The 72089-nt window shown below is 37.7% G+C and overlaps 1 protein-coding gene and 1 pseudogene across 2 annotated transcripts; one reads left to right on the top strand and one right to left on the bottom strand.

The window, feature by feature from the left end:
* The first annotated feature begins 27110 nt into the window (after window positions 1-27110).
* On the top strand, window positions 27111-67014 carry Aadacl2l (arylacetamide deacetylase-like 2 like). Of its 2 annotated transcripts, none has more exons than XM_063282898.1 (5): window positions 27111-27272; window positions 56472-56612; window positions 59760-59829; window positions 61502-61673; window positions 65251-67008. In XM_063282898.1, exons 1-5 carry the CDS (start codon window positions 27266-27268, stop codon window positions 65851-65853), a joined length of 993 nt encoding a protein of 330 aa, XP_063138968.1. In that variant the 5' UTR covers window positions 27111-27265; the 3' UTR covers window positions 65854-67008. The 2 variants fall into 2 exon arrangements, with proteins under 2 accessions (XP_063138968.1, XP_017446755.1); XM_017591266.3 differs by having other exon boundaries at window positions 27117-27272; window positions 56390-56612; window positions 65251-67014.
* On the bottom strand, window positions 40233-40879 carry LOC103691561 (activated RNA polymerase II transcriptional coactivator p15 pseudogene; annotated as a pseudogene).
* Window positions 67015-72089: the final 5075 nt, after the last annotated feature.

Below are 72089 nucleotides of genomic sequence, written 5' to 3'. Positions count from 1 at the left end.
ATGGCAAGAGGCAAGCGCAGATACCAACAGAAACCAAGATTACATGGCATCATCGGAGTCCAATTCTCCCACCAAAGCAAACACGGAATATCCAAACATGCCAGAAAAGCAAGATCTAGTTTCAAAATCATATTTGATCATGATGCTGGAGGACTTCAAGAAAGATGTGAAGAACTCCCTTAGAGAACAAGTAGAAGCCTACAGAGAGGAATCACAAAAATCCCTAAAAGAATTCCAGGAAAACATAAATAAACAAGTAGAAGCCCATAGAGAGGAGTCACAAAAATCCCTGAAAGAATTCCAGTAAAACACAATCAAACAGTTGAAGGAATAAAAATGGAAATAGAAGCAATCAAGAAAGAACACATGGAAACAAACCTGGATATAGAAAACCAAAAGAAGAGACAAGGAGCTGTAGATACAAGCTTCACCAACAGAATACAAGAAATGGAAGAGAGAATCTCAGGAGCAGAAGATTCCATAGAAATCATCGACTCAACTGTCAAAGATAACGTAAAGCGGAAAAAGCTACTGATCCAAAACATACAGGAAATCCAGGACTCAATGAGAAGATCAAACCTAAGGATAATAGGCATAGAAGAGAGTGAAGACTCCTAGCTCAAAGGACCAGTAAATATCTTCAACAAAATCATAGAAGAAAACTTCCCTAACCTAAAGAAAGAGATACCCATAAGCATACAAGAAGCCTACAGAACTCCAAATAGATTGGACCAGAAAAGAAACTCCTCCCGACATATAATAGTCCAAACACCAAATGCACAAAATAAAGAAAGAATATTAAAAGCAGTAAGGGAAAAAGGTCAAGTAACATATAAAGGCAGACCTATCAGAATCACACGAAAATTTTCGCCAGAAACTATGAAAGCCAGAAGATCCTGGACAGATGTCATACAGACCCTAAGAGAACACAAATGCCAGCCCACGTTACTGTATCCTGCAAAACTCTCAATTAACATAGATGGAGAAACCAAGATATTCCATGACAAAACCAAATTTACACAATATCTTTCTACAAATCCAGCACTACAAAGGATAGAAATAATCCCATGCATGCTATCAGACCACAACGGCCTAAAGCTGGTCTTCAATAACAAGAAGGGAAGAAGGACCTCCACATCAAACCACATACACTCAAACTAACAGAAGAAAAACTAGGGAAGCATCTGGAACACATGGGCACTGGAAAAAAAATCCTGAAAAAAACACCAATGGCTTATGCTCTAAGATCAAGAATCCACAAATGGGATCTCATAAAACTGCAAAGCTTCTGTAAGGCAAAGAGGACACTGTGGTTAGGACATAACGGCAACCATGAGATTGGGAAAAGATCTTTACCGATCCTACAACAGATAGAGGCCTTATATCCAATATATACAAAGAACTCAAGAAGTTAGACCGCAGGGAAACAAATAACCCTATTAAAAAATGGGGTTCAGAGCTAAACAAAGAATTCACAGCTGAGGAATGCCGAATGGCTGAGAAACACCTAAAGAAATGTTCAACATCTTTAGTCATAAGGGAAATGCAAATCAAAACAACCCTGAGATTTCACCTCACACCAGTGAGAATGGCTAAGATCAAAAACTCAGATGACAGCAGATGCTGGCGAGGATGCGGAGAAAGAGGAACACTCCCCCATTGTTGGTGGGATTGCAGACTGGTACAACCATTCTGGAAATCAGTCTGGAGGTTCCTCAGAAAATTGGACATTGAACTGCCTGAGGATCCAGCTATACCTCTCTTGGGCATATATCCAAAAGATGCCTCAACATATAAAAAAGACACGTGCTCCACTATGTTCATCGCAGCCTTATTTATAATAGCCAGAAGCTGGAAAGAACCCAGATGCCTTTCAACAGAGGAATGGATACAGAAAATGTGGTACATTCAATGGAATATTACTCAGCTATCAAAAACAATGACTTTATGAAATTCGTAGGCATATGTTTGGAACTGGAAAATATCATCCTGAGTGAGGTAACCCAATCACAGAAAAACACACATGGTATGCACTCATTGATAAGTGGCTATTAGCCCAAATGCTTGAATTACCCTAGATGCCTAGAAGAAATGAAACTAAGACAGATGATCAAAATGTGAATGCTTCACTCCTTCTTTAAAAGGGGAACAAGAATACCCTTGGCAGGGATTAAAGAGGCAAAGATTAAAACAGACACAGAAGGAACACCCATTCAGAGCCTGCCCCACATGTGGCCCATACATATACAGCCATCCAATTAGACAAGATGGATGAAGCAAAGAAGTGCAGGCTGACAGGAGCCGGATGTAGATCGCTCCTGAGAGACACAGCCAGAATACAGCAAATACAGAGGCGAATGCCAGCAGCAAACCACTGAACTGAGAACAGGACCCCCGTTGAAGGAATCAGAGAAAGAACTCGAAGAGCTTGAAGGGGCTCGTGACCCCTTATGAAAAACAGTGCCAAGCAACTAGAGTTTCTAGGGACTAAGCCACTACCTAAAGACTATACATGGACTGTCCCTGGACTCTGACATCATAGGTAGAAATGAATATCCTAGTAAGATCACCAGTGGAAGGGGAAGCCCTTGGTCCTGCTAAGACTGAACCCCCAGTGAATGTGATTGTTGGGGGTAGAGCGGCAATGGGGGGAGGGTGGGGAGGGGAACAGCCATAAAGAAAGGGAGGGGGGATTAGGGGGATGTTTGCCCGGAAACAGGGAAAGGGAATAACACTCGAAATGTAAATAAATACTCAAGTTAATTAAAAAAGAAAAAGAAAGAAAGACAAACATGGTATGTACTCACTTATGAATGGATATTAGTCATAAAATAAAGGGCAGCCATGCTACAACCCACAAACCAAAAACGCTAAGTAGCAAGGAGGGCTCAAGAGGGAACACTTTAATCTCATAGAGAAGGGGAACCAGAATAGATATTGAGGGTGAATAGAGACTGCGGAGTGAATGGGAATGGGGGTTGGAACAGGAGGGATCAGGTGTAGGGAGGTTTGAACCAGGCAAGATATCCAATGGATAGACTGTGACACCAACCCAGCCACAACTGTTTCAACCTAAAATTTGTCCCGTTAACAAGATATGTGATGGGATAAAGTTGACTTAGAAATCGTGGGTATGATCATCCAATGATTTGTCCATTTTGAGACCCATGCTATGTGAGGGAGCTCACCACTGACACTGCACAGGGGGTGAATAATCCAGTGACACACTGTATAATCAAACAGAAGTAGCAAATAAAAAAGTCAGTGAGGTGAGTTGTTCCTAGAAAATATTCTGCTATACTCATAGACTGGTATTTAGCTCAATGTTATCAGAGAGGATCACTCTGTCTTTATGGAAAGACAGAGGTTGGGGAATCTTAAGAAAAAGGAATGATTATAGAAGCCAAAAGACTTAAGAACAGACATGAAAACCCCAGAATCAACTAACTCAGACCCATAGATGTTTAGAGCAGTTGAACTGCCAATCAGGGAGTCTACATAGGCCTGATCTAGCTCCTGTGCATATATGTTCTTGTTGCATAGCTTGGTCTCTATGAGGGACTCCTAACAGTGAAAGGAGGAGCTGTCTCTAACTCTGTTGCCTTTTCTAACCTTAATAGAAGAGGAGATGCCTACACTTACTGCAACTTGATATGCCATGGCTGGTTGATATCCATTAAAGCCATTAATTTTCTTAAAAGAAAGGGAGGAGGAGTTGATTGGAATGGAGGTTGGGGAGAGGTGGAGAGGGACAACTGGGAAGAGAGGAGAGAGTGGGAGGAAGGGAACATTGCTCAGGATATAAAATAAAATTAAAATTAAAAAAGAATTTAAAGGCACTGTAATTAATCATTTATTAATTTAGTTATCTATGTTCATAGGGTGTTCATTATGGTAGCATATGGGTTGTTCAAATAATTTGTATCAGAAAAAGGATTTTTGTCCATTATTTTAAATTTTATTAATTTATCAAATAAAAATGATTTCATCAATTAAAAGAAGAGCAAGGAATTTCAGCACTTGGAAGCAGAAGCAGGCAGATCTTTGTTTTCCAGGTCAGCCTAGTATACAAAGTTCCAGGGCAGACATGACTACACAGAGAACCCTGTCTTAAAAAAACAAAACTAAAACCAAATAATAATAATAACAACAAAAATAATAATAATAACAATAATAATAAAACAACAATAATAATAATAATGAAGCAAGTCAAACATCAAACTCCAATCAGTAGATAGAAAGAAGGAAAAATCCCTAGACACAAAGAAAACAAACAACCCACTTAAAACTTGGACTGGTACCTAAACAGAATTCTCAAGAGAAAAAAATACTAATGGACAAATGACACAGAATTTTTCTCCAACATCTTTGTTCATGAGGAATATTCAAGGTAAAAATACTTTGAGATTTCACATTACCCCTGTAAGAATGGCTATTATCAGAGAAGCAAACTAACTGTACCATGGAAATGGAGAAAGGAGATCACTTATTCACTTTTGGAGCAAGTGCCAATTGTATAACCACCATGAAAATCAGTGAGTTTTCTCAGAAATATAGAAATATATTTACACCACTCCTAGACATGTTCCCAAATGCCTCTATATACTACCCAGAAAATTCTCTCATGCATTTTCACTACTCTGTTCACAATACCCAAGAAACAGAAACTACCGAGATGTATATTAAATGATGGATGAATAGTGTAATCTGATACATATATACACAAAGAATATTGTTCCATTTAAAGAAAACTGAGATTATGAAATACAATGCCAACCAATCAGAGCTTCCAGGGACTACACCACTACCCAAAGACTATAACTGGACTGACCCTGGGCTCCAACTGCATATATAGCAGAGAATAACCTCGTTGGGGCACTAGTGGAAGGGAAAGCCCTTGGTCCTGCCAAGGTTGGACCCCCAGTACAGGAGAATATGGGGGAGGCAGTAAGGGGAATGTATGGGGAAAATACCCGTATGGGGAGGAGGAGGGGATTGGGCGGGATTATAGACAGGAAACAGGGAAAGGGAATAACATTTGAAATGTAAGTAAAGAAATAAATCTAATAAAAAAAATTTAAAAATCCAAGATCCAAAAAAAAAAAAAAGAAAGAAATTCATAAGTAAATGGACTGGTCCAGAAATGATAGTTCTGAGTGAGGTAACTTGTCCAGAAACACAACTGCTGTATGTTCTCACTTATGTGTGCTTGTTATCTTTGAATGTTTAGATAAATGCATTTAAATTGGTGTGCACATAGAAATCACAAACCTTGTGAGGTCATGGGTGGATTTCAAGAAAACAGAGGATATGAAGGGCATCTGGGTTCTTTCCAGCTTCTGGCTATTAAAAATAAGGCTGCTATGAATATAGTGGAGCATGTGTCTTTGTTATATGTTGTAATATCTTTTGGGTATATGTCCAAGAGAGGTATAGCTGGGTCCTCAGGTAGTGCAATGTCCAATTTTCTGAGGAAACTCCAGACTGATTTCTAGAATGATTGTACCAGTCTGCAATCTCACCAACAATGGAGGAGTGTTCCTCTTTCTCCTCATCCTCGCCAGCATCTGCTGTCACTGGAGTTTTTGATCTTAGCCATTCTGATTGGTGTGAGGTGGAATCTCAAAGTTGTTTTGATTTGCATTTCCCTTATGACTAAAGATGTTAAACAGTTCTTTAGGTGCTTCTCAGCCTTTCAGCATTCCTCAGCTGTGTATTCTTTGTTTAGCTCTGAACCCCATTTAAACCTTTAAGACTATTTTAATTGCTCTGGGATACATCCAGAACTTCATGGTAGGGTGCTATTGCTGAAGACACTTCAGACACTGTACATGGAGAAATAAATGTAATTCTGATCTACAAACTTGCTAGCTAGATTTCAAGGTACTTTATAGTTCCATATATACTACTGAAAAGAAATTTATCAGTTATAATGATCATTGGTCTGACAAGAAACTCCTATTGATGTATTTGTGAAATGATAGTTATGGGGATAATCTACCACTTTTTGACCTGGCATTTACAGTATCTTGTGGTCTACACTATAACTTGAGGGTTCATCTTCACCTTTGCCCTGGCCTGGCCTGCAGGAAGGCTCTGAACCTGCCACACAGTATTGAGCCTCAACAGCTTTCCATGATATCTTCAAAAGCAGTACCAAGTGAGAGATTTCCATGCTCTACATTATTTGTCGAGTACTGCTGACAGCCTGAAGTATACTATTTGTTCCTCAATGAACCATAGCTTCTGTGTGCTAACTGAGGAAGAACTCCCCGTAGATTTCACGAAGACAATGCTGATTGTTTTTTACCCGAGATATCCAGTACCAATTATCCAAATACAATAAAGCTTTGATAGTTTATTTCCACAGATTCTAATGAAAATATCAAATAAATGACTTTATATAGTATTTGTTTCACTCTGTAACTTCATCTGGACCTCACTCAACACTCAAACCTCCCAAGCCAACATACCAAGTGATTAATCCCTGAGTGATCAATAGTATTTCTTAGCCCAGAACTTCAAAATTTTTCATAACCCTCCCCCACAACAAAAGGACTATAGCAATATCTCACTCACAGGTAGCAATTTCTGCCCTACTTTGTTTCTTATTGCTATGAAAAAATACTTGCTCAAAAGCAACCTACCTGTGTGTTTGTGAAGTGTGTGTGTGTGTGTGTGTGTGTGTGTGTGTGTGTTCATTTTTGTGCCCACAAACCAGTGTGCACTGCTAGATATAAACCTAGATGCTGGAACTGAATAGACCATGGAATGCTGCTTACTAGCCTACTACACATGATTTGCTCATTTTGCCTTCTTATATAACTGAAATCTACCTGCCCATGGATAGCATAGCCCACAGGAGTCCTCCCCACTACTACCACCACTCACTACTGAAGTTAAAGTCCTACTAACAAGGCCACAGGCTAATGTGATCTAAGCAATTTAGGTATCATCTTCCAAGATGATACTAGTTTCTGTCAAGTTGACAAAAACTAAGAATCTTGCTGGTATTTTCCTGACACTGAAACCAGCTAAGAACTCCATGAGAAAAGAAAATAACAAACAGATATATGGGATTAAATATTTACAAAATACATGTGAGCCATAGTCACAAATACACGAAAAAGTTCACTCACCATGAGTAGGTTCAATTGCAGATGTGCAGGGATGATTCAATGTACATAAGTCAATACATGTTGCAAATAATATAAATGAATTCAGGAAAGGAATTAGATGACATTTTAATAGGTGTCAAAATATATTTTGACAAAACACAACACTTTCATAATAAAATTCTTCGAATGGGAAGTAACATTTCTCAATGTAATAAAGGATATATAAAGAAACATTCAGGCAAAAATGAACAATTTCCCTATTTTTATTTAACTTAATGCCAAACTATTCACTAGGGCAATAAAACAAGATAAATAATAGATGTGAAGAGTAACGAGAAGTCTACGCACACACATTCGCAAACACAAACTCACAAACACACAGGTAGGTTACTTTTGACCAATTTTTTATAGCAATAAGCACACGACATATTTTGATATATCAGTGAGCCTAATACTCTACCAAAACCACTGAGACCTGAAAAGTATACACAATAAAATGGAAGGGAGAAAATTAAAATATAATAATCTATAGCAATCCTCTATACAACAGGCAATCACTTTGAGAAATAAATCAGTGAAATAATCACATCACCATAATTTGAGAACATAGTACCTTGTCATTCATTTAACAGTAGGAATGAGAGACTTACAATGAAAAGGTTAAAACCTTAAAGAAACTGAGTAAGACATAGAAAATGAAAAAAACAAACATAAATATCAATAATTAGTATTAAGAAAATATCCCTTATTAAAAAAGCCTATCGTGGACTGGAGCAGCAGGTCCCTGAGGTCCAGACACCGCCCGGACCTGAAGGAACCAGATCAACAGTTCTCTGCACTGAAATACAGTGGGAGGGAGAGCTAAACCTTCAGAGGGGAAGACACACCTGGGAGGCCAGAAGAGACTACACTCTGTCCACATTTCTGACTCCAGAGGAAAACACCAAACGCCATCTGGGACCCCTGTGGACAGGGACTCTGGGGAAAGGCAGCACAGGACCTCCTGGTTGCAACCCTCACAGAGCGCTCAAAAGCAGCCGCCCACTAGCAACTTGAGACGAGGAATCACAGGTAAGACCAACTTTTCTGCTCCAAGCGACCTGCCTGGTGGACTCAGGAAACTGTCCCACAGGAACAGCTGAAGACCAGTACACAGGAAAGACTACATGCCAGAAAGCAGAACACTCTCTGCCCACGACTGGCTGAAAGAAAACAGGAAAACAGGTCTACAGCACTCCTGACAAACAGGCCTATAGGAAGATCTAGCCACTGTCAGGAATAGCAGAACAAGGTAACACTAGAGATAATCTGATGGCGAGAGGCAAGCGTAGGAACCCAAGCAACAGAAACCAAGACTATATGGCATCATCAGAGCCCAATTCTCCCACCAAAGCAAACACTGAATATCCAAACACACCAGAAAAGCAAGATCTAGATTTAAAAATCACATTTGACCATGATGCTGGAGGACTTCAAGAAAGACATGAAGAACTCCCTTAGAGAAATGCAGGAAAACATAAATAAACAAGTAGAAGCCTATAAAGATGAATCACAAAAATCCTGAAAGAATTCCAGGAAAACACAATCAAACAGGTGAAGGAATTAAAAATGGAAATATAAGCAAAAAAGAAAGCACAAGGGAAACAAGCCTGGATATACAAAACCAAAGGAAGAGACAAGGAGCAGCAGATACAAGCATTACCAACAGAATACAAGAGATAGAAGAGAGAATCTCAGAAGCAGAAGATTCCATAGAAATCAGCAACACAATGGTCAAAGATAATGTAAAACGGAAAAGGCTACTGGTCGAAAACATACAGGAAATCCAGGACTCAATGAGAAGATCAAACCTAAGGATAATAGGTATAGAAGAGAGTGAAGACTCCCCGGTCAAAGGACCAGTAAATATCTTCAAAAATATCATAGAAGAAAATGTCCCTAACCTAAAGAAAGAGATGCACATAAACATACAAGAAACCTGCAAAACAACAGGTAGATTGGACCAGAAAAGAAAATCCTCCCATCACATAATACTCAAAACACCAAATACACAAAATAAAGAAAGAATATTAGAAGCAGTAAGGGGAAAAGGTCAAGTAACATATAAAGGCAAACCTATCTGAATCACACCAGACTTCTCACCAGAGATTAAGAAAGCCAGAAGATCCTGGACAGATGTCATTACAGACCCTAAGAGAACACAAATGCCAGCCCACGTTACTGTTTCCTACAAAACTCTCAATTAAAAAAGATGGAGAAACCAAGATATTCCATGACAAAACCAAATTTACACAATATCTTTCTACAAATCCAGCCCTACAAAGGATAGTAAATGGTAAAGCCCAGCATAAGGAGGCAAGCTACACCTTAGAAAAAGCAAGAAACAAATCGTCTTGGAAACAAAACTAAGAGAAAAAAAGCACACAAACATAATCTCACATCCAAATATGAATATAACAGGAAGCAATAATCACTATTCCTTAATATCTCTCGATATCAGTGGTCTCAACTCCCCAATAAAAAGACATAGATTAACAAACTGGATACGCAATGAGGACCCTGCATTCTGCTGCCTACAGGAAAAACACCTCAGAGACAAAGACAGACACTACCTCAGAGGGAAAGGCTGGAAAACAACTTTCCAAGCAAATGGTCTGAAGAAGCAAGTTGGAGTAGCCATTCTAATATCGAATAAAAAAAATTTCACCTAAAGGTCATCAAAAAAGATAATGAAGGACACTTCATATTCATCAAAGGAAAAATCCACCAAGATGAACTCTCAATCCTAAATATCTATGCCCCAAAATACAAGGGCACCTACATACATAAAAGAAATCTTACTACAGCTGACAGCACACATTGCACCTCACACAATAATAGTAGGAGATTTCAACACCCCACTCTCATCAATGGACAGATCATGGAAACGGAAATTAAAAAGAGACATAGACAGACTAAGAGAAGTCATGAACTAAATGGACTTTACAGATATTTATAGAACATTCTATCCTAAAACAAAAGGATATACCTTCTTCTCACCACCTCATGGTACTTTCTCCAAAATTGACCATGTAATAGGTCATAAAACAGGCCTCAACAGATACAGAAGGAAAGAAATAATCCCATGTGTCCTATCAGACCACCACAGGCTAAGGCTGGTCTTCAATAACAATAAAGGAAGAAAACCCACATGTACATGGAAGTTGAACAATGTTCTATTCAATGATAACCTGGTCAAGGAAGAAATAAAGAAAGAAATTAAAGACTTCTTAGAATTTAATGAAAATGAAGGTACAACATACCCAAACTTATGGGACACAATGAAAGATGTGCTAAGAGAAAAACCCATACTCTGAGTGCCTGCAGAAAGAAACAGGAGAAAGCATACATCAGCAGGTTGACAAGACACCTAAAAGCTCTAGAACAAAAAGGAGCAAATACACCCAGGAGGAGTAGAAGGCAGGAAATAATCAAACTCAGAGCTGACATCAACCAAGTAGAAACGAAAAGGACCATACAAAGAATGAACAGAACCAAAAGCTGGTTCTTTGAGAATATCAACAAGATAGATGAACCCTTAGGCAGACTGAGGAGAAGACACAGAGAGTGTGTCAAAATTAACAAAATCAGAAATGAAAAGGGAGACATGACTACAGAATCAGAGGAAATTCAAAAAATCATCAGATCCTACTACAAAAGCCTATATTCAACAAAACTTGAAAATCTGCAGGAAATGGACAATTTCCTAGACAGATACCAGGCACCAAAGTTAAATCAGGAATAGATAAACCATTTACACAACACCATAACTCCTAACACCTTCATAGAAGACCTCATACCAATACTATCCAAACTATTCCGCAAAATTCAAACAGACAGAGTGCTATCGAATTCCTTCTATGAAGCCACAATTACTCTTGTACCTAAACCACACAAAGACCCAACAAAGAATGAGACTTTCAGATAAATTTCCCTTATGAATATCAACGCAAAAATACTCAATAAAATTCTGGCAAACCGAATCCAAGAGCACATCAAAACTATCATCCACTATGATCAAGTAGGATTCATATCAGTCATGCGGGGATGGTTTAATATACAGAAAACCATCAACATAATCCATTATATAAACAAACTGAAAGAACAACACCACACGATCATTTCATTAGATGCTGAGAAAGCATTTGACAAAATTCAACACCACTTCATGAAAAAAGTCCTGGAACGAATAAGAATTTAAGGCCTATAACATAACATAGTAAAAGCCATATACAGCAAACCAGTTGCTAACATTAAACTAAATGGAGAGAAACTTGAAGCAATCCCACTAAAATCAGGGACTAGACAAGGCTGCCCACTCTCTCCCTACTTATTCAATATAGTTCTTGAAGTTCTAGCCAGAGCAATCAGACAACAAAAGGAGATCAAGGGGATACAGACTGGAAAAAAAGAAGTCAAAATATCACTATTTGCAGACGACATGATAGTATATTTAAGTGATCCCAAAAGTCCCACCAGAGAACTACTAAATCTGATAAACAACTTCAGCTAAGTGGCTGGGTATAAAATTAACTCAAATAAATCAATAGCCTTCCTCTACACAAAAGAGAAACAAGCCGAGAAAGAAATTAGGGAAACGACACCCTTCATAATAGTCCCAAATAATATGAAGTACCTCGGTGTGACTTTACCCAAGCAAGTAAAAGATCTATACAGTAAGAACTTCAAGAAAGAAATTGAAGAAGACCTCAGAAGATGGAAAGATCTCCCACACTCACGGATTGGCAGGATTATTATAGTAAAAATGGCCATTTTACCAAAAGTGATCTACAGATTCAATGCAATCCCCATCAAAATACCAATCCATTTCTTCAAAGAGTTAGACAGAACAATTTGCAAATTCATCTGGAATAACAATAAACCCAGGATAGCTAAAGCTATCCTCAACAATAAAAGGACTTCAGGGGGAATCACTATCCCTGAACTCAAGCAGTATTACAGAGCAATAGTGATAAAAAACTGTATGGTATTGGTACAGAGACAGACAGATAGACCAATGGAACAGAATTGAAGATGCAGAAATGAATCCACACAACTATGGGCAATTGATTTTTGACAAAGGATCCAAAACCATCAAATGGAAAAAAGATAGCATTTTCAGCAAATGGTGCTGGTTCAACTGGAGGTCAACATGTAGAAGAATGAAGATCGATCCATGCTTATCACCCTGTACAAAGCTTGAGTCCAAGTGGATCAAGGACCTCCACATCAAACCACATACACTCAAACTAATAAAAGAAAAACTAGGGAAGCATCTGGAACACATGGGCACTGGAAAAAATTTCCTGAACAAAACACCAATGGTTTATGCTCTAAGATCAAGAATCGACAAATGGGATCTCATAAAAATGCAAAGCTTCTGTAAGGCAAAGGACACTGTGGTTAGGACAAAACGGCAACCAACAGATTGGGAAAAGATCTTTACCAATCCTACAACAGATAGAGGCCTTATATCCAAAATATACAAAGAACTCAAGAAGTTAGACCGCAGGGAGACAAATAACCCTATTAAAACATGGGGTTCAGAGCTAAACAAAGAATTCACAACTGAGGAATGCCGAATGACTGAGAAACACCTAAAGAAATGTTCAACATCTTTAGTCACAAGGGAAATGCAAATGAAAACAACCCTGAGATTTCACCTCACACCAGTGAGAATGGCTAAGATTAAAAACTCAGTAGACAGGAAATGCTGGTTAGGATGTGGAGAAAGAGGAAAACTCCTCCATTGTTGGTGGGATTGCAGACTGGTACAACTATTCAGGAAATCAGTGTGGAGGTTCCTCAGAAATTTGGACATTGACCTACATGAGGATCCAGCTATACCTCTCTTGGGCATATACCCAAAAGATGCCCAAACACATAACAAAGACACATGCTCCACTATGTTCATAGTCGCCTTATTTATAATAGCCAGAAGCTGGAAAGAACCCAGATGCCCTTCAACAGAGGAATGGATACAGAGAATGTAGTATATTGACACAATGGAATACTACTAAGCTATCTAAAACAATTACATTATGAAGATCATAGGCAAATGGATGGAATTAGGAAATATCATCCTGAGTGAGGTAACCCAATGACACAAAAACACATATGGTATGCACTCACTGATAAGTGGTTTTTAGCCCAAATGCTTGAATTGCCTTAGATGCACAGAACACATGAAACTCAAGAAGGATGACCAAAATGCAAATGCTTCACTCTTCTTTAAAAGAGGAACTAGAATACCCTTGGCAGGGAATAGGGAGGCAAAGTTTAGAACAGAGGCAGAAGGGACACCCATTCAGAGCCTGCCCCACATGTGGCCCATACATATACAGCCACCATATACAAACTAGATAAGATGGATGAAGCAAAGAAGTGCAGGCCAACAGGAACCGGATGTAGATCTCTCCTGAGAGACATACCCAGAATACAGGAAATACATAGGCGAATGCCAGCAGCAAACCACTGAACTGAGAATGGGACCCCCGTTGAAGGAATCAGAGAAAGGACTGGAAGAGCTTGAAGGGGCTCGAGACCCCATATGTACAACAATGCCAACCAACCAGAGCTTCCAGGGACTAAGCCACTACCCAAAGGCTATATATGGACTGACCCTGGGCTCCAACCTCATAGGTAGCAGTGAATATCCTAGTAAGAGCACCAGTAGAGGGGAAGCCCTTGGTCTTGCCAAGACTGAACACCTAGTGAATGTGATTGTTAGGGGGAGGGTGGTAATGTGGGGAGGATGGGGAGGGGAAGCCCTTATAGAAGGGGAAGGGGAAGGGTTAGGGGGATGTTGGCCTGGAAAACGGGAAGGGGAATAACAATTGATATGTAAATAAGAAAGACTCAAGTTAATAAAAATAAAAAAATTTAATTAAAAAACCAAAAGGCTATAGTGGTTTCAATGCCTTCATTTAAAAGTGCAGTGTCATTCCAAAAAAACAAAAAAAAACAACAAAAAAAAAAAACAAAAAAAAACTTAATCTTATTAAGAATCATAAAATATCCTGAGCAGCAAAAGAGTTCTAGGAAAAGAATGCAGTTTGACAAATACTCACAAATCCTCATAATAAATTTCTTACAGTGCCTGGCCTTAGGAATGAAATACGGGTGACACAGACTTAAAAATAGATGCATAAATGCTCCCAAGAGGAAAAGGCAGAAGGAAATAATCAAATTAAGGGCTGAAATCAACCAAATAGAAACACAAAGAACCATCCAAAAGATCAATAAAACCAGGAGCTTGTTCTTTGAAAAAGTCAACAAGATAAATAAACACTTCACCAGACTAACCAGAGGGCACGAGAGAGTGTACAAATTAACAAAATCAGAAAAGAAAAGGAAGACATATTAATAAAATCTGAGGAAATTAAAAAAAAATCACCAAATCCTACTACAGATGCCTATATTCCACAAAAGTGGAAAATCTGGTTGAAATGGACAATTTTCTAGACAGATATCAAGCACCAAAGTTAAATCAGGCACCATCTAAACAGTCCCATAACCCCTAAAGAAATGGAAGCAGTTATTAAAAGTCTCCCGGTCTTCCTGGTTGCTGCCGCTGCAGAGAGCCCGTGGGCAGCACCCCACGAGCGAACCTGAGCCTCGGGACCACAGGTAAGACCAAATTTTCTGCTGCAAGAAAACTGCCTGGTGAGCTTGGGACACACGGAAGCAGAATTTCTCTAGGACCAGGAACGTTCTGTGTTTACCGGACATCCCACACCCGCGGATCCCGGCCCGCAGCAGCTCTCTGCTCCCAGACCCGGTGAGAGAGAGACCCAACCGCCTGGTCAGGTGGGCACTCCTGAGGCTGCAGAGCGGAAGAGACCACCAACACTGCTCACCCCTGCCCACATCCCTGGCCCAAGAGGAAACTGTATAAGGCCTCTGGGCTCCCGTGGGGGAGGGCCCAGGAGCGGCAGGACACCTGCCTGAGACACGGCTGGAACCTGAAAGAAACAGAAAGGATAAACAGTTCTCTGCAACCAAATCCCGTGGGAGGGAGAGCTAAACCTTCAGAGAGGCAGACAAGCCTGGGAAACCAGAAGAGACTGCTCCCTGCACACACATCTCGGACGCCAGAGGAAAAAGCCAAAGACCATCTGGAACCCTGGTGCACTGAAGCTCCCGGAAGGGGCAGCACAGATCTTCCTGGTTGCTGCCGCTGCAGAGAGCCCTTGGGCAGCACCCCACGAGCGAACTTGAGCCTCAGGACCACAGGTAAGACCAAATTTTCTGCTGCAAGAAAGCTGCCTGGTGAACTCAAGACACAGGCCCACAGGAACAGCTGAAGACCTGTAGAGAGGAAAAACTACACGCCCGAAAGCAGAACACTCTGTCCCCATAACTGACTGAAAGAGAGGAAAACAGGTCTACAGCACTCCAGACACACAGGCTTATAGGACAGTCTAGCCACTGTCAGAAATAGCAGAACAAAGTAACACTAGAGATAATCTGATGGCGAGAGGCAAGCGCAGGAAGCCAAGCAACAGAAACCAAGACTACATGGCACCATCGGAGCCCAATTCTCCCATCAAAACAAACATGGAATATCCAAACACACCAGAAAAGCAAGATCTAGTTTAAAAATCATATTTGATCATGATGCTGGAGGACTTCAAGAAAGACATGAAGAACTCCCTTAGAGAACAAGTAGAAGCCTACAGAGAGGAATCGCAAAAATGCCTGAAAGAATCGCAAAAACCCCTGAAAGAATTCCAGGAAAACATAAATAAACAAGTAGAAGCCCATAGAGAGGAGACACAAAAATCCCTGAAAGAATTCCAGGAAAACATAAATAAACAAGTAGAAGCCCATAGAGAGGAGACACAAAAATCCCTGAAAGAATTCCAGGAAAACACAATCAAACAGTTGAAGGAATTAAAAATGGAAATAGAAGCAATCAAGAAAGAACACATGGAAACAACCCTGGATATAGAAAACCAAAAGAAGAGACAAGGAGCTGTAGATACAAGCTTCACCAACAGAATACAAGAGATGGAAGAGAGAATCTCAGGAGCAGAAGATTCCATAGAAATCATTGACTCAACTGTCAAAGATAATGTAAAGCGGAAAAAGCTACTGGTCCAAAACATACAGGAAATCCAGGACTCAATGAGAAGATCAAACCTAAGGATAATAGGTATAGAAGAGAGTGAAGACTCCCAGCTCAAAGGACCAGTAAATATCTTCAACAAAATCATAGAAGAAAACTTCCCTAACCTAAAAAAAGAGACACCCATAGACATACAAGAAGCCTACAGAACTCCAAATAGATTGGACCAGAAAAGAAACACCTCCCGTCACATAATTGTCAAAACACCAAACGCACAAAATAAAGAAAGAATATTAAAAGCAGTAAGGGAAAAAGGTCAAGTAACATATAAAGGGAGACCTATCAGAATCACAACAGACTTCTCACCAGAAACTATGAAGGCCAGAAGATCTTGGACTGATGTCATACAGACCCTAAGAGAACACAAATGCCAGCCCAGGTTACTGTATCCAGCAAAACTCTCAATTAACATTGATGGAGAAACCAAGATATTCCATGACAAAACCAAATTTACACAATATCTTTCTACAAATCCAGCACTACAAAGGATAATAAATGGTAAAGCCCAACATAAGGAGGCAAGCTATACCCTAGAAGAAGCAAGAAACTAATCGTCTTGGCAACAAAACAAAGAGAATGAAAGCACACAAACATAACCTCACATCCAAATATGAATATAAAGGGAAGCAATAATCACTATTCCTTAATATCACTCAATATCAATGGCATCAACTCCCCAATAAAAAGACATAGATTAACAAACTGGATACGCAACGAGGACCCTGCATTCTGCTGCCTACAGGAAACACACCTCAGAGACAAAGACAGACACTACCTCAGAGTGAAAGGCTGGAAAGCAACTTTCCAAGCAAATGGTCAGAAGAAGCAAGCTGGAGTAGCCATTCTAATATCAAATAAAATCAATTTCCAACTAAAAGTCATCAAAAAAGATAAGGAAGGACACTTCATATTCATCAAAGGAAAAATCCACCAAGATGAACTCTCAATCCTAAATATCTATGCCCCAAATACAAGGGCACCTACATACGTAAAAGAAACCTTACTAAAGCTCAAAACACACATTGCACCTCACACAATAATAGTGGGAGATTTCAACACCCCACTCTCATCAATGGACAGATCATGGAAACAGAAATTAAACAGTGATGTCGACAGACTAAGAGAAGTCATGAGCCAAATGGACTTAACAGATATTTATAGAACATTCTATCCTAAAGCAAAAGGATATATCTTCTTCTCAGCTCCTCATGGCACTTTCTCCAAAATTGACCATATAATTGGTCAAAAAACGGGCCTCAACAGGTACAGAAAGATAGAAATAATCCCATGCGTGCTATCGGACCACCACGGCCTAAAACTGGTCTTCAATAACAATAAGGGAAGAATGCCCACATATACGTGGAAATTGAACAATGCTCTACTCAATGATAACCTGGTCAAGGAAGAAATAAAGAAAGAAATTAAAAACTTTTTAGAATTTAATGAAAATGAAGATACAACATACCCAAACTTATGGGACACAATGAAAGCTGTGCTAAGAGGAAAACTCATAGCGCTGAGTGCCTGCAGAAAGAAACAGGAAAGAGCATATGTCAGCAGCTTGACAGCACACCTAAAAGCTCTAGAACAAAAAGAAGCAAATACACCCAGGAGGAGTAGAAGGCAGGAAATAATCAAACTCAGAGCTGAAATCAACCAAGTAGGAACAAAAAGGACCATAGAAAGAATCAACAGAACCAAAAGTTGGTTCTTTGAGAAAATCAACAAGATAGATAAACCCTTAGCCAGACTAACGAGAGGACACAGAGAGTGCGTCCAAATTAACAAAATCAGAAATGAAAAGGGAGACATAACTACAGATTCAGAGGAAATTCAAAAAATCATCAGATCTTACTATAAAAACCTATATTCAACAAAATTTGAAAATCTTCAGGAAATGGACAATTTCCTAGACAGATACCAGGTATCGAAGTTAAATCAGGAACAGATAAACCAGTTAAACAACCCCATAACTCCTAAAGAAATAGAAGCAGTCATTAAAGGTCTCCCAACCAAAAAGAGCCCAGGTCCAGACGGGTTTAGTGCAGAATTCTATCAAACCTTCATAGAAGACCTCATACCAATATTATCCAAACTATTCCACAAAATTGAAACAGATGGAGCACTACCGAATTCCTTCTACGAAGCCACAATTACTCTTATACCTAAACCACACAAAGACACAACAAAGAATGAGACTTTCAGATAAATTTCCCTTATGAATATCGACGCAAAAATACTCAATAAAATTCTGGCAAACCGAATTCAAGAGCACATCAAAACAATCATCCACCATGATCAAGTAGGCTTCATCCCAGGCATGCAGGGATGGTTTAATATACGGAAAACCATCAACGTGATCCATTATATAAACGAACTGAAAGAACAGAACCACATGATCATTTCATTAGATGCTGAGAAAGCATTTGACAAAATTCAACACCCCTTCATGATAAGAGTCCTGGAAAGAATAGGAATTCAAGGCCCATACCTAAATATAGTAAAAGCCATATACAGCAAACCAGTTGCTAACATTAAACTAAATGGAGAGAAACTTGAAGCAATCCCACTAAAATCAGGGACTAGACAAGGCTGCCCACTCTCTCCCTACTTATTCAATATAGTTCTTGAAGTTCTAGCCAGAGCAATCAGACAACAAAAGGAGATCAAGGGGATACAGATCGGAAAAGAAGAGGTCAAAATATCACTATTTGCAGATGACATGATAGTATATTTAAGTGATCCCAAAAGTTCCACCAGAGAACTACTAAATCTGATAAACAACTTCAGCTAAGTGGCTGGGTATAAAATTAACTCAAATAAATCAGTTGCCTTCCTCTACACAAAAGAGAAACAAGCCGAGAAAGAAATTAGGGAAACGACACCCTTCATAATAGACCAAAATAATATAAAGTACCTCGGTGTGACTTTAACCAAGCAAGTAAAAGATCTGTACAATAAGAACTTCAAGACACTGAGGGAAGAAATTGAAGAAGACCTCAGAAGATGGAAAGATCTCCCATGCTCATGGATTGGCAGGATTAATATAGTAAAAATGGCCATTTTACCAAAAGCAATCTACAGATTCAATGCAATCCCCATCAAAATACCAATCCAATTCTTCAAAGAGTTAGACAGAACAATTTGCAAATTCATCTGGAATAACAAAAAACCCAGGATAGCTAAAGCTATCCTCAACAATAAAAGTACTTCAGGGGGAATCACTATCCCTGAACTCAAGCAGTATTACATAGCAATAGTGATAAAAACTGCATGGTATTGGTACAGAGACAGACAGATAGACCAATGGAATAGAATTGAAGACCCAGAAATGAACCCACACACCTATGGTCACTTGATTTTTGACAAAGGAGCCAAAACCATCCAATGGAAAAAAGATAGCATTTTCAGCAAATGGTGCTGGTTCAACTGGAGGGCAACATGTAGAAGAATGCAGATCGATCCATGCTTATCACCCTGTACAAAGCTTGAGTCCAAGTGGATCAAGGACCTCCACATCAAACCATATACACTCAAACTAATAGAAGAAAAACTAGGGAAGCATCTGGAACACATAGGCACTGGAAAAAATTTCCTGAACAAAACACCAATGGCTTATGCTCTAAGATCAAGAATCGACAAATGGGATTTCATAAAACTGCAAAGCTTCTGTAAGGCAAAGGACACTGTGGTTAGGACAAAACGGCAACCAACAGATTGGGAAAAGATCTTTACCAATCCTACAACAGATAGAGGCCTTATATTCAAAATATACAAAGAACTCAAGAAGTTAGACCGCAGGGAAACAAATAACCCTATTAAAAAATGGGGTTCAGAGCTAAACAAAGAATTCACAGCTGAGGAATGCCGAATGGCTGAGAAACACCTAAAGAAATGTTCAACATCTTTAGTCATAAGGGAAATGCAAATCAAAACAACCCTGAGATTTCACCTCACACCAGTGAGAATGGCTAAGATCAAAAACTCAGGTGACAGCAGATGCTGGCGAGGATGTGCAGAAAGAGGAACACTCCTCCATTGTTGGTGGGATTGCAGACTGGTAAAACCATTCTGGAAATCAGTCTGGAGGTTCCTCAGAAAATTGGACATTGAACTGCCTGAGGATCCAGCTATACCTCTCTTGGGCATATACCCAAAAGATGCCTCAACATATAAAAGAGACACGTGCTCCACTATTCATCGCAGCCTTATTTATAATAGCCAGAAAATGGAAAGAACCCAGATGCCCTTCAACAGAGGAATGGATACAGAAAATGTGGTACATCTCCACAATGGAATATTACTCAGCTATCAAAAACAACGAGTTCATGAAATTCGTAGGCAAATGGTTGGAACTGGAAAATATCATCCTGAGTGAGCTAACCCAATCACAGAAAGACATACATGGTATGTACTCATTGATAAGTGGCTATTAGCCCAAATGCTTGAATTACCCTAGATGCCTAGAACAAACGAAACTCAAGACGGATGATCAAAATGTGAATGCTTCACTCCTTCTTTATATGAGGAAAAAGAATACCCTTGGCAGGGAAGGGAGAGCAAAGATTAAAACAGAGACTGAAGGAACACCCATTCAGAGCCTGCCCCACATGTGGCCCATACATATACAGCCACCCAATTAGACAAGATGGATGAAGCAAAGAAGTGCAGACCGACAGGAGCCGGATGTAGATCGCTCCTGAGAGACACAGCCAGAATACAGCAAATACAGAGGCGAATGCCAGCAGCAAACCACTGAACTGAGAATAGGTCCCCTGTTGAAGGAATCAGAGAAAGAACTGGAAGAGCTTGATGGGGCTCGAGACCCCAAAAGTACAACAATACCAAGCAACCAGAGCTTCCAGGGACTAAGCCACTACTTAAAGACTATACATGGACTGACCCTGGACTCTGACCCCATAGGTAGCAATGAATATCCTAGTAAGAGCACCAGTGGAAGGGGAAGCCCTGGGTCCTGCTAAGACTGAACCCCCAGTGAACTAGTCTATGGGGGGAGGGCGGCAATGGGGGGAGGGTTGGGAGGGGAACACCCATAAGGAAGGGGAGGGGGGAGGGGGATGTTTGCCCGGAAACCGGGAAAGGGAATAACACTCGAAATGTATATAAGAAATACTCAAGTTAATAAAAAAAAGAAAAGAAAAGAAATTCTCCCAAATAAAACAAACAAACAAACAAAAAAGGCTAGGACCAGATAGGTTGAGTGCAGAATTCTGTAAGACCTTCACAGAAGACCTCATACTAATACTGTCCAAACTATTCCACAAAATAGAAACAGAAGGAACACTGCCCAAGTTCTTCTATGAAGCCACAATTACTCTTATAACTAAACAATACACAGACCTAACAAAGAAAGAGAACTTCAGATGAATTTCCCTTGTGAAATCAATGCAAAAATACTCATTAAAATTGTCTCAAACTGAATCGGGGAACACATTAAAACGATCATCATCAAGTATGCTTCATCCTATGGGTGCAGGAATGGTTTAATACATCTAAATCCATCAAAATAATCAAATATACACAATACCCAAAGAAAAAAACTGCATTATGATCTCATTAGATGCTGAGAAAGACTTTGACAAAATTCAACAGGCCTTCAAGTTAAAAGTCCTGGAAAGATCAGAAATTCAAGGCCTATACCTAAACATAATAAAAGCGATATACAGCAAACCATTAGAAAACATCAAACTAAATAGAGAGAAACTTGAAGCAATCCCACTAAAATCATGGACTAGACAAGGCTGCCTACTCTCTCCCTACTTATTCAATATAGTACTCCAAGTCCTAGTCAGAGAAATTGTACAATAAAAGGTGGTCAGAGGGATACAAATTGAAAAGGAAGAAGTCAAAATATCAGTATTTGCAGATGATATGATAGTATATGTAAGTGACACCAAAAGTACCACCAGAGAACAATTAAGCCTGATAAACAACTTCAGCAAAGTGACTGGATATAAAATTAACTCAAACAACTCAGTAGTCTTCCTCTACTCAAAGGATAAACGGGCTGAGAAAGAAATGAGGGAAATGACACCCTTCACAATAGTCACAAATATCATAAAATACCTTGGGGTTATTCTAACCAAACAAGCGAAAGATCTGTAGGACAAAAACTTCAAGTATCTGAAGAAAGAAACTGAAGATCTCAGAAGATGAAAAGACCTCCCATGCTTATGGATTAGCAGGATTACTATAATAAAAATGGCCATCTTGCCCAAAATAATCTACAGATTCAATGCAATCACCATCAAATTCCAACTAAATTCTTTACAGAGTTATAAAGAGCAATTTGCAAATTCATTTGGAATAACAAAAACCCAGGATAGCAAAAACTATACTCAAAAATAAAAGAACGTCTGTGGGAATCACCATCCTTGACTCAAGCAGTATTACAGAGCAACAGTGATACAAACTATATGGTTTTGGAACAGAAACAGGCAGATAGCTTAATGGAGTAGAATTGAAGACCCAGAAATGAACCCACACACCTATGGTCACTTGATCTTTGACAAAAGAGCTAAAAATCGTCCAGAGGAAAAAAAGATAGCATTTTCAACAAATGGTGCTGGCTCAACTGACGGTCAGCATGTAGAAGAATGCAAATTGATCCATTCTTAACACCCTGTACAAAGACTACAAATGGATCAAGGATCTCCACATAAAACCACATACACTCACACTAATAGAAGAAAAGGTGGGGAAGAGCCTGGAACATATGGGCACTGCGGAAAATCTCCTGAACAGAACACAAATGGCTTATGCTCTAAGATCAAGACTCAACAAATGGGATCTCATAAAACTGCAAAGCTTCTGTAAGGCAAAGGACACTGTCATTAGGACAAAACGGCAACCAACAGATTGGGAAAAGATCTTTACCGTCCTACATCCAATAGAGGACTAATATCCAATATATACAAAGAACTCAAAAAGTTATACTCCAGATAATCAAATAATCCTATTAAAAATGAGATAGAGCATTAAGCAATGAATTCTCAGCTGAGGAATATTGAATGGCTAAGAAGTACCTAAAGCAATGTTCAACATCCTTGGTCATCAGGGAAATGCAAATCAAAACAACCTTGAGATTACACCTCATACTATTCAGAATGGCTAGGTTCAAAATCTCAGGTGACAACAGATGCTGGCAAGGATGTGGAGAAAGAGGAACACTCCTCCACTGTTGGTGGGATTTCAAGCCATTACAACCAGTCTGGAAATCAGTCTGGAGGTTCCTCAGAAAATTGGACATATTACTACCTGAGGAACCATCTATACCACTCTTGGGCATATACCCAAAAGATGCTCCAACATATAACAAGGACACATGCTCCACTATGTTCATAGCAGCCTTATTTATAAAAACCAGGAGATGGAAAGAACCCAGATGTCCCTCAACAGAGGAATGGATACTGAAAATGTGGTACATTTACACAATGGAGTACTACTCAGCTATTAAAAAACAATGACTTCATAAAATTCATAGGCCAATGGATGGAACTAGAAAATATCCTGGGTGAGGTAACCCAATTACCAAAAAACAAACAAACAAACAAACAAAAAACACCACACATGTTATGCACTCACTGATAAGTGGTTATTAGCCCAAAAGCTAAGATTATCCAAGAAACAATCCACAGACCAAATGAAGCTCAAGAAGAAGGACAACCAGAATGGGGACACTTCAGACCTTCTTAAAAGGGGGAACAAAAAATATTCAAAGGACGAGATATGGAGACAAAGTTTGGAGCAGAGACTGAAGGAATGGCCATTCACTGCCTGCTCCACATGGGGATCCAGCGCATATACATGCAGCCACCAAACCCAGACAATATTGCTGATGCCCAGAAGTACGTGCTGACAGGAGCCTGATATAGCTGTGTCCTGAGAGACTCTGCCAGAGTCTGACAAATACAGAGGTGGATGCTCACAGCCAACCATTCAACTGATTACGGGGTCCCCATTGGAGGAGTTAGAGAAAGGATTGAAGGAGCTGAAGGGGCTTGTAACCCCAAAAGAGCAGCAATACCAACCAACCAGGCTTCCCAAGGACTAAACCACCAACCAAAGAGTGCACATGGACAGACCTATGGCTCCATCTGTATGTGTAGCAGATGATGACCTTCTTGAACAGCAATTGGAGGAGAAGCCCTTGGTCCTGCCAAGGCTGGACCACCCCCCCACCACTGTAGGAAAATGTCAGGTTGGGAAGGTGGGAAGGGGTGGGTGGTTGGGTGGGGGAACACCCTCATAGAAGATGGGGGAGAGGGATGGAATAGGGGTTTATGGATGGGAAACTGGGAAAAGGGATAACATATGAAATGTTAATTAAATAATAGCCAATTTAAAAAACAGATGCATAGATCAAAGTACTCAATATATCAGACTAGACGCCATGAAAATAATTCATGTGACCTCATTGTCCTAAAGTCAGACAAATATCCCAGAAATATGCCTCAGAAGAAGCACCTGTGATAGAGGTGGAAGATCTGAACCCACTCCACCTCATCTTGCTTGGTACTTGTCGGATACTTGTCTGCCTTCTGATAGCCTAATGCCACTTCAATTTTTTAATCAAATTGGTCCCTCACACTCTCCCACCCTCTCCCATATTCATGTCCATATCCATTCCTGTGGCCTTCCCTCCTCTCTCTCCCCCTAACCCTCCCCACTCTCCCTCACTTCCCTCTCCCTCTCCTCTTACTTTATCTATTTTTATTCTTCCCCTCCCTCTTCCCTTTCACTCTTTCTCTCTCTTCTCCCATTCTTCCTTCTCTTTTTCCTGCTTCTCCTCTCCCATCTCTTCGTGTCTCTTCCTCCCTGCTTGCCTCTTTTATATTTTGAGAAAAGGCATTGCCTCATAGGAAAACTGACCTGGAGCTTGCTATGCTGCCCTGATTTACTTTGAACTCATAATTTTTCTTGCAAGTGAACTCCCACATACTGGAAACTTAGCTGTGCACCACCATACCTGGCTTAAATTTGTTTCACGCTAAGACCAAGCAAAATAAATAGTGGGTTGATATTTCCAGGATGTAAACACAGGATTGTTTTGTTAAACTTGTTTGTAGCCTCTTTAGTGTTGTTCCATCCATGTGACTTTTGACTCTGATGTTCAGATAGACATCAAAGCAGGGTTGCGTTAAGATTGTGACCTGGAACATCTACACAATGGAATGTTACTCAGCTATCAAAAACAATGACTTTATGAAATTCATAGGCAAATGGATGGAACTGGAAAATATCCTGAGTGAGGTAACATAACCACAGAAAACACACATGGTATGCACTCACTGATAAGTGGCTATTAGCCCAAATGCTTGAATTACCCTAGATCCCTAGAACAAACGAAACTCAAGACGGATGATCAAAATGTGAATGCTTCACTCCTTCTTTAAATGAGGAAAAAGAATACCCTTGGCTGGGAAGGGAGAGGCAAAGATTAAAACAGAGACTGAAGGAACACCCATTCAGAGCCTGCCCCACATGTGGCCCATACATATATAGCCACCCAATTAGACAAGATGGATGAAGCAAAGAAGTGCAGACCGACAGGAGCCGGATGTAGATCTCTCCTGAGAGACATACCCAGAATACAGCAAATACAGAGGCGAATGCCAGCAGCAAACCACTGAACTGAGAACAGGACCCCCGTTGAAGGAATCAGAGAAAAGACTGGAAGAGCTTGAAGGGGCTCGAGACCCCATATGTACAACAATGCCAACCAACCAGAGCTTCCAGGGACTAAGCCACTACCCAAAGGCTATATATGGACTGACCCTGGGCTCCAACCTCATAGGTAGCAGTGAATATCCTAGTAAGAGCACCAGTGGAAGGGGAAGCCCTTGGTCTTTCCAAGACTGAACACCTAGTGAACGTGATTTTTGGGGGGAGAGTGGTAATGGGGGGAGGATGGGGAGGGGAAGCCCTTATAGAGGGGTGGGGTTAGGGGAATGTTAGCCCGGAAACCGGGAAGGGTAATAACCATCGAAGTGTAAATAAGATTAAAAAAAAAAAGAAAGAAAAAGGAAAGGTTATGACCTGGAAAGGCTTCTGTCCCACAGGTTAACGAGGAAGGTGGGAGACTGCTCACCTGAGTCAGGTATTCTATGGAAGAGTGGATAGAATGTGATTAAGAGAAAGAAGAATTTTCACAGGAGAACAGATGATGCCAGTTCTTACTCAACTTTTAAATTTTTTCATTTAATCTGAATATATGGAATAACAGAATCCACAAGTATTTATTTAATCAAAGTGTAGTCTTTCCATGATTGTACAAGTTAACTATATAAACCTACAAGCTTTATGTTTAATATGTGGTGAGCTACCTACAAATCTAGGTGTCACATGAATTGGTGTGTAAGTTGGAAAAGAATAGCAATTTTATTTCATTGAAAGTCTCTAAAGGATTTGTGCTGTGGGTGTTAGCTTTAAGGATGATCAAATGTTACCTCACATTTTATCTTGCTTTCATGCTGTTGCCACTACTCTTTGCAAAGGGCAATAGAACAAAGGGATTTCTTATCTCTTGTTCATTTGCTCTAATTAGGTTCCAAAATGCGTCTGCTCTTCTCGTGTTCTGCAGTGAAATATGTACTCACTGTTCTCCTAAGATTTTGCCACTGTTGCCTACTTTATCAGACATTTTGTAGTAAACTCTGTTTCACAAAACCTCAAAGTTGCATAACCAGTTTTAACAGTGACTTGATCTTAGAACTCAATTGCAGGTCACTATTGCTAAAGCCACCATTGTACCTACCCTTGTCTCACTGCTCCATATATGGGATGCCATTCACTATCACAGCACGAAGGTTTGCAGGAGATTTATCATGGGCTACAAAACTCTGTGCTTTGGATTCTCTTGTATTTTATTTGCTTACTTTCTTTATTTACCCATTCCAGAAAATGTTGAAGAACCCTGGAAAGTGAAATATGTGGATACTCTTATAAAAGCAGCTTCATGTATGGTAATATTATTTTCAATGGGAAATTGGAATATCATGTTATAAGTATATTTGAAAATTCTTTTATTTCAAAGGGTTTGAAACTTTTTTCAAGGTTTTTTTTCCTTTGTTTTGTTGTCAGTTGGTCGGTTGGGTGTTTTTGTTATGTTTTTGTTTGTTTATTATTGTTGCTGGTTGGTTGTGGGGCTTTTTTGTTATGTTTTTTGTTTTTATTTTGTTTTGTTGGTTTTGAATTTTTTTTTAGTTTCTTTGTTTCCTTGTTTTGATTTTGCTTTTAAGAATAGATTTCTCTGTGTAGCTCTGTCTGTCCTGAAACTTGCTCTACAGACTAGGCTGTCCCCCAACTCACAGTTCTCTCTCCTGAGTTTTGGATCAAAGGTGTGTGCCACAATCACCTGACTTTCTTTGTGATGAGTAAACCAGATAATCCTGATTTTAAAAAAATTCTTAACTTATTTTCTATAAATGGGGACATACAGTGTTTGTTATAATACTAAATGTAGTTATCATATATCAACATCAGGATAAAAAATTAGTGTGTCTGAATGGAATGTTTGGGAATTAACAGGCTTGCATATGTTTGGTGCTTTCAACAATGTTATAGGTTAATACAGTCTTTGAAAACTCACTGGTTTATTTCCATTAAGTTTAAATTTTTGATGCACTTAATTATTTGTTATTCTAGTGATTTTGTCTTATTAACTAGTTCTCAAGATTTCTCCTCACAGAAGCTTTGTATATTTGTATTAATTTACTGAGGCTTCCAAATAAATTTTGATTTGAGTATATTTGTCAATATTAACTATGTGAACAGTTTTCCTTATGATGATGTTGGCGGGGGTGGTGGTGGTGGTGGTGGTGGTGGTGATGATGATGATAACAGCATTATAAGTTAGTACAACTAATATATTTACAATTAGATGAAATATGCTTTAATAACATGCAGAAGAGATATTGGTCTTTATTTTGTTTCCCGAATCTTTTTAACTACATTTATTTGTGGAAGATAATTGGCTTTTCTATCTGGTTTTAATAGTCTGTTGTGATATCCCATCTGCAAAATCTTATCAGAGCTGCACTATGTACTCACAAGCAAAACAGATTTATTTGTAATCTGAAATTTCACTGACATGTCCCCAAGACCTGCAGTGGCCCAAAACCAGTTCTTGCCATCTACTGCTATTATTATCTTTCTTGAGTCCCAAGTTGCTGGCTGGAATTTAAACCTCTTTTTTAATGGCAGTGATATAATTTGAACAAAAGTCTACCACATAGAATAGATCATGCTACCATTAACCAAATTATGCTTTTGGCTGGAAGCCTTACCGATACAGAAATGACAGGAAGCTTAGGTGGAAGACAGAAGAAAACAACGAATGACAGCATCATGCAAAAGTGTAGATGAGAAATTACTATCTAATGCATAAGAGAAGGGCTGCAGGCTTTCGCATCTAGACATCTAACACATCTTATTCCCAGAGTTCAACATTTGCTGGGTCATCCTGGGACCACTTTTTTTCTCTACTAATTCATATTTCACTTTACTGAACACGAGAAGAGGTGGATGGACAGTATGCTTCAGTAGAGAAGCTGCTATATCTTCTCTGAGTCTATCATGAATAAGAGACTGACCCTGATCTCCTAATCAATAAGAATATATTCTGAAAACACACAATAGTTGAATTTGACTCTTATTTCTCATATTTCAAATGTAAAGGCTGATGCATGAAGATGCATAAATGATTTTACTTGTAATACATATATATGAATGAACTGAGTTATTTAAATAGTCTTCATAGTGGTTGACAGAATTCCACTTACAGTAAATTGATAAGTACTTGGTTATTGTTATCACTAAATTAGCAGCTCAGATCATTTCCAAAAGAAGTTAATTTTGAAATATATTTCATGAAATATAAATCTGAAGATCTGATAGTGTGGAAAATTTAGTATTTGATGGTAATTCAGTTAAATTGTACACCATTTAAGATAGTCAAAAGCAAATAAACATAAACTCAGTTTAGTCTACTTAATTTTCCATCTTTCTTTTCTTATCAAGATTAACATAGATACTACATTGTAGCATTGGCACTAGAATAGGAAAGTGTATGTTACCAAAACCCACTCAGTAACTTCTAAATGAGATCAGGCATACTCAGTATGATATACCTTTATACTCAATAATATTGAGAATCTTAGCCAATAAAATATGGAGAAGAACAACATGAATCCCATGATTGGAGCTAAGACAAATATGGAAGTTAACTCTATAATGACATATTTACTTAACTGAGACTATCTTTATCATTAATTGTAACATTGATTGAGCGAAAATTTATTGTGTTACTATTGTACCTTGACTTATTTTAATTTTCATACAATATATTTTTTATAATTCTGAATTTTCTTTTTTATTGGATATTTTCTTTACTGAAATTTAAATGTTACCCTCTTTCCCAGTATCCCCTCTGGAGACAACCTAAACCATCCCACCTCCCCTTGCTTCTATGAAGGTGCTCTGCCATCCACCCACCCAGTCATTCCTGCCTCCATGCCCTGGCATTCCCCTACACCTGGGCACTGAGCCTTCACAGAACCAAGAGCCACTCCTTCCACTGAAGCCTAAAAAGACCATCCTCTGCTACATATGCAACTGGAACCATGGGTCCCTCTACATGTACTTTTTGGTTGGTTGTTTAGTCCCTGGAAGCATTGCAGTATCTGGTTGGTTGATATTGTTGTTCTACCTATGAATTGCAAACCCCTTCAGCTACTTCAGTCCTTTCTCTAATTCCTCCATTGGAGATCCCATGCTCAATCCAATGGTTGGTTGTGAGCATCTTCCTCCGTATTTGTCAGGCTCTGGAAGAGCCTCTAAGGCTCCTGCTAGCAAGCATTTCTTGGCATTCACCATAGTGTCTGGGTTTGATGTCAGTATATGGGATAGATTACCAGGTGGGGCAATCTATAGATGGCTTTTCCTTCAGTCTCTGCACCACTCTTTGTCATCCCATGAGAATTTTGTTCCCCCTTCTAAGAAGAACTGAAGTAGTCCCACTTTGGTTGTCCTTCTTGAGCTTCATGTGGTCTATGGATTGTATCTTGGGTAATTCAAGCTTTTGAGCAAATATCCACTTATCAATGAGTGCGTACCATGTGTGGTTTATTCTGTGATAATCACCCAGGATGATACTTTCTAGTTCCATCCATTTGGCTATGAAATTCATGAAGTCATTGTTTTGAATAGCTGAGTAATACTCCATTGTGTAAAAGTATCACACTTTCTATTTTCATTCCTCTGTTGAAGGGCATCTGGGTTCTTTCCAGCTTCTGGCTATTATAAATAAGTCTCCTATGAACATAGTGGAGCACGTGTCTTTGTAATATGTTGGAGCATCTTTTGGGTATATGCCCAGGAGAGATATACTTGGTCCTCAGGTAGAACTATGTCTAATTTTCTGAGTAAACACCAGACTGATTTCCAGAGTGGTTGTACCAGTTTGCAATCCTACCAACAATGGAGGAGTGTTCCTCTTTCTCCACATACTCGCAAGCATGTGTTGTCAACTGAGTGTTGGATCATAGCCAATCTGACTGGTGTGAGGTGGAATCTCAAGGTTGTTTTGATTTGCATTTGCCTGATGACTATGGATGCTGAACATTTTTTAGATGCTTCACAGCCATTTGGTATCCCTCAGTTGAAATTCTTTGCTTAGATCTGTTCCCCAATTTTAATAGGGTTATTTGGTTCTCTAGTGTCTAACTTACTGAGTTCTTTATATATATATATATATTGGATATTAGCCCTCTATCAGATGTATGACTGATAAAGATCTTTTCCAAATAAGTAGGGTAACATTTTGTCCTATTAAGAGTGTCTTCTGCCTTGCTGAAGCTTTGCAATTTTATGAGGTCTCAATTGTCAACTGTTGATCTTAGAGCATAAGCCATTGGTGTTCTGTTCAGGAATTTTTCCCTATGCCCATGTATTTGAGATTCTGCCCCACTTTCTTTTCTATGACTTTCAGTGTATCTGGATTTATGTGAAGGTACTTGATCCACTTGGATCTGAACTTTGTATAGGGTATTCAGAATGAGTCAATTTGTAGTCTTCAACATGCTGTCTTCCAGTTGAACCAGTACCATTTCTTGAAAATGCTGTCTTTTCCCACAGGATGGTTTTAGCTCCTTTATCAAAGATCAAGTGACCATAGGTCTGTGGGTTCATTTCTGGGTCTTCAATTCTATTCCATTGATCTACCTGCCTGACTCTGTACCAATACCATACAGTTTGTATTCCTATTGATTTGTAATACAGTTTGAGGTCAGAAATGGTGATTCCCTCAGAAATTATTTTATTATTGAAAATAGTTTTCACTCCCCTGTTCTTTTTCAATCTTTATTAAATTGGGTGTTTCTTATTTACATTTCAAATGTTATGCCCTTTCCTGGATTCCAGGCTAACATCCCCTTACATGGATGCTCCCCTCCCCATCGTCCCCACATTACCACTCTCCCCACAAGAATCCTGATCACTGGGGGTCCAGCCTTGGCAGGATCAAGGGCTTCCCCTTCCACTGGTACCCTTACTAGGCTATTCATTGCGACCTATAGCGTTGGAGCCCAGGGTCATTCCATGTATAGTCTTTGGGTAGGGGCTTAGTCCCTGGAAGCTCTGGTTGGTTGGCATTGTTGTTCATATGGGGTCTCAAGCCCCTTCAAGCTCTTTCAGTCCTTTCTAAGATTCCTTCAACAGGGGTCCCGTTCTCAGTTCATGGGTTAATGATGGCATTCGCCTATGTATTTGCTGTATTCTGGCTGTGTCTCTCAGGAGAGATCTACATCCTGATCCTGTCAGCCTGCAAATCTTTGCTTCATTCATCTTATCTAGTTTAGTGGCTGTATATGTAAGGGCCACATGTGGGACAGGCTCTGAATGGGCATTTCTTCAGCCTCTGTTCTAAACTTTCCCTCCCTATCCCCTGCCAAGGGTATTCTTGTTCCCCTTTTAAAGAAGGAGTGAAGCATCCACATTTTGTTCATCCTTCTTGAGTTTCATGTGTCTGTGCAACTGGGGTAATTCGAGCATTTGGACTAATATTCACTTATCTGTGAGTACATGCCAGGTGTGTTTTTCTGTGATTGGGTTACCTCACTCAGGATGATATTTTCCAGTTCCATCCATTTGCCTATGACTTTCAAATAATCATTGTTTTTGATAACTGAGTAGTATTCCATTGTGTTGATGTACCGCATTTTCTTGTCCATTCCTCTGTTGAAGGGCATCTGGGTTCTTTCCAGCTTCTGGTTATTATAAATAAGTCTCCTATGAACATAGTGGAGCATGTGTCTTTGTTATATGTTGGAGCATCTTTTAGGCATATGCCCAAGAGAGGTATAGCTGGGTCCTCAGGTAGTGCACTGTCCAATTGTCTGAGTAACCTCCAGACTGATTTCCAGAATGGTTATACCAGTCTGCAATCCCACAAACAATGGAGGAGTGTTTCGCTTTCTCCACATCCTCGTCAGCATCTGCTGTCACCTGAGTTTTTGATCTTAGCCATTGTGAGTTGTGTGAGGTATTATCTCAGGGTTGTATTGATTCCCTTAGGACTAAGGATGTTGAACACTTCTATAGGTCCTTCTCAGCCATTCTACATTCCTCAGCTGTGAATTCTTTGTTTAGCTCTGCATCCCATTTTTAATAGGGTTATTTGTCCCCCTGCAGTCTAACGTCAAGAGTTCTTTTTATATATTTGGATATAAGCCCTCTATCAGTTGTAGGATTGGTAAAGATCTTTTCCAATCTATTGATTGCCGTTTTGTCTTAACAACAATGTCCTTTGCCTTACAGAGGCTTTCTAGTTCTATGAGATCTCATTTGACAATTATTGGTCTTAGAGCATAAGCCATTGGTGTTTTGTTCAGGAAATTTTCTCCAGTGCCCATGTGTTTGAGATTCTTCGCCATTCTTTCTTCTATTAGTTTGATTGTACCTGGCTTGATGTGGAGGTCAGTGATCCACTTAGACTTAACGCTTTGTTCAGGGTGATAAGAATGGATCGATCTGCATTCATCTACATTTTGACCTCCAGTTGAACCAGCACCATTTGCTGAAAATGCTATCTTTTTTCCATTGGATGTTTTTGGCTCCTTGGTCAAAAATCAAGTGACCATAGGTATGTGAGTTCATTCCTGGGTCTTCAATTCTATTCCACTGGTCTATCTGCCTCTCTCTGCACCAATACCATACAGTTTTTATCACTATTGCTCTGTAATACTGCTTGAGTTCAGGGATAGTGATTCCCCCAGAAGTCCTTTTAATGTTGAAGATAGTTTTCGCTATCCTAGGTATTTTGTTATTCCAGATGAATTTGGAAATTATTCTGTCTAACTCTCTGAAGAATTGGATTGGTATTTTGATGGGAATTGCATTGAATCTGTAGATCGCTTTTGGTAAAATGGCCGTTATTACTATAATCTTGCCAATGCATGAGGATGGGAGATCTTTCCATCTTCTGGTATCTTCTTCAATTTCTTTCTTCAGAGTATTGAAGTTCTTATCATACAGATCTTTCACTTGCTTGGTTAAAGTCACGCTGAGGTATTTTATATTATTTCGGACTATTATGAAGGGTGTCATTTCCCTAATTTCTTTCTCTGCTTGTTTCTCTTTTGTGTAGAGGAATGCTACTGATTTATTTGAGTTAATTTTATACCCAGCCACTTTGCTGAAGGTGTTTATCGGGTTTAGTAGTTCTGGTGGAACTTTTTGGATCACTTAAATATACTATCATATCATCTTCAAATAGTGATACTTTGACTTCTTCCTTTCCAATCTGTATCCCTTTGATCTCCTTTTGTTGTCTGATTGCTCTGGCTAGGATGTTGAGTACTGTATTGAATAAGTAGGGAGAGAGTGGGCAGCCTTGTCTTGTCCCTGATTTTAGAGGGATTGCTTCAATTTTCCCCCATCTGGGTTAATGTTAGCTACTGGTTTGTTATATATGGCTTTTACTATGTATAGGTATGGGCCTTGAATTCCTGTTCTTTCCAGGACATTTATCATGAAGGCATGTTGAATTTTGTCAAATGCTTTCTCAGCATCTAATGAAATAATCATGTAGTTTTTATCTTTCAGTTTGTTTATACAGTGGATTACATTAAGGGTTCTCCCTATATTAAACCATCCCTGCATGCCGGGGATGAAGCCTACTTGATCATGGTGGATGGTTGTTTGGATGTACTCTTGGATTCGGTTTGCCAGAATTTTATTGAGTATTTTTGCGTCAATATTCATAAGAGAAATTGGTCTGAAGTTCTCTTTCTTTGTTGGGTCTTTGTGTGGTTTCGGTATAAGAGTAATTGGGGCTTCATAGAAGGAATTCGGTAGTGCTCCATCTGTTTCAATTTTGTGGAATAGTTTGGATAGTATTGGTATGAGGTCTTCTATGAAGGTCTGATAGAATTCTGTACTGAATCCATCTGGACCTTGGCTCTTTCTTGTTGGGGGACTTTTAATGACTGCTTCTATTTCTTTAGGAGTTATGGGGTTATTTAAATGGTTTATCTGTTCCTGATTTAACTTTGGTACCTGGTATTTTTCTAGAAAATTGTCCATTTTCTCAGATTTTCAAGTTTTGTTGAATAAAGGCTTTGTAGTAGGATCTGATGATTTTTTGAATTTCCTCTGATTCTGCAGTTATGTCTCCCTCTTCATTTCTGATTTTGTTAATTTGGACACACTCTCTGTGTCCTCTCATTAGTCTGGCTGAGGGCTTATCTATCTTGTTGAGTTTCTCAAAGAACCAACTTTTGGTTCTGTTGATTCTTTCTATGGTCCTTTTTGTTTCTACTTGGTTGATTTCAGCTCTGAGTTTGATTATTTTGTGCCTTCTACTCCTCTTGGGTGTATTTGCTTCTTTTTGTTCTAGAGCTTTTAGGTGTGCTGTCAAGCTGCTGATATATTCTCACTCCAGTTTCTTTCTACGGGCACTCGGAGCTATGAGTTTTCTTTTGATGAATATGAAGTGTCCTTCCTTATCTTTTTTGATGACTTTTGGTTGAAAATTGATTTTAGTCGATATTAGAATGGCTACTCCAGCTTGATCTTCAGACCATTTTCTTGGGAATTTGTTTTCCAGCCTTTTACTCTGAGGTAGTGTCTGTCTTTCTCTCTGAGTTGTGTTCCCTGTAGGAAGCAAAATGCTGGGTCCTCATTCCATATCCAATTTGTTAATCTGTGTCTTTTCATTGGGGAATTGAGTCCATTGATGTTGAAAGATTTTAAGGAATAGAGATTGTTGTTTCCTGTTATCTTCATATTTTGAGGTGAGATTTTGTTCGTGTGCTTGTCTTCTCTTTGTTTTTTTGCAAAACGATTAGTTTCTTGCCTTTTCTAGGTTGTAGCTTGCTTCCTTTGTTGGGCTTTACCCTTTGTAGGGCTGGATATATAGAAAGATCTTGTGTAAATTTGGTTTTGTCATAGAATATCTTGGTTTCTACATCTATGTTAAGTGAGCGTTTTGCTGGATACAGTTACCTGGGCTGGCACTTGTGTTCTCTTAGAGTCTGTATGACATCTGTCCAGTATCTTTTGGCTTTTATAGTCTCTGGTGAGAAGTCTGGTGTAATTCTGATAGGTTTGACTTTATATTTTACTTGACCTTTTCCCTTACTGCTTTTAATATTCTTTCTTTGTTTTGTGTATTTGGTGTTTTGACTATTATGTGATGGAAGGAGTGTCTTTTCTGGTCCAATCTATTTGGAGTTCTGTGGGCTTCTTGTATGTTTATGGGCATCACTTTCTTTAGGTTAGGGAAGTTTTCTTCTGTGATATTGTTGAAGATACTTACTGGTCCTTTGAGTTGGAAGTCTTTGCTCTCTTCTATACCTATTATCCTTAGGTTTGATCTTCTCATTGTGTCCTGGATTTCCTGTATGTTTTGGGCCAGTAGCTTTCCGTTTTACATTATCTTTGACAGTTGTGTCAATGATTTCTATGGAATCTTCTCCTCCTGAGATTCTCTTCTATCTCTTGTATTCTGTTCCATGACTCCTTGTCTCTCCCTTTGGTTTTCTGTATCCAGGGTTGTCTCCCTTTGTGCTTTCTTTATTGTTTCTATTTCCATTTTCAGATCCTGGATGTTTTTGTTCAATTCCTTCACCTGTTTGGTTGTGTTTCTTGTAATTATTTAAGGGATTTTTCTGTTTCTTCTTTAATTGCTTCTACCTGTTTACCTTTGTCCACATGTATTTCTTTAAGGGAATTTTTTATGTCCTTCTTAAAAACCTCCATCATTATCATGAGATGTGATTTTAAATCTACATCTTTCATTTCTGGTGTTTTGGGGTTTCCAAGACTTGCTGTGTTGGGAGAACTGGGTTATGATGATGCCAAGTAACCTTGGTTTCTGTTGCTTCTGTGCTTGTGATTGCCTCTTGCCATCTGGTTATCTCTGGTGTTAGTTGGTCTTGCTGTCTCTGACTGGAGCCTGTACCTCCTGTGAGCCTGTTAACCTGTAATAATAAGTGTGCCAGCACTCCTGGGAGACCAGCTCTCTCCAGGTGATTTGGGTCTGGAGAGTTGTGCCACAGTGTTATATTTGAGGCACACAGATTGAGACAGGAAAGAGCCTGTTCCCAGTTGCTCAGCAGTTTCTGAGCCCTGTGGTCTCTTGCCAGGTCCCTCTTTGGCCAGTTATTGAAGCAAAAAATGTTCTTCTCACCTGTAGACATAGGAGTGGCAGCCCTCCTAGGAGACCAGCTCTCTCTGGGTGGAATTTGGGCCCAGATATCTGTGCCACAGGGCTAACTCCAGGGCAATTTCACTTGGAAAAAGTGTCTCTTACTCTATTTTATATATGAATATAAGAAGTTAGTTTATGAAATTAGTTCATAATTTGAGATTAATCTTGTTTTAAAGTGCTTTATATTTGCACACAGAAAAGCTCAATCATATTTTAGTACATATTTGAAAATTATATACTATATTGTGATCATGTTTCCCTTCTCCCATCTCTTCCCAGGCATTCTCTCCAATCATCCAATTCTACCCCCTCTTTCTCTCTTTCTCTAGAAAACAGGAAAATTTAAACAAAATAAAACACCGAAGAAACAGAAAAAACTCAGTGTGTGTGCTCGACGCACGCGCACGCACACACACACACACACACAAACTATAAAAACACAACATTGGAAGCCATAAATTAGAAGGAAATCCCAGTAAGATTTAGTGTAAAATGCCTAAAAAAGCAATATTAGTCAACAAACTAAAAAGCACTACACAGTTCATTTTGTGTTGGCTGCTGCTGGACCTACCCTTAAGTGTGATTTACATACCCAGTGAGACTCCATTAGAAAAAAATGAATTTGCATTGCAAGTGCTGATTGGTTGGAGATAGTTTCTTGGTTAGCTATTGGAGCTCATGTCCACTCTTCTCTCTCAGCACTGTGGTCCATCTGACTTGAACCTGTGCAGGCCCTATCCATACTGTCATGGTCTCTATGAGTTCCTGTGTATGTCAGTTTTGTTGTATTTTGAAAAGCTTGTTTCCTTGATCTCACCACTTTCCTCTGTCTCTTAGAATCTTTTCATTGCCTCTTCCACATATCCTGAGGGGAGGCGTTTGATAAAGGTATCCTATTCCAATATCAATATTATAAGTTTCTCACTTTCTGCACACTGTCCAATTGTGGGTCTCTGTTTTTTGTTCCCATAAATCACAGAAGGGAGCTTCTCTGATGATGTCTGAGCTATTCTGAGATCTATATGTAAAATAGAATTGTATTAGGAGTCATGTATTATCTTTTAGCAAAACAATAATGTTCGGTTTTCCCCTAAGCCCATAACCTATCCAGTCTCAGGTTTTAGCCACCTGACCAGAGTCGAGTATGGTTTCTGTCTCATTGAGTGGACCTTAAATCCACTCAGAGTCATTGGTTTCTCCCACAATCTTTGTACAACTATTGCACAAGGGTATAACTTAGATAGGTTCCCCAATGTAAATCACAGGCTTTGTGGCTGGGCTGTTCTTTACATTTCTCCCCTGGTAGTGGGCAGAGTGCTTCCCAGTACCATGGACAATAGTCAGTAGGGGAGAAGGCTCTAGTTAGGCACCACTCAACTTCTCTATGTTGAACGAGATATGTAGATCTTATCTTCTTGTTTTCAGTTTGTGGCATACAACCATTAGTCTTGACAATAGCTTGAGTTGTTGAGAGATTTTTTTCTTGGGACCCATTTGACCCTTTAATTAATTATATGTAACCCATTTCTGGCATATATATATATATATATATATATATATATATATATATATATATATATATATATATATATCCTTACTGTTGGATGTTTCTCCTACTATTGTGTTCCTTAATTCACTTTTCCCCTTGCTTGCCATTAATCCTCCTGTTCCAGATTCCCCACTATTCCTCCATAACAATATAATCTATTTCCTCTCCCTTGAGATATCCTCTACTTTCTCATAGTCCCTTACTCTATGCCTAATCTCTATGGCTATATAGGTTTTGCATACCTATTGAAAGCTTAAAAATTAATGTCCACATATAAGAGAATGCATACAATATTTGGGTTACCTCACTCAGGATGGTTTTATTTTTTTCTAGCTCCATCCATTTACCGGTAAATTTCATGATTATAACTTTATAGCTGAATAGGTTTATATGTATAAAATATCAAATTTTCATTATCTATTCACCTGCTGGTGGGCTTCTAGACTCTTTCCCCATTTCTGGCTGTTATAATGAGAAAAGTCATGAAAAGATTTGACCAAGTGCCTCTGTAGTAGGTTATCAAGTCCTTCAGTTATATAGCCACGAGTGGTATAGCTGGATCTTGAGGTAGATTTTGAGCTTCCTGAGGAACCACTACCCTGCTATTCATTGTGGTTATTCATGTTTGCAATGTTATAATCAATGTCTTTCTTTCCCCATATTCTCACCAGCATGAGCTGTTATTTTATTGACCTTAGCCATTCTGAGTATTGGAAGATAAAGTTGTTTTGATATTCATTTCCTTGATGACTAAGCACAGGAACATTTCTCTAAATCTTTTTTCTCAGGCAATTGTGGGTTTTTGTTTTTGTTTTTGTTTTTGTTTTGAGAACTCTCATTTTAGTTTTATATCCCATTTTTAAGTTGGTTCTTTGCTTAATGTTCAGATGTTTTAGTTCTTCATATAGTTTTGATATTAGTCTCCTGTTGGATGTATATTTGGTAAGGATCTTTATTCATTCTATAGCCCGTTATTTCATCCAAATTATATTATCCTTTACTGTATAGAATCCTTTCAGTTTCATTTGATCTCATTTATGAATTGTTGTTCTTAGTTCCTGTGCTAATATTGTCTCACGAAGTATGATTCTTCCTGCACCAGTGAGATCAAAACTATTCTTACATTTTCTTCTATCAAATTCAGGGTATCTGGCAATTGAAGTTGAGTTTATGCATGTGAAATATAGGACTCTATTTGCATTCTTCTACATGCAGCAAACCACTTTGACTGCCACTGTATGTTGAAGATGTAATCTTTCTTCCAGTATGTATTTCTTTCTTCTTTGTCAAAAATCAGATGTCTATAGGTATACAGATTTATTTCTGAGACTTCAATTTGATTCTATTGATATGTGCATCTGTTTTTATGCAAATGCCATGCTGATTTTATTATTATAGTTCTGTAGGACAGTTTGAGACTGGGGATAGTGATACCTCTAGCAGTTCTTTTTTTATTTAGGATTGTTTTAGCTATCATGACTATTCTGTTTTCTTATGACACTGAAAGTTATCACTGCAATTTCTCCAAAGAACTCTGTTGGAATTTTGATAAGGATTGCATTGAATCTGAATATTGCTTTCGGTAAGGTTGACATTTTTATTGTATTAATCCTACTGAACCATGAGCAAGGGAGATTTGTTTATTTGCTAATATCTTGTTCAATATTTTTTTAAGATTGTAATGATCTGACTTTATTTTACACTAGGTAGGGGGCACAAAGCAATCCTCTTTAATAAAGTTGACCATTAGCTTCACTTAGAACATTTTAATAATGCACATTTAAAAAAGTATTTGTCTTACAAATTGTTCTTCAATCCAAATATACAACAGTGTGGAAAACAACATTTAGAAAACAAAAGCCAATGTGAAAAGACAGAGTAAAACAGCTAAGACAGTACAGGCTTGATATGGCTCAGACTTTACAGCTTTCTTACTGCATCATCTATGTCAGAGATCTGTTCCTTCAGCTGGCTCCATTGTTCCATGTTTAAAGAAATACCTTTTCTCCCTGGTTTCATTTCACCTTCTGAGTCCATCCAATATTCTCTAATATCAATTAGAATTTTTGCAATCTGGAACACATTATCATCTGCTGCTGCTACTCTACTTGCAGGATGCCAGCGCTCTAGAACTCTCACCAGGCTTTTGTTTCTTCACAGGTTTCTCTGGAACAACTTGCTTTTTCCTCTTTAACTTTTTTTCAACTTCGCTGTCAGAATCACTGCCTGAAGAGCTGGAAGGAACAAGTTCCTTTGATTTAGTCATTGTTCCACTCCAGCCGTCCAAGAGCCTCTAGCTCGCTCGCTTGCTCTGGACTCCTTATTCAATATTTTTCTTCAATGTCTTAAAGGTTTTATCAAACAAGTCTTTCATTGGCTTGGTTAGAGTTACTCCGAGAAATTGTAATTTTTTGAGGCTATTGTGAATGGTATTATTTCACTATTTTCTTTTTTCAAACTGTTTGTCATTTATATAGGAAGGTTGATGGTTTTTGTGAAGTATTTATTCACTTTAGATGTTCATATATATATATATATATATATATATATATATATATATATATATATATATATATATATAGACAAACTCCCAAAGTAGTTTTGATATTCATTTCCTTGATGACTAAGCACAGGAATATTTCTCTAAGTGTTTCTTCTCAGTCAATTGTGTTTCATAACAACCATCCCCATCATGGCAACTCTCATTGGCCTGATTCTTGTGACATTGGTGATAGGATCGATGGTGATTCTTCTGGTATGGAAGAAATAAAGGGTAAGTTACCTACTTTGTGTGGCTTCAAAAGCTCCTGACTTTTCTGTCAGTGGCTGGCATCTGTGTCCAGGTCTCTGTCTCCTGTCAGTATGACATAAGGAAGTGAATTCAGTCCAGACCTGAGCATCACTCCTGTCCACGCTGCCTGTTTGTCTTCCACTGTCATCTCTCCTGATCCAGGACACGCAGGCCTGTGAGACCTTTATCAGAGACTGAACTTTAGTTTCCCTTGAGCTGTATGTATGTTCCTCCATCTTGAACATGAGTATCTAGGTAAATTTTTATGTGAATTCTGCCCATAGTTTGCTTAATGAGTAAACCCAACCAAAGCAAGAAGAGTAAAATAATAACCGTGTCCTATCTTGGACATATCTATGCTTTCCTAGGTGCCTCTCTTTCTATTTCAACTCATGTTTATGTCTATCCATTTCTCTTCCTAATAAACTTGAATTTAGCTTCAAAAAATAAATAAAATAAATAAAATCATATCATCTGTGAATATATACTCATATATTCTAAGAAGTTTCCACGACATTGATTTCTGCATCACATACCAAATGCCTGCCAGTCTCAACCGTCTCTCTCAAATCTCTCTCTACCTTGCCTAATCACCCACTTCCCATCACCAGTCACCCTCCAACCACTTGCAAAGGCTATTCTATTTCCCCTTCCCAGAGGATCCATGTGTCCTCCCTTGAGCTATTCTTAATTAGCCTTTCTATTTCTGTGGGATGTAACATGTTTATCCTATATTTAAGAGCTAATGACAATTTATAAGTTGGTACATATCATGTTTGGCTGTCTGGGTCAGGTTTAGTTCACTCAGGATGCTTTTTTTTTTAATTCCATTCATTTGTCTACAGTTTTTTTTTCTTTTTTGTCTTTATTTTATTGGATATTTTGCAATTTATTTACATTTCAAATGTTATCCCCTATCCCGCTTTCCCATTCATAAACACCCCATCCATTCTCCCTCATCCTTCTTCTATAAGTGTGTTCTCCCATCCATTCACCCACGACTTCTTGCCTTCCCACCAGATATTATCTTACAGTAGGGGTCGAGTCTTGGCAAGACCAAGGGCTTCTCCTCCCATTGGTGCCCAATAAGGACATCCTCTGCTACATCTACACTTGGAGACATGAGTTTGTCCGTGTGTACACTTTGGATGGTGGTTTAGTACCTGGGAGTTCTGGTTAGTTGGGACTGTTGTTCTGATGAGGTTGCTAATCCTTTCAGCTCCTTCAAACCTTTCTCTAACTCCTACAATGGGGACCCAATTCTCAGTTCAGTGGTTGTCTATGAGAGTCCACCTCTGTATTTGTCATGCTCAGGTAGAGCCTTTCAGGAGACAGCTATATCAGGCTCCTTTCAACATGCACCTCTTGGCATCTCGAATATCATCACAGATTAGTAGCTTTATGTATTTGGGCTGTATCCCCAGATGGGGCAGGCCCTGAATGGCCATTCCATCAGCCTCTGCTCCAAACTTTGTCTCCATAACTACTCCTATGAATATTTTTGTTCCACCTTCTAAGAAGAGCTAAAGCATCTGCACTTTGGTTGTGCTTCTTCTTGAGCTTCATGTGGTCTGTGGATCGTATTTTGGGTGACCCAAAGGCTAAGATTCACATATCAGCAAATACATACCATGTGTGGGGTTTTTTTGTGTGATTGGGTTACCTCACTCAGGATGATAATTTCTAATTCCATCCATTTGCCTATGAATTTCATGAGTAGTACTTCACTGTGCAAATGTACCACATTTTCTATATCCATTCCTCTGTTGAGGGACATCTGGATTCTTTCCATATTCTGGCTATTATAAAAAAGGCTGCTATGAACATAGTGGAGCATGTATCCTTGTTATGTGTGAGGGAATCATTTGGATATATGCCCAGGAGTGGTGTAGCTGTGTCCTCAGGTAATACTATGTCCAATTTTCTGAAGAACCTCTAGACTGATTTCCAGGGTGGTTGTACCAGTTTGCAATTCCATCAATGATGAAGGAGTATTCCTATTTCTCCATATCCTCAACAGCATATGCTGTCACCTGATTTTTTTATCTTAACCATTCTGACTGGTGTGAGGTGGAATCTCATGGTTGTTTTGATTTGTATTTACCTAATAACTAAGAGTGTTGAACATTTCTTTAGGGGTTTCCCAGCCACTCTATATTCCTCAGTTGAGAATTCTTCTTTACCTCTGTACCCCATTTATAATAGGGTTATTTGATACTCTAGTGTCTAACCTCTTGGTTTCTTTGAATAGGTTGAATATTAGCCCCCTATCTGTTGTAGGATTGGTAAAGATCTTTTCCCAGTCTGTTTATTGCCTTTTTATCCTGATGACAGTGTACTTAGCCTTATAGAAACTTTGCAATTTTATGAGATCAATTCTTGATCTTTGAGCATAAGCCATTGGTGTTCTGTTAAGAAAATTTTCCCCACTGCCCATATGTTCAAGGCTCTTCCCCACTTTTTCTTCTACTAGTTTGAGTGTATCTGGTTTGATGTGGAGGTCCTTGATCCACTTGGACTTGAGTTTTTTACAGGATGATAAGAATAGATTGATTTGTATTCATCTATGTGCTGACCAGTAAAACCAACACCATTTGTTGGAAATGCCATCTTTTTTCCACTGGATGATTTTAGCTCCTTTGTCAAAGATCAAGTGACCATAGGTGTATGGCTTCATTTCTGGGTCTTCAATCCCATTCCATTGATCTACCTGCTTGTCTCTGTACCAATACCATGCGGTCTTTATCACTATTGCTCTGTAATATGGCTTGAGGTCAGGGATGGTAATTCCCACAGAAGTTCTTGCATTGTTGAGGATAGTTATTGCTATCCTGGGTATTTGTTATTCCAAATGAATTTGCAAATTTCTCTTTCTAACTCTGTAAAGAACTGAGTTAGAATTATGATGAGGATCGCATTGAATCCGTAGATTGCTTTTGTCAAGATAGTAATTTTTATAATATTAATCCTGCCAATCCATGAGCATGGGAGATCTTTCCATCTTCTGAGATCTTCAATTTCTTTCTTCAGAGACTTGATGTTCTTGTCATACAAATCTTTCACTTCCTTGGTTAGAGTCACACTGAGATATTTTATACTATTTGTGGCTATTGTGAAGGGTGTTGTTTCCCTAATTTCTTTCTCAGCCTATTTATTCTTTAAGTAGAGAAAGGCTAGTAGTTTGTTGGAGTTAATTTTATACACAGACAATTTGCTGAAGGTGTTTATCAGGTTTGGTAGTTCTCTGGTGGAACCTTTGGGATCACTTAAGTATAGTACTGTATCATCTGCAAATAATGACATTTTGACTTCTTCCTTTCCAATCTGTATCCCTGTGATCTCCTTTTGTTGTCTGATTGTTCTGGCTAGGACTTCAAGTACTATATTGAATAAATAGGAGAGAGTGGACAGCCTTGTCTAGTCCCTGATTTTAGTGGGATTGATACTAGTTTCTCTCCATTTAGTTTGATGTTGATATACTCGTATGCTGTATATGGCTTTTACTGTGTTTAGGTATGGGCCTTGAATTCCTGATCTTTCCAAAAATTTTAACATGAAGGAGTGTTGAATTTGTCAAATGCTTTCTCAGCACCTAATGAGATAATCATGTGGTCTTGTTTTTTGAGTTTGTTTATATAGTAGATTACATTGATGGATTTCAATATATTGAACCATCCCTGCATCCCTGGGATGAAGCGTACTTCATCAACATGGATGATTATTTTGATGTGTCTTGGATTCAGTTTGCAAGAATTTTACTGAGTATTTTTGTGTCAATATTCATACGGGAAATTGGTCTGAAGTTCTCTTTCTTTGTTGGGTCTTTGTGCAGTTTAGGTATAATTGTGGTTTCATAGAAGGAATTGGGAATGTTCCTTCTGTTTCTATTTTGTGGATTAGTTTGGACAGTATTGGTATTTGGTCTTTTATGAAGGTCTGATAGAATTCTCTACTAAACACACATGGTCCTGGACTTTTATTTGGTTGGAAGACTTTTAATAATTGCTTCTATTTCTTTAGGAGTTATCCCACTCTTTAGATGGTTTATCTGATCCTGATTTAACTTTGGCACCTGGTATCTGTCTAGAAATTATCCATTTCTTCCAGATTTTCCCGTTTTGCAGTAGGATCTGATAACTTTTCTAAGTTCCTCATTACATACTCATCTAGTATGTCTCCTTTTTCATTTCTGATTTTGTTAATTTGGATACTCTCTTTGTGCCCTCTGGTTAGTCTGGCTAAGTGTTTACCTATGTTGTTGATTTTCTCAAAGAAGCAGCTCCTGGTTTTGTTGTTATTTTGTATATTTTTGTTTCTACTTGGTTGGTTTCAGTCCTGACTTTGATTATTTCCTCTCCTTTGATTATTTCCTGATTTTGATTATTTTCTGCTCCTCTGTGATGTATTCTATTCTTTTGTTCTAGAGTTTTTAGATGTGCTGTCAAGCTGCTAGTGTATGCTCTCTCCAGTTTCATTTTGGAGGAACTCATAGCTATGAGTTTTGTCTTAGCACTGCTCTCATTATGTCCTATAAGTTTGGGTATTTTGTGCCTTCATTTTCATTAAATTCTAAAAAGTATTTAATGTCTTTATTTCTTCCTTGACCAGGATATCATTGAATAGAGCACTGTTCGACTTCCATGTGTATGTAGGCTTTCTGTCATTTTTGTTGTTGTTGAAGGCCAACCTTCAACCACTGCCATCACTCTATGGTGATCTGATAGAATGTCTGTGATTATTTCAGTCTTCTTGTATCTGTTGAGGCCGGTTTTTGACTTATTATATGATCAGTTTTATAGGAGGAATCAGAGAACAAGATATATTCTTTTGTTTTAGGATGATATATTCTATAAATATCTGTTAAATCTATTTGGTTCATAACTTCTCTTACTTTCTGTGTCTCTGTTTAGTTTCTGCTTTCATGATCTGTCCATTGAAGAGATTGGGGTGTTGAAGTCCCCCACTATTATTCTGTGATATGCAATGTGTGCTTTGAGTTTTTGTAAGGTTTCTTTTATGAATGTAAGTACCCTTGCATTTGGAGTATAGATTTTCAGGATTGAGAATTCTTCTTGGTGAATCTTCCCTTTGATCAATATGAACTGTCCTTCTGTATCTTTTCTGATAACTTTTGGTTGAAAGTCTATTTTATTCAATATTAGAATGGCTACTACATTGTGTTTCTTGGGACCATTGGCCTGGAAATTTTTTTCCAGCCTTTTGCTCTGAGGTAGTGTCTTTTTCACTGAGGTGTGTTTCCTGTATACAGCAAAATGCTGGGTCCTCTTTATGCATATACTCTGTTAGTCTAAGTCTCATTTTCAGAAATGGAGTCCATTCATGTTGAGAGATATTAGGTGCCTATGATAGTTTTTTCCAACTATTTTTGTTATTAGAGGTGGAAATATGTTTTTGTGGCTATCTTCTTTTGGGTTAGTTGAATTTAGATTATTTTCGTGCTTTTTCCAGGGTGTAGTTTCCTTCCTGGTGTTGGAGTTTTCCATTTATTATCCTTTGTAGGGCTGGGTTTGTGGAAAGATATTGTGTAAATTTTGTTTTGTCATAGAATATCTTGGCTTCTCCATCTATGCTAATTGAGAGTTTTGCTGGGTATAGTAACCTGGGCTGGCATTTGTGTTCTTTTTTTAATGTTTTATTATATATTTCTTTACTTACATTTCAAAGGTTATTCCCCTTCCTGGTTTTCTGTCCATAAGCCCCCATTCCCTCCCTTTCTCCTCCCCCACACTGGTATTCACCCTATACATCCCCCTTATTGCTCTCCCCCATATTCCTCTGCACTGGAGGTCCAACCTTGACAAGACCAAGGTCTTTCCCTTCCACTGGTGCCCCAACAAGGCTATTCTCTGCTGCATATGCAGTTGGAGCGCTGGGTCAGTCCACGTATAGTCTTTTCAGTAATGGTTTAGTTCCTGGAAGCTCAGGCTGGTTGGCATTGTTGTTTTAATGGGGTTGCAAGCTCCTTCAACTCTTTCAATACTTCCTCTAATTCCCCCTAAAGGGGTCCTATTCTCAGTTCGATAGTTTGCTGCTAGCATTGACCTCTGTATTGGACATGCTCTAGATGTGTCTCTCAGAAGAGATCTATATCCAGTCCCTTTCCATGTGCATTTTTTAGCTTCATCAATCTTATCTAGTTTGGGTGGCTGCATATATATGGGCCACATGTGTGTCAGGCTCTGAATGGCCATTCCTTGAGTTACTGCTTTAAACTTTGCTTTCATATCCCCTCCTATGAATATTTTCCCCCTTTTAAGAAGGAATGGGAGCATCAGCATTTTGGCCATCCTTCTTCTTGAACTTCCTGTGGTCTGCAGATTGCATCTTGAGTAATTTGAGTTTTTTGGATAATATGCACTTATCAATGAGTGCATACCAAGTGTGTTTTTCTGTGATTGATTAACCTCATTCAGGATGATCTTTTCTAGTTCATTCTGTTTGACTATGAATTTCATGAAGTCATTGTTTTTGACAGCTGAGTAGTACTCCACTGTGTAGATGTACTACATTTTTTAATCCATTTCTCTGTTGCACAGCATCTGGGTTCTTTCCAGCTTCTGGCTATTATAAATAAGGCTACTATGAACATAGTAGAGCATGTGTCTTTGTTGTATGTTGGAGCATCTTTTGGGTATATGCCCAAAAGTGGTATAGCTGGGTTCTCAGGTAGTATAATGTCCAATTTTCTGCAGAACCTCCAGACTGATTTCCAGGGTAGTTGTACCAGTTTCCAATCCCACCAACAATGGGGCAGTGTTCCTCTTTCCAGGTCTTCAATTCTGTTGCACTCAACTACCTGCCTGTCTCTGTACCAATACCATACAGTTTTTATGACTTTTGCTCTGTAATTTTGCTTGAAGTCAGGGATGGTGATTCCCCAAGAAGTTCTTTCATTCTTGAGTATGGTTTTTCACTATCCAGTGTTTTTTGCTATTCCAAATGAATTTGCAAATTGCTCTTTCTATCTCTATAAAGAATTGAGTAGGAATTTTGATGGGGATTGCATTGAATCTGTAGGATGCTTTTGCCAAAATGGCCATCTTTAATATATTAATCCTGCCAATCCATGAGCATGGAAGATCTTTCCATCTTCTGAGATCTTCCTCAATTTCTTTCTTCAGAGATTTGAAGGTCTTGTCATACAGATCTTTCACTTGTTTGGTAAAGTCACACCAAGATGTTTTATATTACTTGGGACTATTGTAGAGGGTATCATTTCTTTAATTTCTTTTTCAGCCTGTTTATCCTTTGATTAGAGGACGGCTACTGATTTCTTTGAGTTAATTTTATCCACCGACACTTTGCTGATGTTGTTTATTAAGTAGTTAAGGTTAAGTAGTTCTCTGGTGTAACTTTTAGGATCCCGTAAGTACACTATCATATCATCTGTAAATAGTGATATTTTGATTTCTTCCCTTCCAATTGTTATCCCTTTGACCTCCTTTCTCTGTCTGATTGCTCTGGCTAGGACTTAGAGTACTAAATTGAGTAAATAGAGAGAGAGTGGGCAGCCTTATCTAGTCCCTTATTTTAGTGGGATTGCTTCAAGTTTCTCTCCATTTAGTTTGATGTTAGCTACTGGTTTGCTGTATATGGCTTTTACTATGTTTCGATATGGGCCTTGAATTCCTGATCTTTCCAGGACTTACATCATGAAGGGATGTTGAATTTAGTCAAATGCTTTCTCAGCATCTAATGAAATGACCATGTGGTTCTTATCTTTGAATTTGTTTATATAGTGGATTACATTGATGGATTTTCGTATATTAAACCATCCCTGCATCCCTGGGATGAAGCCTACTTGATCATGATGGATGATTGTTTTGATGTGTTCTTGGATTCGGTTTGCAAGAATTTTATTGAGTATTTTTGCATCAATATTCATAAGGGAAATTGGTCTGAAGTTCTCTTTCTTTGTTGGGTCGTTGTGTGGTTTTGGTATAAGAGTAATTGTGGCTTTGTGGAAGGAATTTGGTAGTGCTCAGTCTGTTTCAGTTTTGTGGAATCGTTTGGACAGTATTGGTATGATGTCTTCTATGAAGGTCTGATAGAATTCTGCACTGAACCCATCTGGACCTGGGCTCTTTTTGGTTGGAAGACTTTTAATGACTGCTTCTATTTGCTTAGGAGTTATGTGGTTGTTTAGATGATTTATTTGTTCCTGATTTAACCTTGGCACCTAGTATCTATCTAGAAAACTGTTCATTTCCTCCAGATTTTCCAGTTTTGTTGAATATAGGCTTTTGTAGTAGGATCTGTTGATTCTTTTAATATCTTCAGATTCTGTTGTGATGTCTCCCCTTTCATTTCTGATTTTCTTAATTTGGATACACTTTCTATGGCCTCTGGTTAGTCTGGCTAAGGGTTTATCTATCTTGTTGATTTTCTCAAAGAACCAGCTCCTGCTTTTGTTGATTCTTTGTATAGTCCTTTTCCTTTCTACTTGGTTGATTTTAGCTCTGAGTTTGATTATTTCTTGCCTTCTACTCCTCTTTGGGGTTTATTTATTTCTTTTTGTTCTAGAGCTTTAAGGTGTGCTGTCAAGCTGTTGACATATTCTCTCTCCTGTTTCTCTTTGCAAGCACTCAGAGCTAAGAGTTTTCCTCTTAGTACTACTTTCATTGTGTTCTATTACGGTCTGTATGACATTTGCCCAGGATGTTCTGGCTTTCACAGTCTTGGTGAGAAGTCTGGTGTAATTCTGATAAGTCTGTCTTTAAAGTTGATTGACCTTTTTCCCTTACTGCTTTTAATATTCTTTCTTTCTTTTTTGTGCATTTGGTGTTTTGACTATTATGTGACAGGAGTAATTTCTTTTCTAGTTCACTCCATTTGGAGTTCTGTGGGCTTCTTGTATGTTCATGGGCATCTCTTTCTTTAGTTAGGGAATTTGTCTTCTCTAATTTTGTTGAAGATATTTACTGACATTTTATGTTGAGAATCTTCGCTCTCTTCTGTACTATTTTTCTTAGGTTTGATCTTCTCATTGTGTCCTGGATTTCCTGGATGATTTGGGTTAGGAACTTTTTGACTTTGACATTTTCTTTGACAGTTGTGTGTTTTCTATGGTATCTTCTGCCCCTGAGATTCTCTCTTCTATATCTTGTATTCTATTGGTGATGCTTGGGTCTGTGACTTCTGATTTCTTTCCTAGTTTTTCTATCTCCGGGGTTGTCTCCCTTTGTGATGCTTTATTATTTCTATCCCCATTTTTAGATCTTGGATATTTTTGTTCACTTCCTTCACCTGTTTGCTTGTGTTTTCCTCTTATTCTTTAAGTGATTTTTGTGTTTTTTTTTCCTTAAGGACTGGTACTTGTTTTCCTGTTTTGTTCTGTATTTCTTTAAGAAAGTTATTTATGTTCTTCTTAAAGTCCTCTAACATCATGAGATATGATTTTAAATCAAAATCTTGCCTTTCTGGTGTGATGGGGTATCCAGGACTTGCTGTGGTGGTAGAACTGGTTTCTAATGATGTCTACTGGCCTTGGTTTCTGTTGCTTAGGTTCTTGCCCTTATCTCTGCTTATCTCTTGTGTTAGCTGGTCTTGCTGTCTCTGACAGTGGTTTGACCCTCCTATAAGCCTGTGTGTCAGCACTCCTGGAGACTGACTTTATTCCAGCAGGATCTGTGCTCTCAGGATTGTCTACACTTCTTAGAATCTACTCATAGGATCTGTACCAAGATCAGCTCAGGTTGTAGGCAGAAACTGGAAGCATCCTGTCCCAGACTGCTTCTTGGTTCTTGTGTCTAGAGGGCTCCAGTTAGGTTCCTCTTGGGCCAGGAATGTGGTCAGAAGAGGTGGTCTCACCTGTGCTCTCAGGGTTGGCCACAATTCTAAGAATCCAGCTCTCTACCCATGGGACCTGAGTACAGAGAGCCGTGTCCCAAGGTCAGCTCTGGGTACAGGAAAAATCCAGAAAGATCCTGTCCCAGACTATTCTTCAGTCATGTGTTCTAAGGGCTCCAGGTGGGTTCCTCTTGGGCCAGGGAATGTGAGCAGAAATGTGGCCTCACCTGTGCTCTCAGGATTGTCTGCACTTCTGAGAATCCAGTTCTCTTCCCCCTACAATTTTCATAATTCCATTGTTTAATAACTGAGTAATACTCAGTTGTATAAATGTATCCATTTTTCTTTATCCATTCTTCATTTGTGGGATCTCTAGTTTGTTTCCAGTCTCTGGCTATTATAAGTAAAGCAGCTATGAAGATAGTTGAGAACATGTCCTTGTGGTAGGATAGAGCATCATTTGGGTATATACCCAGAAGTGGTATAGCTGAGTTCTTGAGGAAGATTGATTCCCAATTTTCTGAAAAACCTCCAAATGGGTGTCCTTTGTGGCTATACAAGTTTGGTCTCCTGCCAATAATGGAAGAGTATTGTCTTTTTCTCCACGTCCTCACCAGTATATCATGTCATTTATGGTTTTGATCTTAGCTTTATAACAGACATATAATAGACTCACAATGTTATTTTGATTTATTTTGATTTCTATTTCTCTGATAGATAAGAATTTTGAACATTTCTTTAATGTTTCTCAGTCATTTGAGTTTTCTCTGTTAATTCTTGATTTAGAATTGCACCCACCTTAATTGAGTTATTTTTTGATGCTGAGTTTCTTGAATTATGCATACAATCTAGATATTAACCGTCTGTCAGATATGGAATTGGTAAAAATCTTTTCTCATTCTATAAAAAATGTTTTTTTTCTATTGATAATGTTTTTTGCCTTACAGAAGATTTTCAATTTCATGATCTCCCATTTGATTGTCTTAGTACTTGAGTTATCAGTGTTTTATTCAGGCAGTTGTCTCCTGTGCCAGAACATTCAAGGCAATTCCCCATGTTCTATTCAATCAGGTTCAGTGTATTTGATTTTATGTTGAGGTCCTTGATTCCCCTTGGATTTGAATTCCTGCATATGAAAAATATAGATCTATTTACATTCTTTCCACATGCAGATGTCCACATAGACCAGCACCATTTGTTGAAGATGCTTTCTTTTATCCATTGTGTATCTCAGACTTCTTTATCAAATAACCGGCACTTATAGGCATGTTGAGTTGATTTACATCTGTGTCTTCGATTTGATTCAGTGGATTAATCTGTTTGTTTTTATGCCAATTACATGAGAGTTTCATTACTATATCATTGTATTATATCTTAAAATTGGGGATGGTGATACCTCCAGATGAAAATGAATATTGACCTTTCAAGGTCTATAAAGAATTGTGTGAGAGTTTTGATGGAGATTTCATTAAATCTGTATATTGGCTCTCAGTACAATGGCCATTTTTATCGTGTTAATTCTATCAGTCCATGAACACGGGTCATTTTTGCATCTGCTAACATCTATTTCAAAGATTTGTTTTTGTCAATCATGTCTTTTACTTGCTTTTTTAGGATTATTGCAAAATACCTTATATTATTTGTAGATATTATGGAGGATATAATTTCCCTGAATTCTTCCTTTGTCTGTCATTTGTACATAGGAGGGCTACTGATTTTTAATTTGTATTTATTTTTTAAGTTAATTTTGTATTTGGCTACCTTGATGAAGATGCTTATCACCTGCAGGAGTTCCGTGGTAGAATGTTTAGGGGTACTCATGTACACAATCATATTATCTGTAAATAGTGATATTTTGACTTCTGCCTTTCCAATTTATAGCCCCTTGATTTTCTCCAGTTCTCTGATTGCTCTAGTTAGAACTTCAAGTACTACATTGAGTAGGTGTGGAGAGAATGGACAGCCTTGTCTTGTTCCAGTTTTCAATGGAATTACTTTGAGTTTCTCTACATTAATTAGTTGTTGACTATAGGCTTGTTGTAAATGTCCTTGTATCCTTAATCTTTCCATGAATTTTATCTTGAAGGGGTGTTGGATTTTGTCAAAAGCTTTTTTGGCATCTAATGAGATGGTCATGTGTTTTGTTCTGTTTTGTTTTTCATTCAGTTTTTCGTGCTGAATTACATACTGATATTTTACATTGAACCAACCTTTCATCTCTGGAAAGAATCCTATTTGATCGTGATAGATGATCTTAGATTCAGGTTTTGAGTATTTCCTTGAGTATTTTCCATCTATGTCCATAAGGGAAATTGGTATGTAATTCTTTCCTTTGTTGAATCTTTGTGTGGTTTGGGTATCAGAACGACTATGTCCTCCTAGAATAAATTTGGCAATGTTCCTTCTGTTTCTATTTTGTGAAATAATTTGAAGAGTGTTGGTGTTAGCTCTTCTTTAAAATCTGGCATAATTCTGTGCTAAAACTCTCTGGCCCTGGACTTTTTTCTTAATATGCATTTTTATATAAGCATATTTTATGTGTACATATTTGTTTTCAAGTTGAGAGCTTTATACTATTGTAAAATCTCTTGAGTGTGACAAAACAGAAGTTCTGATACCATCAACAGCACTTGTCACTCCTCACATAATTCTTTATACAACTATGATTTTCCTGTTCTACTTATTGCATTCCCTTAGAATTAAGCATTTTATTACCTTTTTTACATCTATAATATATCATCTACTTATACAATGAAGATGATGTGTACCACTAACCTAAATAAATGGGATTACACATTGTTCTTCCAATTCCTATCTGTATAACAGTGCTCAGCTATGAGAGTTTCTGGAGTCATTGATGTAGATGGGTATACCTTTATGACTTTAGTATCATGAGACAGTTACAACAATATCTTCTCTGGAATATTTTAGTCACATAAAAAGATACAATGATCTAACGGAATTGGTCAGTAATGCTTTAGATAGCTTATCATAAATATTCGAGAGAGCCTGACTTCAATGGTATAAGTAAAAAGTAGCTTCTTTTCCCTTCAAGTGATTTTAAGGAAAAACAAGACACTGCTTTGCAGCTGAAAATGGGGATCATAAACTATTATAATTATGGTAACTGTATAACATTTTAAAATATTAAAACTAAATTACAGACAATGGAAACTGCATAATGAGCAAAGGCATTTCTGTGCAAGCATGAGGATCTGCATTCCAGTCTCCAGAACTCACAGAGAGCTTCTGGGTTAGAAATATTGGCATATATAACTGGAGCAATAGAACTTGTCTTAAACAAGGTTAAAAGATAAAGACCAACACCACAGTGTAGCTTCCACAAGCACACATGGTTGACATGTTTAAACACACACACACACACACACACACACACACACACAGAGAGAGAGAGAGAGAGAGAGAGAGAGAGAGAGGGAGAGAGAGAGAGAGAAAATTTTATAATACTAAATTGAGTGACCAATAAAATAAAAATAAAATATTGGAATATACATAAAATGCCACATTACATATATTTTTTGTTTCAGATAAAACTATATTTAAGTCATACCTATGCAAAATACATTGAAATTTGTGGTGGTGTTGAATGATATTACTATTATTTCTAAACATTTCATACTTAAGTTATTTATTTTTTACTTGTACTTTGTGCATTTTCTGGTTTATTAATTCTTTGAGAATTATGTACAATTAAGTTTTACCAGTCTTCAAACTCCTTTCTTAACTGTTCAAATGTCCTAACTTGTGTTCTTTTTTTCCTACTAATCATCTCCAACATGTACTTCCTGAATACTCTTGGATGTGCAGCTAACAACTGGAGATCAGGTGTTATACTAGAAGCCAACCCCTTAAAAAGAACTGAATCCCCCCTCCCCCGTCCAGCTAATAACTGCCAATAGCTCATTGCCTAGGGGTAGGAAATCTTGTGTATTTCCCTCTACCAAGATGGGATTTAGTGTGACTTGGGTTTCATAGGCCTGTGCATGCTGTCACCATCACACATTCAGCTACAATACTGGAGAACACTGGGTTGTTGTTGTTGTTGTTGTTGTTGTTGTTGTTGTTGTTGTTGTTTAATTCATTCGGTATCTCTGGCTTATATAGTCTTTCAATCTCCTCTTCTACAATGATCTTTGAACTTTGGCAGGAGAGAAGGCAGTAGAGATGTTCCACTTAGAGTTGAGTCCAGTTTGCGTCTGTGTTAATCACAATATACTCCAAACAGATGCTTCTGTGATAAGAATTGAGAGATGCATTAATCTATGGCTGTAACAATAAGTCATTAGGAGTTAGTTTAATATTATGTACATTTACTAGACTAGCAGTAGTAGATTGCCTGGTATGGCCTATGACCTGTCTATGCACAGATTCTTGAGCCAACAATGGGATCGGTTATATGTTTCATCTTGTATAATGGAGTTTAAATCCAATAAGAATGTGATTGTTTAACCCATACTGTTCAAATCTCTATTGCAATAGTAGGTAAGTCTTGCCAGCCCCAGTGACTATAGTAGTTCACAGGGTCAGAGTTGGGCAAGATTGGTGATTATATTTCTTTTCTGATAGTATGCATAGCAACTTCCAGTCTGATAACGACTAGAAAGTAGGGATAAAGTTTCCAGGTCAGTACCAATATAATATCTGCAAGCATTTGTGTATTTAGTTAGTCAGTTAGCTAGCTAGTTAATTAGTTAGTTAGTTAGGTAGGTATTGACCATTTTATTCATTTACCTGATAAATTTCCTTTTCCTGCCCTTTCATGAGCCTGCTGGAATCCATTTTTTAAACACATTTTCCTCCTACTTTTACATCTTCAATCTTTCGTGCAATCCAATGAGTTTAATTGTTTCTTGGTAAAAATTGCAGGGAGATTATTTACTAGAGCAAGGGTAAATGATTAACAGATATTAAAGAAAATTATGCCTCCTTCCTCAACAACCAATATCTGTCAGTATGTCCTCAGGGAGGAAGGGGATTTTATTTGCTCATCCCCTACCATGAGACTTTTCATGAACTTAATCTTGTGCTAGTCTGGTGCAGATGAACAAAGTGAGATATACTTGCTATCAATATACAGTTAAAAAATAAAATCAGTCCTCCAGAGTATTATCACATTATTTGTTTTTATCGTTACGTATGTTTATTTGTTGTTATTAAAATAAAAATGTATAATGGTTAAAATTTTGTCATGCTTTTGTAGGCCACATTATTTGAAAACATAGGTCTCATGAAGTATGAAAAAATATTTTCAATTGTGGCAACATTTTACATTGCACAACCAGTTTCAGATGAAAATGTTACAGTGATTGACACAGACTTCAGTAACATCCCTGTTCGTCTGCATGTGCCAAAGAGGAAGTCAGAGAGAAAGAGACCAGCTATTATTTTCATTCATGGTGGTATCTTTGTCTTCGGAAGTTGCAGTAAGTGTATTTCTGATGTGTGTGTTGTTCATATATTTATATTCAAATAAGTGTTGTGTATCGACCAAGTTTTGTCAACATAATGTTGACTTGGGTAATATGTACTTCTTAGTAGAGATACATTAGAATGTATGGGTCATTGTTCACACATATTTCTTCATTTACAGCTTGGTAACTAAAACAGTCATGTAGATATATGATCGTTTTTTTAGGAAAATGTTACTTTTAAATAAACATGTGGATAGCCTAGACTCAGAAGTTTAAAAGATAAATTTGGAATTCAGATTAAAACACTCTAATCACATAAATTGTATAAAACCCTAATGTGAACCAGATGCTGTAGCTGTTGGATCTGAAATATAATTGTTGTCATACTGCAGTCCACATTTGTTCAAGTAGTAGATTATGATATGAAAATAACATTTGAGGCTTAGAACTCAAAGCATAACTTGGTGTTAGAATGAAAAAAAATGAAATAAACCTGAGTAATCAGTTCCTGTCATAAATCTCTGTATTGCTGTCCAGAGGTGAGACAGACAGACAGACAGATAGGATAAACAGAGAGACAGAGACAGAGAGAGGAGAGAGACAGAGACATACAGAAAGACAGAGAGACAAAGAGAAGTGAGGTGGGATAGAGAGAATTTTAGACTTGATGACTTATGGATTTACTATAGATAAAAGTGTTAAAATGTTGTGTTGTGTACTTAACAGACGCAACAATTAATAGCACTCCTGTTTTCAATGAACTTTAGCTTAATCATAAAATCCAGTATTTTCTCTTCATAATCTGTTATTATTTCAAGTTACACAAAAATGCCACTGTGAAAAGCTAGGCATCCAACTGAGGGAGCATGTTTCTGAAACGTATTTCAGATACTTCTGCTGAGTTGGTACCTGTTCAGATAGGTATTATCATCATTTTTTTCATGGTGAAAAAACTAATAGATTATGAAATGTTTTCAATGTCCAACAGTTAGAAAGGAGAGGAACCAACCTATAAGGCCTATTAGCAGAAACCAGGGCATTAAGGCTCCCATTGAGCTGTCCATGCATGTGCTTCATGTTGCTGAAAAATGCCTCAGAAGCAGTTAGGACCACTGTTTTGCTTGTGACATTTCTAAATTGCCATCCTGTTTCCAACCTTACCTGCTCCTTCTTTGTCATAAGTGCGTATGTTTGGTATCTCCCAGTCCACCTCTCTCCTTACCTGTCTACACTGTCTGAAGCTTACTGGCTTCTTATTGATCCCTTCTTCATTACTCTCTGTTTACATCCTGGGATAAGACATGTTTATCTTTTGGTCAAGATGAGTCTCTATTTTACCAGGAATTATATTTCCTTCCAAATTGTCACCTGATTTGTGTTTCTTCTACCTGCAGTTGTAGCCCCTTTGTTGATTCCTGAGTAGGCACTGGCTTTTCTGCCTTGTTCTCTGTCAGCCCGTGATTGTTCTTTCTAGTTATTTCCTTAAAATTCTTTATTTTCTGAGACTTATTTCCATGCTTGTCTCTTCTTTCCCTTTTGACTCTTTCTTAGAACAGTTTAATCTGAGAGAAACCACTGCTCTCTGCTACTCTGTTAGCTTATATGAAGGAAATTTCTGTGTCCTTCCTTTTTCCTCCTTTGCTTTATCCCTTCATTTGCAACTTCAACATTAAAACAAGAGAAAAGTGAAAACCAGGTTGAAATGAGTTAATTGTTTATACTTTACCAATATTAATATTCCCTACATTGCAGTATTTTATTCTTTGGTTGTTGGTTCCATGTTTTTCTATACTTAATTTTTTGTTTCTACTCTAGCCCCCATGCCCATCCTATTGATATGGGGTGTTTCCCATCTCTAACGTTGTTGCTGGATTTAATCAATCAACTCAGTTGCAGACTGGTCTGCATACCTGATTATTAGTGAATCATGAGAATTCCTTAACAGATGCCATCATATTACTTTCTCAAGGAGTAGACAGAGAAATAAATAAATTTCCCAAGAACAAAAGAAAGGCAAACATCCCTAGTGAATGATCACTGTGCTCTACTTTGCAATCTCTAATTTCCTAAACTTTATGACATGTTCCGGTCACAGAATTCTGAGCACAGTGTTCTTGTCCACATTTGCCAGCTTACCATTTAGATTGCTCCTAATCTTCTTTCCTTAATCCAAAGGCTTATCCCCATTACTTCATTTCTGGTACCTTCTTTCTCACCTTCCATGATTTGAAAATACAGCTACATGAATTATTGATAAATAATTGAGACCTATTGACTACCTAGTGATAAACCTTTTGTTGTATTTAAGTATAGATCTTCCATTCCTATTTCCATAATTTTGGCCACTTCCTCCCTGTACTCTAAGTTTATATTTCAACTAAATTTGGTTATATATATTTCTCTGAACTCTAAAAATTCTCATAAATTTATTATTTTTCACTAAAAATTTAAATTTTTCTCAAATTTATTTCCTCTGATTATTATGATTTTATCTCTAACATGATGTTTGGAAATTTATATATTTTAGGTAAATTAATATATATTTCTATCAAAGAAAAATATTGGCATTGCTACATTCCTTTGTTCTCTTTTAAATTCTTTTAACTTGATTGTAACTCTATTTTAGCCACAGTTAACTTTTTTAAGGAACTACAAATGTAAGACTGTATTATTACTTGATTTTATAAAAATTAAATGTCTTTTCTATATAGGAAGGTAATATGAAGTTCACTTCTAAGTTTATCAAATATGCATGACCTCATGTAAGCCTTTGGCAAAGGAAAATTTATTTGTTTTAATTACAGCAAAAGTGCATCTTGCTTTAAGTAAGCTGATGACCCTTCATTGAAAAATTTATTTTAAAGATAACTGTGGTAAATGTTTTCCTTTTTGAAAATTTTAACACTAGCTACAAATATTTTTCAATTTAATTCCATATTTCCCAATTCTTCTAGCAAGAGTTTTATAGAATATTGTGGTAATGAGTTGTATTTCCTGAATTCTAACAGAGTATTGCTCTACATAACAACAAAAGTGGGGATTACAGGGTTCCACCAATTAGCCACAATCCACATTTCTACCATATTAATGGGTATTTGTGGGTTTCCATTGTTTCTCTATCTACAGTTCACCAATCTATATTTATTCTATTCATTTCAGAGATAACAGCTCATGACAACATGAACAGACTCATATCAAACAAGATTGGTGCTGTCGTTTTAGGAATAGAGTAAGAGAATAATAATACATTTTATCACATCCTGGGCCCTCACAGCATAGGCTTGACTTCATCAGAGCTTGCCACCTAGCCATCAAATAGCTATACCCTGTGGGGTTTTGTTATATAATTTTTTTCCTAGAATTTTTATATCGGTGTGTCCTCAAAGGCATTAGTATCTGCTGTGATTTTTGCCATTGTAGAAATAAGTTCAGAAGAATAAGCATCTTTGTTATCAGAGCTGTAACATCTCCGGAAGTATAAATTCCAAGTTTCACAAGTAGCTAACTCTATCTGCAGGTAACATACCTAAAAAGTGTGCTCATTATATTCTTGGGATGTTGGATTTTATTTGACCTGCTTATAAAACAGTATAGGGTTACTGTTCTTCTTGGTTCCAGGGTTGTTTTTATTTTTGTGAAAACATTAGGAAATTTTGAATATTTTAAGCATTATCAAAACTATATCTTATTATCTCATAACTTTTATAAACATTTCCAATAACGTACAAGAATATGAGCAAGTTCTTTTTACTTAATAGCAACTGTTTCCTCTGTCCTACTGGAACTCTCACCAGAAGAATGAAGACTTCACATTTTGCCAGTGCCATTGTGCATGGTGTACAAATGGATTTTACAGATTTACAGACCTCAGACGAAATCAGTGCAAGGAATTTCATAGTTGAGAATATAATAGGGGCCAGTAGAACCCACTAGAGACTTCAGTTCTGTCCTGCTCATAATTACTTGTTAATGGAACCAGAAAAAAAGCTTTGTTTTGAGAAATATATAAATTATAGCTGTAAGAATGATGTGCCTTCCATGTAATAATTTTAGCTAAATTTAACACAGTATCATCTTAAATAAGTTTTTTTAGTGATGTGATCTATATTATACACTATTGAGGAATTCTACACGATTTCAGGTACTTGCTATTCTTTACCTTGAAGAATATTATCATTTTAAGTCATTTTGCTAGTTTTCAAATATTTAAGAGTAAAACATAAACATCTACAAGGACCATATTATGGCCATTGTTTAATATAAGAATGTGAAATAATCACTAATTCTAGCCCCTATTAAAATAATAAAATTAAAAACGTGAACTCCATTGAGGTGTACTCCAAAGACAGAATGCACACAACAAAGAATGAAAAGACCTATGTAGTTGTACTTGAACTAAGGAAAAGCTCAAATATTTGAGTAAGATCTTTCAAATGCTTCAAATATGCATATTTCATGACTATCTTGATTTAAATTCTGATCTTCAATTTAAAGTATGAAATTCTACATTTTCGTTGAGTATGTACATACATACATTTATAAAGCCATCTGTCAATAATTTATTCATATTTTCTGCATTTAAAGTTTCTGGGTATTCCTGTCAATGATTGTAAATTGCTTTTGAGTCACCAGATATTCAGAGGGTTACTGACACGTGCAGATATCACAGGGTGAACACATCTTCTGTCTCACTTGTTCCCCTTACAACCAATATCTGAAACCCTTAACCACAATCTACTCCCCACTTTAAGACAGACCTTACCAGTGAGCTCTAGTTAATTTGTGATTAACTAGATTCAAAGTAGGGCCAACATATCAGTGTATCTGTTGAGACTGAGATATTTCCTTGCATAATTTTAACAAGGGTTTTGTTGTGCTTTTGCTTTGATTTACCTCTAAAGATACAGACTTGCTCCCAAGTATCTATTCCCAGCTGCCCTTGAAGACTGTGTTTCTGCAACCAAGTTCTTTCTCCAGGAGAAAATTCTTGCAAAATACAGAGTGGATCCCTCACGCATCTGCATTATGGGAGAGAGTTCTGGGGGTGCTTTGGCAGCAACAGTGACTCAACTGGTATGTTGTATATATGTATATATACAAGTATGTATATATATATATGTGTGTGTGTGTGTGTGTGTGTGTGTGTGTGTGTGTGTGTGTGTCTTTTAATCCTAACTCAAAAGAAGCTAAGCTTTAGTTGTGTTTGCATTACTTTTATGCTATTATGTGTGAAATTTAAACAAGTCAATTATCCATTTTCGTATGATATTACTCTAGATGTAGTTTTATTGTCTAATGCTAGAGAAGGCTTTTACAATCTTACATTTTTTAGGGGTTGGGGGAAGGTTCTGGGCATTAAATCCAGAGCAGCATGCTTGCTAAGCATACATGTTGCCATACAACTATGAAAACTTTACTTTTAAACTTAAACTGTTTCTAAAAGGGCTTTTAATAAAATTCCCTGAGTTTCTCTGTAGTTTGTAGTTTCTCTGGCCTTATAAGCCTCCTGCACCAACAACTCAAAAAGAACCAGGTATTTAGGAAACTGTAATGATTCTGACTCACCATGCCAATGTTAGAAAAATACATTATTTATGAGCCACTCTATTCATTAGAGTAATGGATTTTGCATTCATGATTTATTGAGTTTCTACAGATAAAATATAAAAATTATCAATATTTTTCTATTACTGTCATTGATGAGTGCATTAGATACTTTTTTCCTCTGAGACTAAATATCTGAGAAGAAGCAATTAAAGGGAGGAGGGTATTTTAACAGCTCCTAGTTTGAAACATTTGGTAAGCAATGGCAGGAGAAGCATGGCAGTGAGGGGTTGCTTATGTCTGTGGCGATGGGAGCATTGTACTGAATGTAAAGCCATTTTCTGATTCAGTTGTAAGGGTGACACTCTTCCCTCAAAGTCCAGGTTGGTGTCACAAAAGGCTGTCACATGTAAAATGATTGTGACAAGCAGAAATGTGGCCAGCAAGTCTCCTTTCCGTGCTTAAAGGGTCAGATGTTTTGGACCAGGTTAGACCCTGTGACCCATCTGACTTGCCAAGGGTAAGGCATCTACTGCTGCTCTGAATCAGCTGTTCAGAGTCCTAGATAAGTGTCCATACTGCCAATTATACAGCAATTGCGCTTTTCAGTGAAAAAGTATCTTTTCCCAGTCACCAGAGTCTCTACAGGGAATTTTGCATAAGATATTCTGAAATCATTTTAGTGTGCTAGGTTCTAAATTCCGGAGCTTATATTAAATGATATTGATATTAATGAACATTTTTGATGGCTTTTATTTAAAAAGTTTCTTTATAATAAAGTTTAAAATAAAATTTAAAACTGAAAACTTAGAGGTAAAGACACTATTTCTATCATGAAGTTTCACTAGCTTTAGTACAATGGCTATTAGAAGAAGAAGGAATCTAGTGGTTCAGAAAAGCACAGGACTAGTGAAATTTGAAGCCCAGACCCTCTTCCCAATGGGTAATGTATTGTGGCATTTATTCCAAACTATTTTGATTTAGAGCATGTGGAATTTTCAACTACTACCTAGAGAACTATTCTCCTTTCTCTACGTTAAATACAATAGTTTTTACTTAATGTGTGTGTGCGCGCATGTGTGTGTGTGTGTGTGTGTGTGTGTGTGTGTGTGTGTGTGTACACATGGGTTTATGTTAGTATACACATTTAAAAATGTGTGTACTTGTGTATGCATGTTTACATGTATGTTATACATGTAGATTCCAGAGGTTGACATTGGGTGTCTTCTTCTATATATCTCTGCCTTTATTTCTTCTATATTTCAATTTTTGAAACTGGGTCTTTTATGGGGCCTGAGATCTCTGAGTCAGCTAGATTTGCTGTACATTTAACTTCAGGATTCCCCTTGAGTCCACTCTACCTACACAGTGCTGAGGTAACAGGTGTATGCTGCTATGCCCAGATTTCTGTGTTCTGGATATCTGTACTCAGGTCATCAAGTTTACATCAACAAATAATTTACTGACTGAGCCATCTCCATGTACTCCACATCTGATTGGAGTGATTTCTCATTTATTTTCTTTTGTATTTCAATATGAAATTAAAAGGTCAAACTACCTTATAACTTTGGTGTTCCTCGGGTACTAAGCATGTGTACTAGGTAACTTGTGGGCAGTAGCCCTGCTACACTTGAAGAAGCTGTAACAATCCTGCCTCAGTTTTGAAACTGTGCTCCCTGAAGAATTTTTCTCTACTCTTCTGAGGGGCTTCATTTAATTTAGAAAATTCCTATTCCAAAACCACTGGTAAGTAACAAGAACCTGGAAAGGTTCTCTTGAGAAATATTTTATTTCTTGACTTTCTTCCTGACTTGTGCAACCTGCCTCCTATTGGTCTGTAATCTGGAATAGTTCAGATGGTTAGCCTTGTGATGAGCTAAGGAGATTTCATAGACTTCTTTCATTTTGTGTAAGTCCTTTGACTTTATGAGGGCGTGGCCCTCATGTTTTTTTGCCCATGCACAAGTTCCAGAAACAATGACTGAGACTTAACCATATATGAATAAATGCCTAGGCCACAAGCTTTGGCTTATCCCCACTAGCTCAATTATCCCATTTACTCTATTCTAACTACCTCCATGTGGTTGATTACCTCTCCTCAGGCTCATGTGGTCATCTTTCTCAGAGTTTGGGGCAGATCTCATGGCACCTGACTCTATCCCAGAAGTCCTCTCTCTATACCAAAACTTCCACCTCCTTATTTTCTGCCTAAACTCATAGGCCAACAGCATTTTATTGACAACTGATGATTTCATGCACAGCACAAGAGATTTTCCGTATGCTCAAGAGCTTTTTGAATAGCTTGGGATTTTCCAAAGAATGGCAGAAGATACAGTCACTGACGCAGATGTGCTATAGAAGGTGGTGCCATCGAGGTTCTCATGCTCACAGAAGAAATCTAGGTTCGCTGCTGTGGAGTGTATAAGAAGACTTTAACCGTAGACTCTCAACTCCTCTTATTTCTGATAAAAAAAACTGAGGTTTCACACACAACATTTCACATCCTTTTCTAATCTTCTGCTTTTCATACATTATTCTCTGTCTCCTCTATCACTGTTATCACACCACACCACTTAAATAAATGTTAAGTGTTTTCTTTAGCATTCCAGGTTCCGTTAGACTTTACTTACTATGTAACTATTGGCAATTGCATTTTATTGTATTTGTAGACTTTGCTTATTATATGACTCAAATATCCTTTTAGGGAAACTTAACATTGTAAGACATGCTTATTGTTATAGCAGTTGGGAAACTGAGGCAGGAGGACACTATGTTATCACAACCTGAGATTCGCAACAAGGCTTTATTACAAACAACAAAAGCTAAATCTCTTAAAAGAAACAAAGAACAAATACATTATAGTTATTCTGTCATCTTTAACTAGGATGTTTCTGATCATCCTGACCATTTTCCCGTTTGCTTGTCACATGTGAATAAATGTGTGAGAAACAGACTATGCATTGTTCCTGAACAGATGAAATTATGAGGAAAAATCACTGATAATGCTTCAGATTGATAAATTTATTTTACCTCAGGCTAGTAAAGTAAAGCTGCCAATCCTTTTGTTTGAAAGCTATTGACTCATGAGTATTCATTATATTCATAGCTACGGAGTGATCCAGAATTCAAAAATAGAATCAAGGCACAAGCCTTAATATACCCCGGCCTACAGTTGGTTGACACCTTCCTGCCATCTCATCGAGAGTATCCACATGGTCCAATCCTGCACAGGGAGATGATGTTCAAGTTGGCGTCTCTATATGTAACTGAAGACTCATCAATGATCCAGGCCTTACTGAGGAACGAACACATGCCCGAAGAATCGAGACACCTGTTCAAGTTTGTTAACTGGAGTAACTTCCTTCCTGAGAAGTACAAAAAGAACTATGTTTACACTGAACCAGTTCTTGGGAAGGTGAATGCTTCCTACCCAGTGCTTATGGATAGCAGGCTGTTTCCTTTGCTAGCCAATGACTCCCAGTTACAGAGTTTACCACTAACTTATATCCTCACTTGCGAACATGATCTCTTAAGAGATGATAGTTTCATTTACATCGCTCGACTTAGAAATGTTGGAGTTCAAGTTTTTCACGACCACATGGAGGAAGGAATTCATGGAGCTCTATCCTTCACTATGGGTGCCGTGGCTTTAAATCTAGGATTTAAAATAAGAGATAGGTATATTCATTGGTTAGAGGAAAACCTATGAATTAGAGGTACATGTAGCTATGAAGTGACGTAGTTAGAAAAGTATCTGATAGCTATATTTTGAAATATTGTATGATGAATGGGGCACAAAATAATCTGAGTTTTGAGTAAAACTATTCAGTTTGAATAAATATTACTGAATATGTTTGAGAAAGTTCATCTCCTAGGTCTTAGAAATGTTGCTAAAATGAGGATATTCATTCATTATTGCCATCAATTATCATTTGTCAGGAAAGACGTACTCTTGAGCATTTATTTTAATGGTAGGATAGTGCGAAATGTGATGAAATACAGGTTTGTGATATAAATGGAATCTTGAGGACTAGCTCAGTTAGCATATTACTCTCCAGTACTCCAGAAGCAGCAAGGTACAGAGATCTGAGAGTTCAAGGTCAAGATGGTCTATATAGTTAATTCTAGTACAACCGTGGCTATATAGTGGCATGCTGTTTCAAAAAAATTTTAACAAAAAAAAAAAAGAGGAAAAGAGACCACGAATGAGAAGAAAGTGTGATAAAGTACAATTGTAGTGACATTTGTATGGACTGAGACTTGCAGTGCACTTCTATGGTTTTTCTATTTAAGTGCTGTCCATGCATTATCTTTGTCAGTTCTAGGTAAATTAAGGTTCTTGTTATTCATGTCTCATGAAGTTTATACACTGCTTTTCCAAAGAACAATTTCTGTATTGGAAAAAAGGTTAACATCTTACGGCAAATCATTCCTAAAGCATAAATATGTACTTTAACTTTTGGGGGGTCAAACGTGAGAGTGGATTGCATTCGTTGATAGACAATGCCTCTGAATGGAGGGATGTTACCCAGCCAACTACAGGCTGAAGGTATAACTATTTATAGTATTCTTTTGAATTCATGTGGTGATCTATTGTGCACACAGAGACTGCATATCCAGGGAGTTATCTGAGTGATAATCTCCAGACATGCTTGCTTTCCTGTGATGATGGTACCCATGTTCCTGTCAGCACAAATAAATTCATAAAAATAGCAGCATTTTCACTAGGAAACATTAAAATCAATGTTCAATTTTCTGAAATCTTGGTGATTCTGATGCTTGGGTATGATTGTGTGACATTTTTGATCCTTATTCTTAATACTGAATAAACTCTGTGAAAAGAAATTTAAGTATGTTTTGTGAATTTAACTGGTAATCTAATCCTTCTCTCCAAATTTATTTTCACTAGTGTTTTCCTGCAGTTTGAGCTTCTTTGTTCTTCTCAGCTATGATTACCTCATTGATCTCTTAGACTTCACCATATGAGCCTTGTCCCTGGCATTCAGACATTAATTTTGCTATTGCATTTAATCACAAATTAATTAATTGTAAAGATTAATTACATTTATTTTGCTATTGCAAATAAATCGGGAAAGGTTAACTACAGGGTTTCTCTGCTATTGTTTATCAAGCTATAACATCTTAAGTAACATCACTCTGCATATTCTGCATATTGCATTTGTAAAGAGAAAGAAGGTTGGCCATCATATCAAACCAGACTTCATGAAAATTGCTTGTCTTCATTAAGTATTAATCACAAGTTGAGAAAGAATTAGAAAGACATAGGTAGCCATGTAAAGTGAATGTGTTTTCCCTCAGATACTAGTTTATTTTTTGAGAAGACATAACCAAAAGATGAAAGGGAAGGACCTAAGGACCCTATAAAATACCCAATCCAGGTTCTGCTTAGCAGAATCCAGCTTAGGATCTCTCCCATTTTGATAAAAGCTCTTTAATATAAAGCTGGGGTTTTGGGGGTTTTTTGTTTGTTTGTTTGTTTGTTTGTTTGTTTTGCTTTCTCTGTGACTTGGTCTTCTGTCTTTCCTGAATGTTCAATTCTTTGTCCTTTTCATAGAATGAGTTCAGCCATCTCCTAGACAACCACCTGAACCTTCTTCATGTTTTTTCCTTTTACAGTATGTTATGTTTCATTGAACTTGAAATCTCTGTTTAACAATAACAAACTTCCTATTTTATTAGTCAACTTGCTGTTAATACTTCTATAGTTTCTGCAAAACAAGAACATATGGATAGAAAACTAGAAACTTAGTATGATAGCTATTCTTGGTGGTCAACTGACTATATTTGAATGAACTACAATCTAGAAATGGAGGGCACACCTGTGAGAGATTTTCTGGTTGGTTTGAAGTGCATGAATCCATTTCTAATCTGGACTTTTGACACAGGAAGACATACACCTTTGATCCAGATTTTCAGGCAGGACACACACCTTTAATCTGAGTCCCATCTCTGGCTGAGTCTATATAAGGACCTGGAAGAAGGAAGCTCTTGGTCTCTGCCTGCCTGCTCTCACCTTGCTAGCACAACCATTCCTTCACAGGCATTAGAGCCTACTTCTTCACCATACACTAAAGACCAGTAAAACCATCCAGTCTTCTGAGACTGAGCAACTACTAGATTCTTGGACTTTCCATTCACAGCTGGTCATCATTGGATTATTTAACTGTAAATTATTGCAATAATTCATATGCATAGATAGATAGATAGATAGATAGATAGATAGATAGATAGATAGATAGATAGATAGATAGATAGATATCCGTTCCATAAGTTCTGTGACTCTAGAGAACCCCAACTAATACACTCAGTTAAATGATTTAGAAGTATTACACCTAGGACCTAGAGTATAACCATATAACATCTGTTAACTTTACAGTGTCTGGCTGGCTTTATATAGATTTGTGTCACTCCTCTAAGTTATACAGCATTAAAATGAAAATGAGATAGAATCAAAATCATTAGAAAGAATGTGGCATCATGAAAATATGAGTTGATTATTTAAAAGTCATGTACTGACCTGAACTTTGCCCCTCTCACTTTCAATCCTCTGGAGCTGCCCAAGGATTTACTACATAGCAGCAAGAATTTAACCCTTTCAACATACTTCAACAATTGTTCAGCACTGTGCTCAAACTACTTAGGTTGGTGATTGTTTAGACACTATCATGAGACAAAATGTTGGGTTAAAGAAATCTCTTCGACATTCAAACACAAATGTTCTTGTCCCAGAGATGGCCACTTCATAGAGACACATAGCTGACCTCACCTCAGTCTGCTCTCAATTATGACTTTTGTTTTCTTCCACTACCTAGCCACCACTTTTGTTTGTGCAGATTTTTAGCTGAAATATTGAGGTCAGACTACCATTCAGATAAATGTAAGGTTTATGTGATTTTAGGAGTTTATTTTGAGAACTGCAGCCTTAGTGTTGTTACTGACCCATTGGAAACATGATACTTTTAATCTCTCAGGGTTTTTATAACACTCAGCTTAGGGTCAATTCTTCTGTGAGTATTTGGATGTCCTAAAATATCATCTGTGTTAGCCTAACCATTGATGTGGCTACACTGGAGTAATTTTATCAAATGGATCAGAAAGCAATTTATAATCCAAACTATTACCATCATGAGTGAATGGCACAGAGTGGTTCTTATTAGCATGCCAAACCAATAAGAACAAATGGTGACCCCAATTAAAGAGAAAGGATCTGTTCTATTTGCAGTGTGTTGTGTTTCCCTGATTCCCTCAATATGGCTCCTTTATCTTTGGTGCAATCAAACTTATTTACCTATATGTCCATAATTTCACTTCACATTTGCCTGGAGTTGGGCAATTTCTGCACTCTTTTTTGGGTTTTCACTTTTGCTAAAAAGGTTCCACTTGTTCCCCTTTTTCCTAGCACCTCCAAATAGCTCAACTTTTATTTAATACTTTTCTCTCTGTTTTTAAAACAGGTCATTTACCTTTTGGTGCTGTATTTTATTTACTATTATACATCCTTACACCCATAGACTAGAACCAATCTGTTCATGGTGTGTGATATTTTTGTTGGCCTTCTGAATCTAGAATAAAGTCATTTTGCTGGGAATTGTTTTATCTGTATTCACCAGGGAGACTAGTCTGTGCTTTCCTTCCATTTATGTTACTTCGTTTTTTGTTGTTTTTTTTTGTTTTTTTTTTGTTTTGTTTTGTTTTTATGAAAGCAATGCTTCAATGTAGAAATTAGTTCTTTTGTTTGTATCAAATTTGTAAGTATCTGTAATTTGCAGATTATATGCTGCATTGATTAACCACACATTCTCCTACAAATGTTCTTTTCATGATCCTACTCCTGAGGTTGTATTATTTTTCTTCTTTCTGCAAAAAAATACTTGACAATAAACAATATTGAAATGGAATGAGGTCTTCTGCTAGAAGTGGAGAGTATATTATCCTGGTAGGGAAAACTGCAACGTGGCAGACTGCCTCGTCACATTGTATAAGCATTCAGGAAGCAAAGAGAGGAAAAGAGATGCTCGTGCTCAGCTCACTCTGTTACTTACAAACTGGCATTCAAGATGAGTCTCTGCACCCCCACTGACCTTGACATTAGAAACTACCATGAAATTGGTAAAGGGGTCTCCAAGTGATGATAGGAGGAGTTGTATGGAAACATCTCATTTAGGAGAGGAGTAAGTATTCCAGAATTACTCTCTATAAGAGAGCTCAGATGTGGAGCTCTCTGTGAGTTCTCATATGCTGCCAGAGGAAGATTCTCTGATGATGTTATGTGGGTCTATGGGTATAGCAGAATGTCAATGGGGGGCATTTAATGGCTATGATTCTTTAGCAGAGAAGTAGTATTTGTTTTTTCCCTAGGTCTATGACCTCTCCAGATCCTTGGCCTAAAGTTTAAGGAAGACATAGGTTGCATCTCATGGAGTGAGACTTAAATCTAATCAGAGTGGTTCATTACTCCCATAAATTTGTGCCACTGATGTACCATCATATCATTCAGGAAGATCATTGAATCATTGCACATATGAACTCAAATTTACTGTTTCAACATGGACAGGGCCATCACAGATTCAAATCAGATAGAATCCTGGCCTCAAGGAGACTATGACAGAGGTTACCATCTCTAGCCAAGAAGCTATTGGAAACTGGCACTCACTGTGGTAGTTTGAATAGGTATACCGCCCCCATGGACTTACATGTTTGAATGCCAATAGGGAGTGGCACTATTAGAAGGTGTGGCTTTTTTGACATAGTTATGGCCTTGTTAGAGAAAGTATGTCACTGTAAGAGTAGGGTTTGAGGTCTCCTATGCTCAGTCTACATCCAGTATGGCACGAAGTCTCTTTCTGAAGCCCTTGGATCAAGATGTAAAACTCTCAGCTTCTCCAGCACTACACCTCATTCATTGCATGTTGCCTGTCATGGTGATAATGGAATTAATTTCAGAAACTATAAACCAGTCCCAGCTAAATGTTTTATTTTATTTTTTTAATGTTTTATTTTATAAGAGTTGCCATGGCCGTGGTATCTCTTCACATAAAAGTCCAGGTTGTGATCAAACACTTAGAGATAGGTGCATGTTCAATACAAAATTAATTTTTGTAATTTTGTCTCCAAAATATTGTCAGGAATTCCTTAGTTGTGGGGGGCTAGTGAATCTATAATCTTCAGAGCAAGTGGATAGGGTGACACCAAGAAATATTTATGGTCCTTTTTGAAAAATATGACAAAGCAAACTATATCTCATCAAATAATGATTGGAAACCTTCAGCAAAAGAATTGATGATGAGCTTTTTAAAACATTTTAACACATATATGAGCAATGACTGAGGGGGATAAAAGAGTAGGGTCAAATTTGCAGGGTGCACAAAGTAAAAATTCAGCAATTAAATAATTAGTAAACACTAAAGAGTGAGGAAAATAGATAATGCTTGTTACTATATAGAAAAAAGAAATTGGGTAAGCATATAAGTACACCGAATAGAAATAGTCTAAACCAATACAAAACAGAAAAAAGATAGTTTTTAAAAACATAACATAAATACAAAGATAACAGAAAAATTAACCCTTTTAGGTAAAATAATAAATGAATATGTTAAATATGCAGCGTATAAACAAACACATGGCAAATACAAAATAATCATAGAATACCACAACTGAAGCATACTAGCCATTTCAATAAATGAGGAAAGTGCTACTTTCTTATTTAAAGAAAACAATTTCAACTTGGTTTATAACAAGATCAGAATCTGTGGGGCAAGGTAGACAATGGACAAACCAGATCAAAGTGTTTCAAATTGACTGAAAACTAAAAGAATGAAATTCTGCATCCAGGAAGGCAAGTAGGTATGATTTGCTCTATTTTCACACTAAATATAAATGAAACCAGTAAAGAGTGCACATAAAAAAGCACTAATAGTCTGAAAG

Source organism: Rattus norvegicus, chromosome 2, assembly GCF_036323735.1.
Source record: "Rattus norvegicus strain BN/NHsdMcwi chromosome 2, GRCr8, whole genome shotgun sequence".
Lineage (NCBI taxonomy): Eukaryota > Metazoa > Chordata > Mammalia > Rodentia > Muridae > Rattus > Rattus norvegicus.
This window is presented reverse-complemented; position numbering and strand designations above follow the sequence as displayed.

What these genes read in the sequence shown, in the direction of transcription:
- Aadacl2l (XM_017591266.3), top strand. Translation starts at nt 27,135, where the DNA reads ATGGGCTACAAAACTCTGTGCTTTGGATTCTCTTGTATTTTATTTGCT. An exon ending in TAAAAGCAGCTTCATGTATG is followed by an intron (nt 27,273 to 56,389) that starts GTAATATTATTT and finishes ATGCTTTTGTAG; the next exon opens with GCCACATTATTTGAAAACAT. An exon ending in CTTTGTCTTCGGAAGTTGCA is followed by an intron (nt 56,613 to 59,759) that starts GTAAGTGTATTT and finishes TATTCATTTCAG; the next exon opens with AGATAACAGCTCATGACAAC.